This window comes from Larus michahellis, chromosome 4 (genome assembly GCF_964199755.1).
Source record: "Larus michahellis chromosome 4, bLarMic1.1, whole genome shotgun sequence".
Taxonomy (NCBI): Eukaryota; Metazoa; Chordata; class Aves; order Charadriiformes; family Laridae; genus Larus; species Larus michahellis.
Window position 1 is genome coordinate 85662594 of NC_133899.1, and position 70972 is coordinate 85733565.

General features: G+C 47.8%; 2 protein-coding genes across 16 annotated transcripts in view; one reads left to right on the top strand and one right to left on the bottom strand.

Annotated features, from left to right (window-relative positions):
- Positions 1 to 22256: 22256 nt before the first annotated feature.
- PAX6 (paired box 6) lies at positions 22257 to 48469 on the top strand. Of its 14 annotated transcripts, none has more exons than XM_074586220.1 (14): positions 22257 to 22388; positions 26449 to 26565; positions 29127 to 29269; positions 32806 to 32882; positions 33237 to 33291; positions 36055 to 36185; positions 37225 to 37440; positions 38001 to 38166; positions 42694 to 42852; positions 43692 to 43774; positions 44044 to 44194; positions 44317 to 44432; positions 46466 to 46616; positions 47479 to 48469. In XM_074586220.1, exons 5-14 carry the CDS (start codon positions 33282 to 33284, stop codon positions 47562 to 47564), a joined length of 1269 nt encoding a protein of 422 aa, XP_074442321.1. In that variant the 5' UTR covers positions 22257 to 22388; positions 26449 to 26565; positions 29127 to 29269; positions 32806 to 32882; positions 33237 to 33281; the 3' UTR covers positions 47565 to 48469. The 14 variants fall into 14 exon arrangements, with proteins under 14 accessions (XP_074442321.1, XP_074442322.1, XP_074442317.1 ...); XM_074586216.1 differs by lacking the exon at positions 22257 to 22388 and adding an exon at positions 37090 to 37131; XM_074586221.1 differs by lacking the exon at positions 22257 to 22388 and having other exon boundaries at positions 26014 to 26565.
- A 10447-nt stretch (positions 48470 to 58916) lies between these two features.
- The window catches only part of ELP4 (elongator acetyltransferase complex subunit 4), a 149985-nt gene continuing 137929 nt past the window's right edge, over positions 58917 to 70972 (bottom strand). For both annotated transcript variants that reach the window (XM_074586231.1, XM_074586230.1), the window contains one exon: positions 58917 to 59484. In XM_074586231.1, the coding sequence (XP_074442332.1) occupies positions 59353 to 59484 (132 nt within the window). In that variant the 3' untranslated portion in view covers positions 58917 to 59352. The remainder of the gene's footprint in view (positions 59485 to 70972) is intronic.

A 70972-nucleotide genomic window follows, 5' to 3' on the forward strand; every position in this document is an offset into this window, starting at 1 on the left:
GAGAGAGATGACTTGTTTTTTCAGCAAAGGCCTTACGCAGCTGGGGGAGGAGCAGGGCGGGGGGGACTTCTGGGATATAATCAGTGAATGTGGAGCACTCATGGGGCTTTCGTGAGAGTGGAAAAGGCTTTTTAGAGAATTATAACTTATTTTTCAGTGAAGACCTTTTCCAGCTGAGGGTGGGGCTTTCCCCAGTTATCTTCCTACCAGGCTACTTTTCTCCTTTCTAGACCCTATATTCTCAGCTACGGGAAATAACATGGAAGAAACCCAGAAGCACTGTACAGGAGGAGACCTGACAAAATGATTTTCCTCTGTATGATCTGAAAAGGAAACCGTGACCCATTTTTCCAAAAGCAATATTAAAAAAAAAAGCAGAGCAACGTGACATAAGCAATACAAAAAGGGGCCATCTTTGGATTAAAGAGTCGCTATTTCAAATCTCCCAGCTACCTCCCATGTTCGCAAATGCCCCTGAAAAAAGCCATGAAGGAGGTGTGTGGTTTGGCATGATAAATCCTGCTCTCTACGCTGGGCCCAGGAGGAGAGTCGTTCTTGCAAGACTTACCAAAAAAAAAAAAGAGGTCTAAAACAAGCTATGAAATAAAACCGGGGCAAAACCATCCCAAAACACACATGAAAAATAATCCCCAGCCAGCAAGCGCAGCTCCGTGTTACCCAGAAGGAAAGCCTTCCCGACGGCGTGTGAATTACAGCCCATTCCCAGCTCAGGGATCTGCGTTTTCAGACGGGCTTAGCCCCTCTCCGGGGAACGGGAGCAGCCTCCCTGGTCTTTGGGCCATCCACTAAACTCGCCGCTCCCTCGGGCTCCTGTTCACAGCCCGCTTGCCTTTAATATTGACATGCTCACACTTGGCGGTATTATTCGGAGCTTTGGGTCTGATGATCATATTTATATGGCTGACACCCAGACCTACTTGCCTATTCCTGCGGATTCCCGTGAAGTGCTGTCATGGCTTATTACCTGTCTATCTGCGCTTCAAGCCTGGCTGACTTTTAATTTTTTGAAGCTTAATGCTGAGAAAACAGAATCGCTTCGGATTGGTTCAGTTCACCTCCTGGATGTACGGATTTATGATATATAATGTTGTAGCGCACACAGCTTGGGGCTGGTTTCACTGCTAGGCTCTTAAAAATGACCTTATTTTGTGGGAAATAAACCTTTTCAGAAACGTATCAGCAAAAGGGGAGAAGGGAAAACATCTTCATCGGATTTCGGAAACTTCTGTGGCTTTTGTTGCATGTGGCTTGTCAGGCTGAGGAGCCCTTGTTCATGCCTCGGTCTAATCCAGAGTTGTGTATCGTAGCTCAGCGATAATTGGAAACTCTTCTCACTCCAGCATTTTCAGCTGTTGTAAAAGTCTGCAGCTAATGTCATAACAAGAATTAAACTGTCTGATCATATTACACCCATCTTAGCTGACTTCGCTGGCTATTAAGGTGACAGCGCATTGATTTAAAATTTGTGTTAATTGTTTACCCCTTCTTGCGGAGGCTTTCTTGGGGTTTTTGTAGCAACCCGCGGGTCTTTCTGGAGCTGTGGATTATCTTTGCGTTCAGCTTTATATGGACTTACCAAAAAAATATCCTCTTTGTCTGGATCACACAACATGATACCCTCAGCCCGTGGATTTCTGTGACGCATATATTCCCTGCATGGATCGTTTTCAAAAATAAGCTAGTGGACAGGGCATGGCTGGCTTTGATAGTACAAGACTTTAAGAAGCTTTTTTCACGCTCTGATTTTATTTAGTTTTGTTGCCTTCAGGTTTTCTAACTACTAATAGCAGGGGTGTTGTTTTAGATACACAAATATACTCCCGCTGCCTACAAAACCTTTTGCTTTATGGGTTTAACAGAGAAAGTGGCCTGTATCCCACCCCTGCAAAACAGACCTTAAAGCCCATCATCCTCAGGCTTCCACTTTTGGGGTGAATAAATCGATCCCTGTGTAAGCCTGTGGTAACAAACTTTTTACCTAGAGTTGAGAATGAAAATTGCTTTGTGCCATATGCTGTCTCTCTGGCACAAAATGAGCATCACCTCACCGGGAGTTTTGGCATGCTCAGTGATTGCAGGGCTGGTAAATAGGGGACATTTTCTTTTTCTTTTTTTTTTCCCAGGATCTAGCTCTCCAAATCCATAAACAATGTATTTCTCCACAGATATTTGAAAAAAATCCTTTATTGTCTCCGAGACTATGAGTTTTATTCACTCCTTTCTCGCTACCTGCATCACTTTTTTGTGTTTTCTCTCACTGGAGCAACTACTGAATGGGAAATGGGAAGATGTCAACTTAACAAAAAAATCTTCTCGTTTAAGGGAAAAAAAGTAATCAAGTAAGTAATAAATATTTATTTGTGAGTTTAAAATCCCATTAGTTTTTGTTCCAGATTCCAGGGACTTTGGATCAGACCTCAGGCTCATTCTTGACCCAAGTTAATGGACTTCTTCCTAAGGAGACCCACTCTGCATTCCCTGGGCAAGAAGTGCTCATCACATAACCAGCCCTTCCCTCGCACCATCTCCTGCTAGTTCTTTTTTTTTTGCCTTTTTAGTAAAAAAAAAAAATGAGCTTGTGCATGAGCTGCAACTGGATTTTAAAATTCTCTAGCGGCCAGTACATTTTGCACATTTTATAGCTTATAAACACGATCGTAAATTGCAAAACTATTACTAGCTATTTGAGTTCCCAGCGTTTATACCCGGGGAAAAGCAAAGTCTCCCAACTGTCATTAGAGAGCATTTCATTAGAAGAAAAAAATACATTCACTATTTATATTTTGAGCAGAAAAGTGCCACTCGCTTGTATGAATAAAGCATGTGCTTTCCCAGGCCGTTGCTGGCTGTTCCCTGCACACGGGTGGCCTGGGCCAGCTCCGGCACCCACGCATGAGAGAGCCTCCAAAACGGAGAGGGATTTGCTGTAACAGCTCCAGCAACAAGTCCGGCTGCCGGATGGCGCTGAGGGCCGCCCGGGTGCTCTCACCATTAAAGCAGTGCCAGTAAGGTAGTCTATATTTAACGTGAACTTTTCTGCCTTTGGAAAGCATTGCTTGGTGCACGATAACCGCGCTTTAAAAGCCTTTTGTTTCACTCCTGTTTTGATGAACTTCTTTTCCCCTTTGATGTTCATCTGGAGTTTAATCGCGATAAAACGCGCACAATGGTTAGGCTGTGGAAGAGAAAAAGGTGCCTGGAGAGCACAATACGGCGCATTATCCGCTGTCTCCCCTGTGCCGCTCGCTTGGCAGGCGGCAGCGAGCACTGCAGGGAGAGCGAACCGGGGTGACAGCCCGGGTGTCCTGGACTCACGCCTGCTCCCGACGCAGCGACAGCCCACACTGGGCTCACGGCAGAGGATCAGGCACAGCCCGGCTCCAGAAAAGGCTCGCTGCTGGCAGCACCCAGCCCCCGGTGACCACCTGCAGCCTCCCCGCTGCTGCTGGTGGCCGTGACGGCGCAGGACTGCATTGCAGGATCAGTCCCACCTCGGAGCATCCTCCCCAAAGGTCTCCTCCGGCCTCGGGGCATGACGGCGAGACTCTGCATATGGCACTACATGGGCAGGATGCATCCCAGCTCCCTCGCTACACATCAACATCCCACACCAGCATCCCGTGTCAGCGTCTCCCACATCCACTGCTAGCGCAGGCAGGTGAAAGTTTGAGGAAATCCCCCCGCAGCACCAGGGTGCTCCCAGCACAGGATAGCGCTCCGGCACAAATGCCAGCCTCTGCCCAAGCTGCCGGTGCCACTGGCTCTGGCGGGTTTTCAGGAGCCGGGTGGCACTCGCTGCTGTTGGGGGTCTGGCTCCAGGGACAGGCTCCTCTGTGAGCAGCTCAGTTTTCACTCAGAGATACCCTTCCAGTCCACTGGGGAGGAAACCTCAAAAAGTAGGAGACAGAGGGAATGCCTAAATGTGCTGGGTTTACAGCCCTTCCACTATTTTAAGGCAGGGCACTGCCTAACCATTTCAGAAGGCGAGGTGGGGAGCAGCCGCTGCGGCATCGTATCCGCAGGCCAGCGCTCGCCTGGGCTCGTCTCTCTCTGCACAGACCCTCTGCGGGTTTCAATCAGCTCACTCATCACCTAAGTCTCCTTACGAATTATTTGTGCATATTAATTCCTGGCACCACCCACTTGTCCCCCAGCCGGGGACATCTCCGGGCAGCCGGGACCGATGCCACCCTGCAGCGGTGCCCGGGAACTCCTGCGGAAAGGGGGAGTTGCCTGGGCTGGGGGTTGCCTGGGCTGCACCCACGTGCCCGCTGGGGCCAGCAGAACGAGGTGACACAGTGACACCCCTGTGACTCAGGTGCTGCCTTGCCCCCTCCTGGCCCCAGCCCTGCCCCTGGGCAGTCGCTGCTCTCAACCACGTCACAGCACATGCCATCCCTGGTCACATCTTGGCACATGTCAACCCAGGTCACATCTCGGGGCGCACCTACCCGGGTGACACCCTGTCCCCGCAGTGGGCAGCACCGCAAGGCTGGGGTGGAAACTCCGCGCCTTCCCAGGCTGGGCACATCCCCAGTGCCACCTTGCATCCCGGACCCCATTTCGGCTACCACGATCCCAGACTCCTGAGGGTGGGCGCAGTAGATATTTGGGATATTTTTGTGCGGCACCAATGCAATAAGTCGTTTTCTGTGAAGCTCCTCGTAGCATTTGGTAGCCTAAATCAGAAGCGAGCGCCACGTGCCTTTTCCCAGGGAGAGCTGAGGTGGCTCCTGCTGTTCAGTCACAGTTCTGTGGTTCGGGACGGGGACTCTCAAGGACGCACGTCTGTCCTGCCTGACCCATCCCACTGTCTGCAGACAACCCCCTGCACAAAATAAGGACAGAGTCCTACTGAACCCATATATAATCTCATTTCTCCTTAGATGGCCTCTGCCACCACCAACTGCCTCTGAATTTTCTCTTCAATTTTCTTCAATTGTACTTAGATCTTCTGCAGATATCGCTTCTTACCCAAGAACGGGTTTGGAGGTTTTTAGGTATTCATTGAGTCGCAGAGGTTGGGGATCACACATTTTCCATATTTTTGCTTGGATTTTTAACCTTATCTTATGACATCTGTACTTGCTGCTGGTCTGACCTACTTAGTGAAGTCAGAGACACTGGAGATTAAACTGAGCGATCCAGTTCAGTGCATATTTATAATTTCAAAGTCCTGACAGAATTCATTAGTTTCTAATAATCATTTCTTGCCATTCAAAAACTAATCGTTACTTTGCATTCAAAAAAATTTTATTTACAAAATAATTTTTTTTGGCCTAAGAAGGTAAAATCTGTACGCCCGAATGACTGAACTGCACCTGAAATGTAGACGCGGGTTTTTAACAACGCTGTTTATTCACCAAAGCTAATATCTCCGGTGTACAGCACGGTGTGCTACAGTCCCTGTAAAATTTAGCTTAGCTGTGGTGAAAAAAACTTTTTTTTTTTTTTTTTAGGAATGCTTTCCACCGCGTCCCCATTTCAAAACCAGAAAGAAAACAAGTCATAGCAGACTTTCTCTTGCAAAATGAATTTGTCAAGCTCTGCTGCATTTTGCTGAAGTGTAAGAAACTTAAATAAAAGTGATCCTAAAGCTAAGAAGCTGGCTTCAGGGCAGAGACTAGTGGGGATTTCTGTGAGTGTATTTGCTCTTCCTAAATTTGGAGGTATGGGTAGGTTTTCTCGTTGCTAGAGGAAATCATTAATGAGACTAAGACCTTCTAAGGCTGATCTTTTCCCTTTCCTATTGCACTATGCAGCTAATATTTGGATAATATTTTGAAGATATGAGTGAAAATAACTTAGGAAATCATTTTACAATTTTGGGGCAGCATCTGGGCTCTTCCCTTTATTCCATTACACTTTGTGTGTGTGTGTGTGTATATATATATATATCTATGTATATATATCAGGCTTTTACAGCAAATGAAAATCGCCAGTTTTCAGGAGCCTTTGTGCAGGGCCTGATCCAGAGCCTCTCCCCATCCCAGGGACAGGGGTACGAAGCTGCTGAAAATCAGGCACCAGGGTTTCAGGCAGGTCCCGGACACTGAACACCAATGAATACCTTATTGCCTTGATAAAAAAAAAAAGCTTGGAGTGTAACAGTGTGTTTTCCTGGTATTTGATGCCTGGTTTGTGCTGGGGAGAGTACGGTCACACTGTTTAACACTGCATTTTCCTGGCTTTTATTCCATATTATGAACCGATCGCCAAAGAGCCTTTCCAAAATGATTACATGACTGTGACCATGTTTCAAAAGCAGTGGCTGCCTGTGTACTATTTTTCTGTATTTTTTACCGCTTACGTGGGAGCTGTAAGACGTTTTTCGCTACATCTGAGCTGCGCTGCAGCAGCCTGTATAAACTGTTAGTATTCCCGGGCTTATGCTGCCGTGTGGGAACTTGCACATCTAGTTTCCAGTGACCCCTTCAGACACAGGCGCAGACCTGCTCTGCCGCGATACCAGCTCTCCGTGGACGTGGGGGGATTTGTGGACACGCTTTGCTGGGCAATGAAACATAATTAAAAATGTGCAAAATTAATGCGCGCTCAATGTTTTACTCCTGGAGGTAAAATCCACCTAGTAAAACTTCAGCATTCCACGAGTGAGAGGTTTGTGCTCAAAAATGCATTTCTGCAGTTTTCTCAATGAATTTCCTCAGGTGAATGATTTATAGATGGCTGAATAGTCGTTAAAAGAAGAACGCACACAATCAACGTAAATTACTAGTATTAAGGAAGCACCAGATACTGGGAGAGCGTCTTTATTACTTTGAAGTGTCTCATATCAGTAAAATAAAATTGTTTCATGTAACATGAGTCAAAAGCCATTTGCAAAACAGCGTTTCAAAGCTAACCAAACCCAATCCAGTTATAAGCTCTGTAATGTAAAGGCTGCTTTTGCTCTGTTGTTACCAGAACCACGCATTCATTAGATGTGACATACGAAGAATTTTCTTAACCAAAATCAGTTACATCCATGGATGCTGCTTTATAATTAAGATACAGATCCCTGAGCCTGCAAAGATTCGGGCAGAGCTTTAAGTCTGCGTACAGCGTGGAAGCTCAGAACCCCGGTGAAATCCCTTGCCAAAGCACATGAAGAATATTTTTCAGGAGCAGGGTCTGTAGCAGCACCCCTCAAGGCCCATCGCCACTCTCTAGCAACCACGTCTGTCTGTCTCAGGGACAAATTAGAAAGAAATTGTCTTAAAGGCTGGCTGGGCCACCCGTGCACTCTCGGAGGTCGCTGCAGGTTTCGTCCCACGCTCTCGGGCTGAGACGTTCTCTCCAAACCAAACCCGGCTGAGTCTGTGGGACCCGCAACAAGTGCCAGCCCGGGGCTCAGGCAGAGCTCGCTGAAGGCTTGGCGTTTGCTCCCTTTGCATCCTTTCCTTCCAAGGATTCAGGGCTCCAGAAAGTTTTCTGCGTTAAAAGAGAGCTTGCCTTACGTTTTAGGGGAAGGGCAAATAGAGCAAATTGGATCTGGCTTATGTAGCTGCCCCCTCCTGCTAAACAGCATATTTCTGCCTGTGTTTGACTGCTTTTTTCTACCCCATCGCCTTCTGCTCTACATAATCCGTCAATATTGGGTTTCCTTTCATTAGACTTCCCTCTCTCTTAACATCTATTCTTCCTCACTGGTGTTTCCTGCCTTTACCACAGCTTTTTTCAGTGGTTCGGTTTGATTCAGACTGGAGCTGTTAGGGTGCTATCTAAAAGTAATGAATTTGTTTAGACCTATTTACTATAAAGCACACTATTTGTATCACCTTCATTCTTTGAATAATATTTTTAGGGAAAATGTAACACTGCCTCAATTTTAGATCATTTTTTATCTTGCTTCAGGCATAGGCTCCAAGAGATGTACATGTAGCATAGAGGCTTAATTTACTCCTCCAAATATGCAAAGAATATGGCTATGTGCAATAAACATCTCTAAGGGCATGGCTGAAGAAAAAAAAAATCAATGATAAAGTTGCTGTAAATTCCTTATTATCTAAGAATTTCAACACCTACTGATGTGCCGGAGCATCCGTTGCACCTTCATGAATTTAAGAGCCTGGGACATACAATTATTCATGAATGCGAACTGCGTGTTTGTGCACAAACTGTAGAGCAGCTTTTGAAACAACCATCTGAGGATGTTGTGGCTGTTAGTCAAAATCTGACAGCAAAGGGGAGGTTTTTGTTTAAATAGGGGGATTTGGAATGTGACTCAGAGAGAAATCACGCAGGAAACTGGGACTTCATGAAAAACCCTTAGAAAAACACGTTATTGTCTGGAAAACCTGGACATCCAAGTGCAAAATCTGCAAAATTTGCAATATCTGAGTCATATCTCTTTCCTTTTACCTGCAGATCGTGGATGGAGTAGGTGATGTCTGCAGCAAAACCCCGAGCAGCAGACAGGGAAAGGAGAGGGCAATGCCTAAACTTCCATCGGCCTCAGAGAAACTAAGCTTTCCTCCGCACAGCTTTAGCCTCTGGTTTTCATGTCTAGGTGTAAATCTGGCTTTGGGCTACGATGCACACTTCTGCCAGATGTGGTTACTGTTAATCACATATTATTTAGATCAATATGGATCTCTGGTTTGTACGTGTAGCAATTTCTCGCTGCTCTGAATTCTCTAACTCTTTGTATTTAAGAGTATCAGTTATAAAAAGCAATTTATACCCAGGCCACAAACCCCTTACTTCCCTAAACCCTAAGTGTAAAGTCCTAGTTCTCAAAAAATATAATATAAAATATTGCAGTCCTGATTTTTTTTTTTTAATGTCCTAATAGTCCCACTGATTTCACTATTTGTGGGATTTTTCACATCACACTATTTAGTATTAATAAAGTGGTACGACTAGCTGCAGAAATCTGGTGAAACAGCAGCAGCAAATATTTGAAATGCACATTTCCAGGAAGGGTTCTGTCTCCCTGTCCACACACACGCACACACATATATGCGTGTATAGAGCTCTCCATCCCAGTGCCTGAATCAGAAGCGTGTGGTTATTGTGAAAACATAGGTAGCACAGCAATATCGTAACCAAATGTATGCTCAGACATGTTGCAGGAGGCAGCAGCAATTTACAGCCACATCAAATGCCATGGCTTCGGCTTCCTTAAGGGGTATTTCTCACACCAGAAAATGTAATTGCCCTTCCACTGTGCCTTCCCACATGGTGATCTGAAACGCTTCGGTAAAATGAAGCAACCTATCAATACCGTATCCACCACAGATGAGACATCTACAAATATGGATCAGTGTAATCCAGTCATTGATTTTAGGATTCTCAGTCCTCCAAGGACTGTGCCAAATCTATACCTTGTCCCCGAGTGATGGGGGTTTGCTTTTGGATTTCTGATTTCACTGGGGAAACCAAAGCTAATGGAAGCAGAGTGTGCTCTGCTGCTGCCCAGCTCAGGAGGCTCAGGACCACGTGTGGGTCCTTCGAACCCCAACTGTGGAGCACACCACTAATTTACAGACAGCGACTTGCAGACAGACCAACAACGTTTTCTTTTCTAAGACAAGAAATGGCAAATAGTTTCAATATTTTCAAACGTTCTTGCTTTTCCCCAGATTTGCCTTGTTCTGGAATCCACTTGTATTGTACAAGCGTAGCTACCATTCCTGATGGGCTTTGGTGAGGTGGTGATGCGAAGGAAACATTTGGCTCTCAGCACCAGCCAGTAAATCTTGTTTGTAAAATGGATATAAACTATACCAAAACCATCCTGTCCTGCCGTATGTTTATCTGGAGTTTGAATGCATGATGTTATCCCTTTGAAATACTTGCCCCACAACAGATGGTGTAGAGATAAATGTATCTTTGCAAGAAAAAAGAGAGATTCTCTTCCCGAGAACCCCCCAAAATTGTCTATAGGTGTGTGAATGCACACACAGGCACACAGAGCCCTCCGAACGTGCACACTTACACAATGATTTATGTAACTGAACTTCAGTGTAACCCAGACGTTTACAAGAAATTGTTTGCAACTCCTTGGCTAAGGACAACTGAATAATTTGCTAAAGAAAGCAGGGAACAGTTCCTGACAATGTCTCAAACTTCTCAACTTTAAATTAATCGGAAAAAAAATTAAAATGCGTGAAGAAATGTTCAGATTTCAATTAATCTTTAAGATCTAATACACATCCAGGCACGGTATTTGGGTATTACGCTGAAAAGCCATGCAATAGATATACCCTGGAATTACTAGGAATTCCCACAAATATCCTGGGTATTGTGCCCAGGGACTACTACTGTCATTCCAAACACCACAGCAGCTTCGAGCTTTCCCCGCTTACTCTAATATATCAATACTTATTCTTTCTTTACCCAAATTGTAATCTATTCCCAAACCTAACTGGAAAGAACACGCTGGCAGAGGTGCAGAACGGGCAGTTTTCCAGTCTCCATGTAAAGCCTGCAAAGCCTGACCTGCTACAGATGAAGTTGCTGCCACTGAGGAAGGTATACCCCCGAAACAATGCCTAACACAAACGCCTAACAGGGACAGAACTCCAAAATCTGACACCTAAAAAGCGTGACATCGCTATGCCCAGGAAAGTAATTGTCAGTGCATTTTGGAAGTGTTAAATTTGCTTCTGTTCTGCTTGGAGAGAGTATTTTCTCACCCTTTGTTTGCTATGATGATTGAGACAATCTGTCTTTAAAACTGGAGAAAAATTACAATATTCCATCTCTACGCTTGTCTAAAAACACGGCTTCACGCAGTGCACGACAGCCTGACAGAGGGATTTTTCTGGTCACTTGGACGGACCTGCAGAGCCAGGTTTTGCTGCTGTGAACCTTGCGGACGTTCCCAACTCGTGGCCCCTCGGCAGAGAACATCAGCTCAGAGAAACTCCAAAGAACACGCTCTTCTGTGCCGAAAAAGGCTGACATTATTGCATCTACTCTACACCTCTGAAACTGCTAGTTTATGCAACATCATTACTGCATGAAATACGATTCACACGTGAATAGCGATCGTGGCTGTGAGATACGCTGTTAAAGACGCAGACTCCTCCACATACTTCGTTTGCCGTCGGCTTTCAATCCCTGCCCAACACACTGGGCAGACCCCCAGAACCAGGTAATTTATATGTAAGGCTGTACATTTCTCTACGTAGCTATATGGACTTTCATTTTTCAAGAAAAAGCTTGATTTTAGGCAACAATAGGAAAAAAATGTCCTTAGTATTGATCATGAAAGCAGCCTAGAAATAAAACATGCAGTATTCAGTTATTGATATAAACACCATCGTGCAGTGTGCGAGCTGGGATTTCAGCCTAGTGACCGTATCACGTGGACCTGGGAATTTGTCCATCACGTCAGCAAGCTTTGGATCAGACCTTTGAAAGCCGGAGCTGTATATATGGCTTTAACCTCATATCTGGCCAGTCTTGCAGCTCAAAGGAAAGCACGCCTCACTTGCTGACTTGCTGTGTAAACAGCTACAGACCACGTCACCAAAAAGGGTCTGAGATTTACCCAGCAGAGCAGTGAAACATCTGTAGTCTTTCACATATTTCACAAAGAAACATTTGTCCAGTAGCACGCTGCATCGTTTCTGAATGGCGACGCATGGGACCATCGGCAGGGCAATCGAATCACAACGGAACAAAGTGTTACAGAAATCTAGATTCTATTTCTATATATTCCATATATAACATAAACATATTCAATATGTGGATTTATTTAAGTGTATTTAGATTCTACGTGGAATATAAATATAGACTACAGGTATAATATATAAATATATAATATTAATATATTTAAATAAATCTATACTCTATATCGAATCTGATTTAAAAACACTGTTGCAATTTAGGGCCAAAGTTTTTGTTTGCTGATATGCGAAGACATAGAAGATATTTCTATAAATAAGCAGTATGAGCTTTTCGGGAAGATCTATAATCTTGTATTGACTAGCTGGATTATATACACAGGCTTTCCTGAAAAACATATGTAATTTTCACCGTAGCGTAATATTTAAACCTGAAATTCTGCATTTCTAATATGGAATTTTTTCATCAGGGTCACTTTTAGGAAGGGGGAAATGATAGCAAAATACGTGGCTAAAACTTGAAGAAGTAGTGGAGGGTTATGTTTGCTCATTTTAAAACGAGATGAGAGTCTAGGAGCTGTAATGTATTGCGCGTTGTGTCTGTGTGCCCGTACCTCCTGACACCAGGCAATCATGAATTACAGCATTACTAGAAACCCAGAGTCGGCTGATTAAGAGGCATTTGAAGAGGTCTGTCCAAATAACTACCTTCCTGACAGGAGGGCCCCGAGACTCCACGAGGAGTTGTTCACGTTTCTCCCCCGCCCGCAAGATGAAATCCAGAAATTGGTAGGAAAAGGGGTTAGACGCTCGCAGGGGTTAGCGCTCCTCGGAAGGACAAAAAATGTGACGCTGTTAACAGGGGGTGTGTGAAAGCATGAGTCTACGACCGAGGCCGGGCACGAGGGGGGTGCGTGTGCGTTAATCTGACTTTGGTTTGTGCTGGGGCGTCTTCTGGGGCTGAAAGTGGCTGGGCCAGGTCCTGTAGGGCTCAGCTAAGCAGAGGCACGCTGGAAATCGCACCTGGGACAGGCCGGGAAGAGCATCTACATGTGCGAGAGGGGAGGCAGAGACAAGATACAACCCCACGTACATTTAGTCTGAGCGCTCGGGGTGCCCGTGCACGGCTCCCACAGTCAAGAAGGTCTCGGGGGGTGCAGGTGCAAGCGGTTGCAGGCAAAAAAAGGGGGAACTCCGCGCAACCTCGCACCCGAAGTCTCCTGTGTCCAATTTCACCTTCAAGAGATGCCAAAGGCATCGCAGACTGTGTTGCGGCTTGATGGGGAGACAGTCTCACCCCCCACGTTAAGGCACTGGCTGGATTTTTGTCGTGCGTTTCCCACAGAGGTGGAGTTGGGAGAGGGGAAGACAGAACATCCCAACTTAATTTCTTTTTAATGGTCTGATGGAGCGTCTGACATGTGAATCCTCACTGTCCCTGCTCTCCAGCTTGACTTCAATGACTGCTTTTAACAAACAGCCTCCTCCAGACAGGGAAATTCTGTTACCTTGCCCAAACCTGCTCAAATACTTTGAGCTCCCAGTTACACACTTAGCAGAGGATTTTGGCAAAATGCGGGAGAGGCGCATACTTTGAACTGGAGGTAGACTTAAAAAACAGCCCCTTGATCATCAGTGATGTCTTTATCCACTGAACCAGAACTGGGTTTCATAAACCCTTACGCCCGTAATTTCTTGATCTCCTCCCGATGTGCCAGCCAGCCTCTGCAAACCAGGTCATTTTTAAAGAGTTCATACGCCTGTGTTCCTGCAGCCCTGCAATATGCATTATAAGTAGTTTATCCGGAGACATCAGTGACCACAGATTAGTGGGGCGATATTCCCTCTGGAAATCTTTGAGCCTGCACTGCCTTCCCTCATTACAGAGGCTATCGCGTCTGCATTGCTTTGCATCCGCTCACCGAGGGGGCTTTTACATTAACTCCACTTGGGGTTTCGGAGTTTCGCCTCCGAGCGGATCATGGGGAAAAGGCGATGCTCATTTCCAGCGGCTGTCGGGGAAGGGGAGCCCTGACACGGCGGCCGGGTGCCCCGTTGTCCCCAGGCCAGGGGTAGGGTGGGCTCCAGCCAAGCTGGGGCTTTGCTCCTCGCGCCTTCTGCCCAACGCACGAGTCCTAACTGGAAATTAAAAGCCTGTCCCCTCCTAGTCTTTGGGGGTAAATTTCAGAGGCTCCATCGCTCGATAATTAACAAGTTCTGTCGTTCCCCTCGCTGTTGCACTAGCTGTGGTATTTTTAAAGCTTTTTATTAAAAATTAATTTCTTTATTTTGTTGGAGACCCATCGCTCGGTCACGTGGCTCCCTGTCATGTTTCTATCCTTCCTACTCATATTCGAGTTATGCCATCAAGCTAATATATTGTGACTGCTCTTCTCTCTTGTGACAAAGCCTTGCAGCTGCCTCCAAATCAATAGATGTCAAAGAAATATGAAAACAATCATGACAGAGAACTTAAATCCTGGCTAGAGTCTGCATAATAAAAAATGTGCTTCTGTTCTCAAGGCAGCGGATTAATTTATCCTAAAGTTTAGTCAAATTTTATTCCGGTACCTTTTTCCCAGCAGATAGAGCTACATCTGTTGGGTTTGTAATGTAATTTGTAATTACTGCCCTTCATGTGGTCCAATGCCTTGAACCATCTTTAATTAAAAGCATAATTAAGGGAAGATCTAAAGGAAGACAATTACCAGATGGTCTTTTTTTTAGAAACAGTTAGTTGCATTGAGGATGTATCCTGGTCCATTTCTGACTTGGATTAAAAGGCAGGCTGCCTCCCACACAATCTGTGAGGCGAGAGGCCGAAAAGGGGCTCGAGCATCCCGGACGTTACCACGGCTGATAACCGCAAGGGAAGCAGGAGGGGACAGGGGGGACCTTGGGGCAGAGGGTCACCCTGGCTCCTTCACGTTTCCCAGGGCAGGTGAGCCCTGCTGCCCTCCTCCAGCCCAAAGCTCTGATGAAAATTATCCCAGACAACAACCCCATCACTGGGGACACCCTATGGCTTCTAGAAAACATTTTCCTAGTGAAAATAGTAAGTAACAGTAATAATAATAATAATAGTAATAGTAACAATAATAGTAATAAACATTGATAGTGGTAATAGTAATAGTAATAGTAATAGTAATAGTAATAGCAATAGCAATAGCAATAGTAATAGTAATAGTAATGGATGGACTGAGCCCCAGAACAGCTTCCAAAAATGAATTATTGCTGCTGCCCCATGTGGGACAGACCCCGATGGGTGTCTGCCTGCTCAGCCTTTGCTCATTGCAGCCTGAGCGGAGGTTTTGGCTAACCACCCCACCCCCCCCGCAACTGGGGGTTAGCCGAAACCCGCGCTCTTGTTGCGGGGCAGGGATATCTCCTCTGCCGCCCGGCTGCAGCAGCCGCCCCGGTTTTGCTGGGATTAGTTTTGGGGTCCCTCCTTGCCCCCCGCACCTGGAAGTTTTAGAGAAGACCGTTACTAAAGGAGAAGGGTGGGAGGGGGTGAGAAATAACCCCGAAAAATACGAATAATGCAACAAAGTGCAGAATTATGTGCGAGCACAAAATTTCTAGGGGAAGCTGGGCATAAAAAAAGGGGAAAAAAAAAAAAGGAAACCTCGAGCAGTGGTGTAATGTAAATTAAATTTTTGCCGTATTACTAAGATTTCATTATTTGACTGTTCCTACTCAAAGTAAGGCAGCAATGAATTGTAATCATTTCAATTATCTTCAAGATAGTTTCTTTAGGACACAAGTTGTCAAAGATAAAAAAGTACATTCTTGCTGCTCCATGGGTCCATTTTCCAGACGGTTTGTCGTTCTTGCTGCATGATTTAGTCGGGGCTTTTTTGCATACTCCGGCTCTCCCACACGCCCTCCGCGGGGGCGCGGACCCGTTCCCTCCCGGCGCGGACCGGCCGCGCAGGGCTCCGCGCCCGCGGAGGCGGCGGGGCTGACCCTGCCCCACCGCCCGCCTCGCCGCCATCCTCTTTAATTTAACTTCGCACAGGAGGTTTTTGGTCGGGTGGGTGGGTTTACCATTTTTTCCTCTTATTTTCGCTGCTTATCCCCTCCCTCTCCCCTCCTCCCCCCCCCCCCCCGGAATATTTCCCGGCCCATTACTCTGATAAAGAAATATATGCGGGGCGGGCGGCCATCCGCACCTCGCCTGGCCGCGGGGCACCGGTGCAGGATCCGTCCCCGTCCCCGTCCCCATCCCCATCCCCGCAGCCCTACAAATACAGGTTTTTCCCTGCTGATATCCGTTGATTTGCAAGCGAGAGCTGCTCTCCACCGGGAAGGCGCTTAGGTCTCTTTAAGCGCAAACCAAATAACATTTAAATGCCTTTTTACTGCCGAGGCATTATTTATTTAAGTGGCCGTCGGAAATCGCAGCAACGCGGGTCCCCGTTCCTCCCGGAATATTGTCCTTGCCGTTTTATTAGAGCGACTGGTTTAAAAGAGGCTCTTTCCGAATAAAAGAGCGCGTTTCTCCCCATTATTCATATCTAGGGAGTCCCAGGCCTTTACTACATTAAAAAAGCTTCAAAAGGACAATTCGCCATCCACAGATATTATATTTGTGAAATGTCCTTTTGTCGAAGCTTTTAACACCTTCTTATAACGAATCATTTGTTCTTTTCTTTTTAATTTTGATAGACAATTAGCCATCAAATATACACCAGTTGACTGTAACCGAGCATTAAACTAGCCTTTATTTAACGCTAATTTAGCATAGCTGCTTTGTTTAACTTTGCCATACAAGAACCAGGTTTTGTAGCAAAAAATAGGTGTAATTTTATGTGGGGCTTCATTTCTTTTGGCCCTCTACACAGCAAGCCCTCTCCTCTTTGTAACCCATTCTGCGGGGCAGAAACACCATTTCGGAGTGCCTAGCACCTGGAGTCTGGAAAAAATTAGCATTGATATAGATTTAGTTGAAATGTAATCTCTTAAATCTGTCCAAGATTCGGGGAGATAATTACACTTTCACTGAATTGCCAGGGGTCAGCGTCTCTGTGGACCTGAGGAGTTGATTTACTAACAATAGTGTTACATAAAAAATGGTGTTTGAGATTATAATGTTAATAGATGCAGTCACTGGGGAAAGCAGGCAGGCTACAACTAATTCGATGGAACTTGGTTTTTGCTTTACAAGGATTCAAATCACTTGCAGCATTTAATTTAGAGGAATGAGTTTGGCAGTAATTACAGCAAATGGAAAGGTCGCCTTGGAATATTAGTTATTTTTTCCCAAGTTGGGACTCGGGATTTTGGGGGGGGAGGGTCCTTTTTCCCTGCCCCCGGCGACGGCCGGGAGAGCCGCGTTGCTGCAGCCCTGCACTTTTACCGCTCGTCACCTCGGGACCAGCAGGAACCCGCTCAGACAAAAGAAACGGGGATGAAAAATATTTGTATAAGCGCCGGAGTTGCGCCACGAGTGGGACCCGACGGTTTTCGGGAAGAGTCAGGATTTCTTCCTGCTCCCGGGAGATGCTGGCCGGGCCGGGCCGGGTCAGGTCAGCATCTCCTCGGACAAAGCGTCCTGGGTGAAAATAGCTCGGCTGTTTCGTTGGCATTTTGGGGAGAGTCGCGTCAGGAGCGGGCTGTGGCGGGGGGCTCGGGTCCGTGACCGGTGAGCCCGCTCCCGCCTCCCAGCACCACGGGAAGGGCAGAGCTTACCCAGAAATGACCTGGCGGGGATCAGACTGCCCAAACCCGGACCCTGACCCACCTCGCCGGTCCCAGCCCCCGGCCGGGCACCCACGTCCTTCTGCCACGACGTGTCCCCACCCGCCGGGGAACGCGTCCCTCTTCAGCAGGACTGCGGCTTTTCCCCGCTGGGACGCCCGGGCCGGGTGGGGAGAGCCCGGTCACGAGCGGCCGTGGGGATCCACGGGACGGGGCCGCCTTCGGGGCAGCGGGGCTGTGGGTCCCGGCCCCCCAGGAGGGTCCCGCGGGGGCTGCCTCCCTCTCCGATCACGGAGGGGCCCCTGCGGACCCGGCGGGCGGGGGGAGGTGGAGAGCCCGGGGCTGGCCGCGCTGCGCGGATGCGGCCGGGCGCGGAGGAGCGCAACAACCCGCCTGCGCCGCATCCATCCCCCCGCCGGGAATTGCCGCCGGGAGCCATAAATCCAAATCAATTACCTACGGGACACACCGCCGCCCACCGCGTTTTGCAGCCCGGGCTGAGCGGACGGTGGTTTTTTTTATCACCGGGGAGGCCGGCACACGGCGAGGTGATGCGCTATCTGCGCCGGGACACACACCCCCCCGCGCCTTCCTCCGCGCCCCTCCGCGCCGCGGCCCGGCGGCGGGCGCGGACAAAGGCGGGCGGGAGCGGCCCCCGCCGGCTCGTCCCAGCGCCCGGCCCCGCTGCCCCGGGATTGCCGTCGGGGGGGGGGCTCCGGGCGGCTGCGGGGTGTCGTCCCCGGGGCCGCGGCTCCGGTGAGCGCCGGCAGCCGGGGCAGCGCCGGTGCCGCAGCCTCCCGCGGCCCCCCGACGCCCTCCGTCCCTGGCTGTTTATGTTTTAAGTCCACCCGATCTTATATGTAACAGCAATATATATGTTAATTGAAAACTTCTGAATTTAAAAAGGTTGTGACAAGTTATAATTTGTCTTGTCAATGTCTGGAATCCTTGTTTAGCTCTTTAGTTGTGTCTGCTGTTCGTGCCTGTCAGATAACAGCTTGCCTAACACGCTGCCTTCCTCTCTTATGGCACGGAAATGACAAATGTGCTGTTTTATCCATACAATTTATTTCATTATTGTTGCCAGCACGAAGCATCACAATCAATCATAAGGAAGTCCAGTTGGCAGGTGTCAATCTTGGTATGTTTTTGTACGTCTCAGTCTATATTTAATCCAATTACAAGGGTCATGGAGTAAGTGCAAATCCCCTTGTTACAACTCACGTCTTATTCAAGATTTAAAGTAAAAAGTCAACTCGATCACATGGGCGCTTTGGGGGACCTCCGATACCTTTTGATATGTCGTCGTCCCCCTCCCAAATTATGCAGAGATAGCGTTTTATTAAAGAGTTATCGCGGGTCGGTTGGGGTTTGGGGATTTTTTTTTCCCTGAGTGTTTGTGTGCAAATGAAGTATCTTGTTATTTTGCTAAAGAAGAGGGAGGCTTTAATGATGGGAGATCTTTCCGCTCATTGCCCTTTCAAATACAATTGTAGATCGAACTCAGCCTTGTCACGTTGAGGAAAAGTGAATTTCTAACATCCAGGACGTGCCTGTCGACTTTCAGCGAATTGCATCCAATCACCCCCAGGGAATTCAGCTAATGTCTCAGTCTAAACCGGGATGAGGGGAGAAAAACAAATCAAACATTGTCCGGAGTCACGCTTATTATGAAAATGTTTTAAAGGATAGAGAAGGGAAATAATTCAAGACAGCCCAGAATAAAGTTTTAGACAAATTAATAGCATTAGGAGTCCTCGGGAAAAGAAGAAAAAAAAAAAAAAAAAGAGAGAGAGAGAGAGAGAGAAAGCCCAGCTAAAAAGTTAAGCTATAAAGAAATGATTTATAGCTATACGTTTCTTTCTTAAGCAAGAAGCTGATGGGTTTTTTTTTTAATCTTGAATATTTTTTTTTTGTTGGATGAGAAAATAAGGTTACGGCATTGAAAATAATAGTCTGATTAAACAGTCGGCTACAGTGGGATTCTTCACGAGGGAAAATGTTATCTTTCTGCTAAATTTCTGTCTTTAGGACGCTTCAGTTCACAGAAGTTTCTCGCAGCATCTTACATTAAACCGCTCCCCCCCACCCCCAAACACACACTCCGGCACACTAATCCCGCTTGTTACAACAAGTTTCCAGCTCGCCAGGGCTCACAAACCGGGGTGCCCCGTGTCAGCCGGCTCAGCCCGCTCTTGGCTACTGCTCAGGAGAAGGCGAGGTGCAACCGTTTACCAGGTTGCAGGAGCGCCTCGCAGGCTGCCATCCACACAACGGGCGGAAAGCTCTCAGACCTTCGAATGGCAACACGCGAAAAGCCATTTCAAGAATAACTCAGGTATTTTTTATTCGAAGAGATGGAGCTATTCAGTTTCTATCAAACTGCGAGAGGGCTGAACCGACAGGACGAGAGGATTAAAAAAAAAAAAAGAAATAATAAAAAAAACCCAAACAAACGAACAACAAACAAAATAAGAGCAAAATTACGTATCTGCACCAAGGTTTAAACGCAATCCCGGGGCAAAAGAGAAATGTTAGACAAGCAAAGAAACGTGTGGGGGAAATAAAAAGAAAATATTTAAATACACGTACCTTGGACAAGGGCAAAATATCCCAGCTAAAATGCTAGTCAAGTGCCTCTCTCCTTGAAAGCCAAAACCACGTTTCTATCGCAATATTTTTCCTGTTCTAGAGAGTTTCCTTTGGTTTTTACCGTTTATTGTAGCTAGTCTTGGACCCTGCAGCCTGCGCAATGCCACAGTAAACAAATTGTTCTGATGTGCTTATTATTATTGCTCAAGTTCTGCTTGGATAGAGAATTAAAGCTCATTATTACAGTGTGTGTTGAGAATTGCTCAATCTATGTGAACACGGGGGTTTGGGGCATCCTCGGGAAAAAAAAAAAAAACAAAACAAAACAACAAAACCAAACCCAACTTCGTATCGTGGTATAAATCAAATATGTATAATCCTTATAAATTTGTAACACGTTGCCGTGCCCCTGCTCCTATCCCCTGCCCGGCGCCCGCACCGAGCCCGGCTCCCCTCCGCGCCCGCGGGGCTCCGCGCAGCGCAGCTCCGCGGAGCCGCCTCCCTCCTCCGCGGCCCAGGTGAAGGCTGCGGCCCCGACCGTGGCAGAAGAAAAAAATAATGGGGACACACACGGAGGTGGGGGCGGGAGGCTTCCCCCCCCGCCGTTTCCCCGGCACCTCTTTCCGACCGATCCGCCCGGTGCGCGGCGGGGCGCGGAGTCTCCCGGCGCTGCCCGTGCGGACACCGCGCTCCGCGGGGTGACACCGGGCCTGTCTCGGGGCAGTGGGGAGAGCCCCCGGCGGGGAGAGGCGGCCCGGCCTGGCCCGGGGTCCCGCCTGCCCCTCAGCGCCGCGGTTTGCAGCTTCTTTTTTTTTTTTTTTTATCCCGTATCTTTTTAAAATTTTTATTATTTTAATTTATTTTTATTTTTTATTTTTTTTTAGCCTCTGCGGCGATCTCGCAGCCAAACACGGACTCTGCTCCCGCCGCTCCCCCACCTTCCTGCCTCGCTTCCCCCCCCCCCCCCCGCCCCTGTGTATTTTTTTTTTTTTTTTAGGAGATAAAAAGGCAAACAGAGAGCGCTCTGGCGCTGGCGAGGGGACTGTTTGCCTGCCTCCGCCGAGGCCTGGCCAAGCAGACTTGGCTTCACGCCTGAGCAGTTTCTGGAGAGCGGCGCGCTGGAGAGCAGGGGAGGCAGCACCTGGCCCTGCTTTAGGAGCCATCTCCTTTTATTGACAGCCAGATAAGCAGGCGGGAGCCGTGGTGTTTCCAACGCTTCCCTGGAGGACCCTGCCGGGTTGCAGGGAGCCGCAAGCCCCTTAATGGCAGCGGCTCCAAACGCGCCGCGAAACCCCTTCCTGGCAGCGCCGCCGGGGCCGCCCCCCCCGGGGCCGTCGCTACCTGCCAACGCGCGGGACTTACGCGGCCCGGCCGCATAAGGAGAAGGGGGTCACCCGGGGTCCGAGCCGGGACCCCCGCCCCGGCAGCGGCCACCGGACCCCGGACGGCAGAACCGGAGCCGGGAGAGCACCCCCGTAACCCCCAAAACCCTCTCCTTCCAACCTCCGTCAAAGCCGCCTTATAATTTTATCTGGCAGCCCCCGCCTCATCCCAGGTTCATGAAACATTTAAGTGCGGTTCAATAAAACTATCGGCTGGGGGGAGGGCGGGGGGGGTGTGTGCTCTTTGCTGATAAATTATTTACCCTGACAAGTGTGTGCAAATAACGGCCTCTCTCCCTCCCTCTCTAATGGGAGAGGGTGCGGGTGGGGAGAGCGGAGAGCGCGGGCGGGACCCACCGGGCCCGGGTGAGCCGCGGGGGCTGTCTCAGGGCGGGCAGGCTGCCGGGGTGGCCCACGCGTGTCCCAGACCCTCCGCGGCCTGTCCCGTCCCGTCCCGTCCCGTCTCGCAGGGGTCAGCATCCCGCTCCCCTCGGAGACCTGAGGGTGGGATGGGGCGGCCGCGGCGTTTGCGAGGTGCCGCGGGGCTGGGCCGGGGTTGGGGGGGTGGTTCTTTTTACCCACGCACGAGTGTGTCCCCGCTTCTCGGAGGGCTTTTCACAGGGGAAACCTTCAGCCTAAACCTTGGCCGGGGACGGGCCCGGCTGCGGGCAGCGCTGGGGCTGGGGCGAACCGTCGGACCGCAGCCCCCCTTAGCCGGCAGGCAGCGGGAGGAGGCCGCAGCCCCCGCCGCTGCCCGGGGGGAGCCCCGACCCGCGGGGGAGCCCCGACCCTCGGCCCATCCCCGGGCGGGGCCGTGCCGTGCCCGCCGTCGGGGCGGGCGGTGTCCGTGCCCGCGCCGTCCGCGCTCGTGTCGCCGAAAATGTCTCATTAGCTAACTACTGTCCGCCGTGACGTCACCGGGGCGGCCCAGCCAATGGGGGAGGCGCTGGCGTGGATATTAAGGGAAAGTTAGTGCAAAGGCAGCACCCCTCTTTTGCTGTCATTGACATTTAAACTGTGTGGCAGGTTCTTGCGTGGAAATTGGCGACCGGAGCCGCCAGGTACCTCCTCCCGGCCGCAGGACCGCCGCGCTCGGGCCCTCCGCGCCCGCTGACAGGTAACGTCCCCGCACGCCCCCCCACCCCTCTCCTCACCCCCGGCCGCTCGCCCCGACGCGGGGCCGATCCCTGCCGCCGACGCGACGCGGGGGAGGGGGGGGGGGGGGCGGGGGGACAGGCACCCCGACCCCGGGCACCCCCACGCCGCGGGAGGAAGGCGAGGGGAGCGGACTGGAGCCCTGCACAACAGGTGGGGGTGGGAGGGAGCGGCTCCGGACGCTGCCCGCCCGTCGGAGGGGGTGCCCCGGGGTGGAGGGGGCGGCCGGTGATGCGAGCCGCTTCCTAAGCTTCCCCCCGCTCCGTTCCCTGCAGCCCCCCCTTCCCTTCCCGTCCCCCCGCCCCGTGACCCGGGCCCTCGCCGTTACCCCTCTCAGGTGGCGGGGGCAGCTGCAGGTTACCGCGCCCGTCGGGAGGCCCCGCTCCGCTCCCCCCCGGGCCCTGGCGCAGCCGGCTGCCGGCTCGGACCCCAGCCCCCAGGGGCGGCTGGACGGGGATGGGGAGCGGGTCACGGAGGGTCCGGCGCGGCAGGCCCGCACGCCCTCGCGGAGGGGCGCGGAAAGGCGGGAGGGCTGCGGGGAGGGGAGGCGAGCTGCCGTCGGGGGCCGCGTCCCGGCCGCTCTTCCCTGGGTAACGCCGAATGCTCGCCGGTCGCCGCGGAGGCTCGGTCGCCCTGCTCGGGCTGGGGAAGGTCCGGTAGCCGAGAGGCGACCACCTCTCACCCCACAAACTCAGGCTTGCCTTCCCAGCCCTGGGTGCATCTGCTAAATCAGGGCGTCAGTGGGAAAGGGAGAAATACCCTAGAAAGGTCGCTCTTCCTCCGAAATAACACGAAACAAAATAACAGCGTAAAACCTAAGACACCGCTTACCTGTCCTCGAGCATCTCCAAATATTCCTTACGGTTCGTTAGCGGGAACGCTCTCAGTGATGCTTCAGTATAATATACCGGTAAATGGACATTCTCCTTCAGTAATAAATCAAACACCATCTATCTCAGATCCTCCTCCCTAATTAGAGATGTTTATTGGAGATGGTGTTTATCCAGCTGTCATGCCGAGAAAAAGCTGTGACATAATTACCTCTGACCAGATAGTCTTTTATATGCATATCTCGCTGACATATAAAGCAATCGGTTTGCATTAAAAATGACAAGATCAAATGTTGATTTTAGCCGATATAATAATATTTCTGGTCATTAAATTAATTGAAATTCAACTTTCAGGCTCTCCAAATTACGAATCTTGCGATTTAAACTTTTTTTTTTTTAGGAATTAAATGAGCGGCTCCACCAAAAGGATGGGCAGAGGGAAACGCACCCTGCAAACTTGCCGCGATAAATCTAATAACGCCACTAAAAGAAAAAGAGCCCTCGACCCCCTCAGCCTAATAACACAGTTGACGTGAAGCCGGGGAGTTTCTCTACCTCTTCCTCGTGCTTTGCCAATTTTAGGGTTTGCTGCTAATTCGGGAGGCCAGGAGAGCCCGAGGTGGGGGAGAGGCGAGAGCCGGACCCCCTCCCCCTTAACCGCGTTATTTTTAAAGCCCGCACCTCGGCGGGGCCAGCGCGATGCGACGCTGGTTCGCTTGGTTTGGTGGCATTGGCAGCGCCTGCGGATCCATCTGCGCGGGGCTGCGAGCGAGCCCTGATAAGCTCGGAATTACTCTGTAATTGAAAATATATTTTTTGGGAAAGGCTGGTTTTACAAATATCAAGGGTGTAGGCTTTTGATCCTTTCTGCTGCCTGTGTTCTCCAGTTGCTAATAAAACTCGCATTGAGCTCCTTAGTGGCTTGATTAACAGGCAGATTAACTGTTACTGGGGTTTTGAACAGCTTGTCCCAATCAATAGCATTTAAAAAGCCCGTCAGGATGCGCTAAGCTTCCACACCCCCCTTCTTTTCTGAAGGCTTTTCGAGCGGGTCCGGTTGTATGACACTTTTCACATATCTATAATCAAAGGCTTTCGTGTACAGAAAGATGTATATTCGTCTTCCAGTTTCAGAGCGACTACGGCAGGGTTCAGAAAACCTTTTTTTTTTTTTTTTTTTTTTTATCCTGGCACACAAAGCTGTGCCTTATGCAAAAGGCCAACATAAAAGAGGTTAAATCGATTCCAAACTTTTTGCAGATTGTTTATAAACTAGAAAAGCTCCACTTAACTCAGTGTCCTGTGCATTATAGGTTTCAAACACTGTCTCTACATATACAAATAGGCATTAAGTGTCCTGAAGGCAAAAGCATTGTAGTCTAAGACGTCAGGATTTGTGTATCTCTTCAGTTTTAGACCGAACTGGACAAGAGGACTTTAAGCATTTTTCTGGGTATTAAAAAAGGTAGTTTGCAGCCCAGATATTAATACAACGAGACGATACCGGAGTCTCTAACTCAGCACTTTCTGCTTTCAACACCTAACAAAACACGAAAGGGAAACAAACGCTGCTGCTTTACACAAATCAAAACCCAGGCACGAGATCATGTAAAAAAGTGAAAAATTATTTTAATTAGGAAAAACAACAACCAAAAAAAAAGCCTTGACGTATATAATAGTTACTTACCTTTTTTAAAAAAACCTTTTTTAAATTATGTTCTTTTTTTTTTTTTCTTTTTGTTTGGAATAGTTACCGGGGAAAAAAAAAAAAGGAGGGGAGAAAAAACAGATGCAGGAAAATGTTAGTTACAATAATCCTGTGTGGATTTTAAAGTAGAAATCTTCTAAAGGGTGTCTCAGTCCGCGCCGAGAGCCAGGGCCGGGGCCGCAGGGTCCCACGGCGCACCTCGGGCGGGCGCGGGTGTCGCCGGCGCATCCAGCACCCGTGGGAGGGGGGGGTCTGGGGGTGTCTGCCCTTGGAGGAGGGCAGGGCTTTTGGGCAGGGGTAACGCCAAGCACCTCACAGCACTGCTTCTCCTCCCTCTCGCCTCATTAAAAAAAGGCGAGCGGAGCATTTTTGAAAGTCGAAAAAATCACTTCCTTAAAAAAAAAATTAATTAAAAAAAAAAAAAGAGGAAAAAAAAATAGGAGGGAAAGGAAAATCAAGCGGGGAGGGTGACAGCCTTCTCGGTAGGGCGAGCAGCGGCTGGAAAGCTGCTAGGTGAAAAAGAGGAAAAAAGAGAAAGAAAAGCCAGCGTTTCCTTTGGAGGTGTCCAGGCACGGCAGTCCCGGCAAGTCCCCGCTCCCCCGGCCGGGCACCGCCGCCGGGCAACGCTGGGGCTGGGGGCGAGGGGGCCGGGGCCGGGCTGCCCGCTCCTCCGAGGGGGCGGGCAGGGGGTAACCGGCGGGGGGGGGGAGCGGCGGCGGTGTCGGGCCGGGCCCGCTCCCGCGCAGCCCCTCCGCCGCCGCGGGCGGAGGTAAAATGGCGGCGCGGAGCCGGGCCGGACCCCGCGGAGGCTCCGCGCCGGGACAGACCCGGCTCGGCGGGACGCGACGGGGCGGGCGGCCCCGCGCAGCACCGCGCACCCCCACTCCGCGCGCGGCCCGCCCCGCTGCTCTTCCTTCCTCTCAACTTTCGCTCGGGGCTCCCGCTTCACCGGCGCCCCCCCCTCGTGACGTCACCGGCTTCACCCCTGCCCTCCCCTCCCCTCCCTGCCCGGGTAATTTTTTTTTTTTTTTTTTTTTTTCGGCTGGGGGGAGCGTTAAAAGTTTTTTTTTAGGGGGGGAGGGAACACAAAACCCGCTGCGCCCGAGGGGAAAATAGCAACAAGATTACGGCTGCTTTATTCTGGCGAGGAGGCGTAAGAAGGTGCTAATCCAAGGGATGGCTAATTGAGAGCTTGTAAAAATGATATTTGCCTGCGATTTGGGACAAAGTGGTTTCTCTCTTTTCCCCCTTTTAACGCCCCGTGGATGAGAGTAAAAAAAAAATCGCTCGTTTTCTAGAGAGGGAGTGCAACAGGAAAAAAACACCACCACAAAAAAAAAGCAAGAAAAAAAACCAAAGCAAAGCCCACGGACACGACTGACTTCACTCCAGAAAAAGGACTAGATCCCAGCTTTTTTAATCCCTTTGGAGCCTCCGAGATTTGCGCGAGTTTACAAACCGCAGCCTCTTTCTCTCGCCTGCAGGATGCGTGCGGCGGGACGCCCGGCCTCGGCCACCGGCAACTAGGAGGGCACAGCCCGGCTGCTCCGCGGGACGGCTCGCCGGGACTCGCCCTGGAGGGGGACACAAGCGGGACACCGGTTCGTACTTTATTTTGGCCCTTGTTTTGTGTTCGGTTCTCTTCTGTCTCTCTGAAAGTTCTCCTCGGCGCCCCTGAAATGGTGTTTGGCCGCGGGCAGGTTAACTCAAAGGGCAGCCGGTACTTTGGAAAGTTTTGGGGAGGAGGAGATGAGGCGAGCGCGGGGAACAGGCGGCTGCCGGGGGAAGGGAGGGGATCCTGCCCGAGCCCCTAATTTTGTCAGAGCCCCCCCGCAGCCCCACGGCTCCTGCCCTGCCTTACCTTTAGGGGAGATCCCATCACACCCAAATACTCCCGTGTGTCCATCGCGATGTTCGGCTCCGTTTCTATAAATATGCATGACTGGGGGGAGGGGGGGCAACAACAAAAAGCCCACCAAACCGGCAGGTTGTTTTAGGCCTGGACAAGGCGGCGAGAGCTGAGACTGGCCCGGGGGAGCGGCCCCCGGCCCCTCGCCCCTGCAGGTGGGGCCGGCCGGGTCCCGGGGCAGGACGGCCGGCGGCTCTCCCTTCCCGCAGCCTCCGCGGGACAGACTCTGCTCGTCCCGGTGCCGGCTCCGAGGGAGGGCCGGGGAGAGGCTGCCCGCCTCGGCCTCTGCCTACCCGGGCCTCCCCGGCGGGCGCGGAGCGGGGGTGGCCATCGCGGCACCCCGGCGTCGGGGGAAGGGGAAGGGAAGCGAGCGGCAGAGGGGAAGGCGGCAGTCTCTTAAGAGCCCATTTTGTGCTATTAGGGAGCTGTGGCAGCTTCTCGGCGGGACCGGGGATGACAGTGCATGACGGCCGGGCAGCCCATTATCCCGCTCCCATTGAGGCGCCCTTTCACTCACATGCAAACTCCTTGGCAGAGTCGTTTGTCTCCTCATTGTACTTTATTTAAGAATGCAATGGTTGTCAGGGCTCTTATTCAATTTCAAGATACTTTATTGATGAGCTTTGACTTTTAGCACTTTTCACATGTCAAGAGAAGTCAAGTGTATGCGGCTACGACTTCATTTTATGCTTTGCGCGTTCATACTCTCCACTTTCTACCGTGGCTCTTGGAATTTCTTTTTCCTGTCCCTTCTTCTTCCCTTTCTTTCCCCCAAGGCTTTTTTTTTTTTTTCTCTTCCCCCTGTGCCGACCCCCCTTCCCTCCCCCCCCGGACCACTCGCCATAACCGATTGGGACACCCTGAGCTCGGACTGGTGCTCCCAGTGTAACCTTAAATGCATGCGCTGAGGGGTTGCTTTAGAGTTTACTGAGGTGTGTCTTAATAGTCCGGCATTCAACAAATGTACTTGTGGTGTGTGGTCAGAGCAGCAAAGTCATTTACTTACTTTCCCCCTCGAGTTTCTGGCAGCCGGTGAAGGGGCTCCTTTTGCAAAAGGCGGGGGGGGGAAGCCCCTTCAGCGACCGGGCACAAAGCAGCGGCGCTGCCCAGCACTCGGCCGCTGCCCGCCCCCGCCGCAGCCTGCGGGACGCCCCCCCCCCGCGCTTCCATTCGCGGTCTCTTAAAAAAAAAAAAAAAAAAACAAACAAAAAAAACCAAACCAACAAAACAAAACAAAAAAACCCCAAACGAGTCCGGCAGCCCTTAGTCAACAAATGGCACGTGGGAGAAGTTTGTGAGTGTTTGGTAAAGGACTCTTCAGGGCCTTTCACAAGAGCCCTCAATACACAAAGTAAATGGTGTATTTGCTCTGCTCTTTCCCGGCCGGGCAGAGCCTCCCGCTCCCCGGCGCTGGGAGCGGGGAAGGGGGGGGGAGCTGCCGGCCTCGGGGAGCTCCGGCCGATTCACCGCTGACAAAGCGCCTGTCTCCCAAATATTTATGTCTTTACCATTTGAATGTTATTTTCCCCTTATCTCCATTGTCGGACGGGAGCGAACTGTTTAAATGCAAATTGACCTTTTCCCCCCCACTCCCCCCTTTACCCCCCTCCCGCCTTACCCCCTCCCCCCCCCCCCCATCTCACCCCCCCAACCCGACCTGAGAACGCTCCGGTTCCCCGGGGCCCGGCTCGGGGGAGGCCCGTAGCTGGGAGGCGGTGGAGCCCGGGGCCGGGCGGCGGCGGAGCCCTGGGCCGGGCCGGGCGGCGGGTGCGGAGCCGGAGCGGGGAGCCGGGAACCGGGAGCCGGGCCCAGCGCATTCATATTCAAACGGCTGGGCCAATTGAGCCGTTCCCGGCGGCGGGCGGCCAATGGGCGGCGGGGAGGCGCTGGCGTTGCTTTGCATAAAGCAATATTTTGTGTGGGAGCGAAGGCAGCATTTGCATGTTGCGGAGTGATTAGTGGGTTTGAAAAGCCAGCCCCGGCTCCGCCGCATTTCCCGCTCTGGTTAAGGCGCAGGGAGGAAGTGTTTTGCTGGAAGATGATGACAGAGGTCAGGCTTTGCTAATGGGCCAGTGAAGAGCAGTGGAGGCGAGGCAGAGACCAAGGCACACATACATTAATACACTTGAACCATCACCAATCAGCATAGGTGTGCTCTGTCTCTCTCTCCCCACTTCACTCACACACTCTTTTATCTCTCGCTCTCCAGTCACTGACAGCCCATTTTATTGTCAATCTCTGTCTCCTTCCCAGGAATTCAAGATCACACAACCAGCAGCTTCAGTGGAGAAAAACTATTTTGCTGGCAACTCTTTTTAAAGCACCATCATTTCAAATCAGTGCGCTTTTAAACTATTGACAGGAGCTTTGACAACAAGACAGGATGCCTCATAAAGGTGAGTCTGCTCATTTCTTCTCCCAACTTCTCCCTCCTTGCATTTTAATATTATGCAGGGCTCTCGCTCTCTCCTCCTCTCTTTCTCTCTCTCTCTCTCGTATTCCCATTTGCATTCCGGAGAGCTTCCCAGGGAACTTTCCAGCCCAGGAGCTCACAAACTTTCTGCCTTTCACATAAGCCCGTGTCCTCTGGAAAAGCTAAAGCATCTGACTCGGAAACCAATGCCAACACCAGCAGCAGTTAATTCCCACGCAGCGTTTGCTGGGCAGGGAGACCACAAGCGCCGGTGCCCGTGTTGCCGATGCTGCCGGTAGCCCCAGCTCGTAGGGGCGGCGGGGCCGGAGCCCGGGGGCCGGTGGGGGCCGTTCCTGCCGCCCCGGGCGGTCGCCCGACCGGACCCGGGCTCCGGCCCCACGCCACGCCGCGTGGGAGGGAGGGAAGCGGCGCCTCGTTGCCCCCGGGGGCGGCCCCCGTCCGCGTCTCTAGCTTTGTGTTCCCGCGGTCTCGAGTAGGGAAGGATCACCCGTGATGGTGGGCAAAAAGAGGGAGCGAGCGGACGGGAGAGTTGCGTGGGGGAAGAAAAAAAAAAATTTAAAAAAAATAAAAAAAAATGAAATCACATCCTAGGCCAAGTCAGCTCCCAGGCGCGGTACAGGCGGGGAGCTGAGCGGAGCTGAAGGGCTGTCAGCTTTAATCAGCCACCCGGGGATCTTCCCAACTTGTCCCTAGTGCCGGCAACTTTCCCAGCTCCGGTAGCGGGAGAAGCGCCGGGGGCGCGGAGCCGTCCGCACCGCGGGCCCCGCCGGCCGCCCCGCACCGCCCCGACCCTCCTCGGCACCGGGGCGAGCCGTGGTCCCGGTTTCGGGATTTTTTTTGCTGCCTTTTTAAATCGTTATGCTTCAAAAATATTTTTTTTCTTTTTTAAAAAAACCTAATCTCGCTTATGTCTGCAAGAGCCTTGTAATCACCCCTTTGATCCCCCCGCCCTGCGATCCCCCACATTAGCAGAGCTTTTTTTTTTTTTTTTTTCTTTAAGAAGTTACAAACTCTTCGCCGTGAAAAAAAAAAAAATTGCTCCTGGGAAGCGCAACAATAAACTTGATTCTTTTTCCTCTCGCAAGTGCAATTGGAAAAAAAACTGGATTTGAATTTAACCTTGTAACGCTTTGCACGGAGGTGTTACATGGACGCGCAGAGCAGGAATAATTTCTGAGAAGTTTAAAAACAAACTTTCTCGAACGATTAAATGTACCTGGCAGAGGCTGTTTTGGAAAAAGACCACAACGTCCTAGAGAAAAGTGACTGTATCTTCTCCATTTTAGGGATATAAAATAATAAAAGTGGCCCTTGACAATAAATGTTTATAGCTGCTGACCTTTACCAGCGCCTAATCGCAAACCGATTCGTTTTTATCTTTTTCTCATTTGCCCCGGGAACGCGAAACTTTGTCATCTTAATGTCTAATTACGGTTTCACCGGGAGAGAAGGGAGGGAAGCGGGGGTGGAGGGGGAATGCTGTCCGCCATCAGATTATATCAAGATTTCGAGATTAAAAACCGACTTGCAGATTAGGCCCGGCCTGTGAGGACACGGCGAATTGCATTCCCTCCCTGGCTCGGGAGCTGGCCGCGTCCCGCCGGCCCGGCTGCGGCTCCGCAGCTCCCCGCGGGGGAGCGGAGAATTCGGGTTACGGCAGGGAAAAAGCGATTTTGCGAGCGTTTTCCTTGGGGGTGCGGGTCCGCCGGGCCCGGCCTGGGGATGTCGGGCCGGTTGCTGGAGGCGTTAGAGAGTTGCTGAGCAGAACGGCAGCTCCCTTGCCCCACACCTCCTCTTACCTTGCTGAAGCACTTGGCTACCCTCACCCTCTATTGTAAAACGCTTTCGGCTGTGTTTGAGGTTTGGTTTTGTTTTGTTTCGTGGTTTTTTTTTTTCCCCCTCTCTCTTTTTCTTTTCTTTACTTCCCCCCCCCTCCCCCCTTTTAAATCCACTCATTGTCATTTCTGAGGTCCGTGCTGGCAGAGCTGAGGGCTGGAAGTTTAATGGTGTCTTTCTGGCTGGCTTCTTTAACCCCGTAGGCCCCAGGTTTATGAGTTGTGCGTGAAATATGTGAGGAAATTGTGTCTGAAGAAGTGGGTTTCCCGTTCGGTGTGTGTCTATGCAGACGTGTTCGGTGTATTAAAGGGATGGCTTCACGTTCAGTTCAGCTGAAGGAGATATCGCCACGTCTCCATTGAAGTACAGTGTAGCTTGCTCTGCTGCTAATCAGGTAGCTCTCCAAAGAGCAGTAAATATTTACCAGTTAAAGTCTTCATGCTGCGAGAAAGTACTTGTTTGATGTTTATTTTTATGGATTTAAGATTACTAAAAGCTACTTAATAAATTATACCATGGCTGGTCCTGAATGGGGAAACGTGCCTCTTTGAATCCTCCATCATATGCAGGAAGAGTAAAATTAATATTCATTATAGGCGCAAAAGAAAGAGAATGAGTATTTTTAGGCGAAAAAAAAGGGAGAGAAAATGAAGGCTGCGACTATTTCATTATTTTACCTCCTTTTTTTTAGCAACCCCCTTGAATGGGCTCTTTATTGTAATTGTCCCTCCCCAATTGAGCACCCCACTGAGCTGTTGTATCTTTTTACAACCCCTAACAACTCGCACCAGTAACACAATTACCGCCAGATATTTATAACGAGAAATTACTTTTCCATTTTCACCCGCGACGATTTCAAATAAATACATGGGGGACGCATAAATAAATAAATAAGTGGCCCGGGGTGGTGATGAAGCGGGGGGGGGGGGGGGGGGGAAGCGGGAAGGAGGGAGGGAAGGTGGCGAGAGGAGGAGAGAGGGAGCAGGGGAAGGAGGGAGGGAGCGGGGGGGGGGGGGAGAGAAAAAAAGGCGCTGGGGACTGTCCAGGCGCTGGGTCAAGGCAGGCACTAATGAAGGGAGAAGGGGCTTGTTTCTCTGCTCTTTGTAAGTTGGAGGGTTGTTGGTCCGTTGAGTTGGGAAGCTGCGCGGCCGGTTAAGGAGCCTGGGTTTCTGCACTCGGGGTTTGGGTAGAGGAGCAGAATGGAGGCCATTGTTCGCTTTCTGTAGGCTTTGTTTAACAGTTCTCACCCCCTCCTGTTCTTACTTTTTAAAGCAGTGAGGCGAGGTAGACAGCGTGTGTCACAGTACAGTGAAAAAGGGGAAGATCTAAAGACCAAAAAAGAAGTTAATCACAAGACGGGGAGTTTGGGGGAGAAAAAGTTGCTAGTGCCGCGGGGAAAGGAGAGGGAAAAAAAATAAAGTAAATAACTCGAGGAAATACCCGGAGGTAAAAATGGAGCCCCGCTCCCAGCAGGCAGGACAGCGGGCGGAGGTCCCCCCCCACCCCCCCGCCGCCGGTGCCCGCGCAGTCCCCGCGCAACCTCCGCGCAGCGCCGCCCGCCCCGCTCCTCTCGGCTCCGCTCCCCCCGGCCCGGCCCGGCCGGCACACCTTCCCGGCGTCGCTCCACACTTTTTTTAATGTACTTCTTCTGCTTTGTCCTAGAGGGAAGACTTTAACTAGTGACACGCAGATGTGCGAGTCCCTAAATTGTATGAGAGGACAGTCCACCCCGCTTTCAGGCAAGTTTAAAAACATGACTTCGGACTCTCTTTGTGATTGTTGTCGCGCCACTTAATACACCACCTCAGCGAAGGGCACTAACGACGAGGCAATACGCCACCTGCATGCAATTAAAACGAGAAACCACTTGGCGGGTTGCTTTTCTTAAAAAAAAAAATTTTTTTTTTTTTTTTTCGCGTGTTAGGGATACAATATGTACGTTTTTGCCGTGGGATATTAAAGCCCCCAAATCCTTAGAGTAATCGGGGGAAGACGCCTAAGGATAACAAAGTAAGCGTGTGAGATATTAGCCTCTCTGCAGCTTAACCGTGTGCACTACCTCCCCTGATTAACGCCTATTTTATCACTGATAGACTGCTATAGGCGAGCCCCGTGGGATACTGCTCTATCAGCCCAACATGCAGAACAGTAAGTGACTCCGCGCCCCTTCGCGGCCGCGGAGGGCAGGCGGGGGCGGCCGCGGGCGCGCAGGAGATGGGGAGGGAAGAGCGGTGGTCCCTGCGCGGCCGGGTGCGCAGCCCGCCCCGTCGGGGCGCGGGTGGCGGCGTGGAAGGGGCCGGGAGCGCTGTCACGGCTCCGGGGCCACCGGGGCTTGCCCGGTTAGTGGCCCAGGCCCTGGCGTGTGCCCCTACCTGCTCCGCAGCGGGAGTTGGGCAGGAAAAAGCCACCACTGCGCTACGCGCAGTTCCCCGCCACCTCCTGGTTTTATTTGCTTCCCGATTCCGATGTGTTTTGCGGATTATTAATTATATTTTTGGGGGGCCTTTTGTTGTTGTTGCTGATGTTGTTTAAGAGCTCGCCGATGGTCCTGCGCGCCTCTCGGAGGGGAAAGCTCCTGCACAACGCGGGGGCGCACGGACCCGCGGTCGGGCGCGGTGGCGGGCGAGAAGCGGCCTCTCCTTGCGCCCAGGCGGAAGGGGCTGCGCGGAGGTCGGGGGGACGGAGGGTGAGGTCCCAACCAGCCTGGAACAGGCTCCATCTCTCCGTGGATCTTCCGCGGGGTGGGCTCCACGCCGAAGCGCCGCGGGGTTGCGCGACCTCGCAAAATCGCGACGGCCGTCGCGATTTTGCGAGGTCGCGCAACCCCGCGGCGCTCCCACGCGGGGGACGCGCTTATCTTGCGCAGAAGCGCGGGCCGAGTTGCGCGGGCCTTGCGTGGGACGGTCGGGCCCTCACCCCCGGTGTTTCTCCGGGACCTGGCCGGAGAAGAGACCCCCTTTATCACCTCCCCCTCCCCTCCAAATTAGATCGATTAATAAGTTGTGACCCCTCCCGTGTGAGGAGCATCAGGAAAAACACAGGTTTGGGGCGTTTCTCAGAAAACCTCGCGTGGGGATGTTTGTTCGGTTGGGGGTTTTGGTTTTGTTTTTTATTTTTGGTGGTGATGTTTCGTTGTTTGGTGGGTGTTCGGTTTTTGTTTTGTTTTGTTTTGTTTTTCGGGGCCGCCGCCTGCGCGTCCGTGCGATGTATTTTTCTTTATCCTGAGCAAAACCGAGCCCCGGCAGCCCGGGGAAGGGCATCACCTGCGCCCGGCAGGGACGGCGGTGGTTGCCCTTGGCCGTGGCGTGCCGAGGGTTTATGGTAATGGGGGGAAAATGCCTTCACTCGGCCGTTTGGGATCGCCACTGCAAAACGCAGAAAAGATATCATTCGGGTGAAGCCTTTATTTTGTTTAAAGGTCGCGGCGGGCTCTTCAGGCTTTGTGTTAATAACTCCTGGGTGTATATGGTGCAGAGCATCCAAATTGACACCATATGTTTTCCTATTAGATGACTAGCAATAGAATACAAGGCGCATAATCATTGCCACTGGGCGAGATCTACACCGCTCTCCAGGGAAATTATATAATGATTAAGGCTTAACCTTTTAAGTGAAACTTTGATTTTGCGTTCCCCGCTGCCATTTTTTATGTCGGCGAGCCCGTCCCCCCCCCCCGAAACGGGCTCCCCGCACGCATTGACGCGGGGGGACGGGGGCTGGAGGAGGTGCGGGGGTGTGTGTGGGGGGGAAGCCGCCGAGGGACCGTGCCCCCCGGCCGCCCCCCGCCGCCCCGACCCCCGGGGCGCAGGCGGGGAGGGACGCGGGGCTCCGTCTCCCCGCGGTGGGAAGCGCAGGTCGCCGCGCCGGCCGCGCTGCTGGGCCGGGGCGGCAAATTCCCCAGCCCCGATGTCACTTTGAATCCATTGCGCGGGGGAGCGCGCCCCCTCGGTTGTGTCCGCGCAGAGCCCGCGGCTACCTCCAACCGCAGCCTCCCTCGGAGGGAGAGCGAGTAGAGTTCAATCTAGTCTGAGTGATATCCAAATGCGGACAGAAAGGGTCGTTTTATCATGCTACTATTTGTCGTGACGATGCAATTTTCAAAAGCAGAGTACTGTCATAAAGTGACACGCCTGCCACAAGTGCTCCAACTGATCTTTTCAATTAGCCTTCCATGCATGATCCGGGGCGACTTCCGCCTATTTCCAGAAATTAAGCTCAAACTTGACGTGCAGCTAGTTTTATTTTAAAGACAAATGTCAGAGAGGCTCATCATATTTTCCCCCTCTTCTATATTTGGAGCTTATTTATTGCTAAGAAGCCTGGGCTCTTGGAGTCAATTTATCAGGAGGCTCCAAAGAGAGGAGAGCGGAGAGCGCGTAGAGCAGAGCTTCTCCAGGGAGACTTCCTCCAAAGCCTGGAGCTTCAGGTTGGGCACTGGCGAGGCAGCCTCTCGCTTTTGCTTTTGGCGAAGCGAGCTGCGGCTGTGCGGATGCAGGCAGGCTCGGTTGGGGCTGGGGTTTGGGTTTTGGTTGGGTTTTGGTTGCGTTTTCCTCTTTTTTTTTTTTTTAATTTTTTTTTTTTGGTGGGGAGGAATAGGAAAGGAAAAAAAAAAAAAAGCAAAGGAAGGAAGCAACCCATGGCGATCCAGCCTGGAATATTCTGGGCTTTCGGGCTGGGTTTTGGGGGTTCGCCGCTGCTGCGGGTTGTGCAGGCGGGGGTGACTTTCGGAGCGGCGGTGGCTCCCGGGGAGAGGCGGGCGAGGACGGCGGCGGGGCCGGCTGGGAGCGCCGGTGTCTGCGCGGCGGGGCGCGGAGGAGAGAGGAGAGGAGCGGGCGCGCGCGCGCGCTGGTCGGTTGCGCGGGGTGTGCGCGGGAGCGGAGGGTGCTATGGTGGGCGCTGTGCTTCCCGCAGGTCACAGCGGCGTGAACCAGCTCGGCGGGGTGTTCGTCAACGGGAGGCCGCTGCCCGACTCCACGCGGCAGAAGATCGTGGAACTCGCTCACAGCGGCGCCCGGCCCTGCGACATCTCCCGGATCCTGCAGGTGAAGGCGGCGGCGTCCCCCGTCCTCCCACCGCTCCGCTCCGCTCCGCTCCAGAGCCGCTTTGTCCACCGCTGGCCGCCAAGGCGCTAATTGCCGACCCCCCCCCCCCCCCCACGCACACACCCACACCCACCATCACCGCCACCACCACCACCCTCCTTCCAGCCTAATAAAACGATCCATCTGCTTATCTTGATTGTTGCTGCAAATAGACCTTTCTACGCGTGTATATATATATATATACCTTTTAAAATATTTTCTTTTTTTTTTTTTTTGTTCCCCTTTACTTCCACCCGGTGATAACCTGCACTCTCGTTACAGTTAGTTCGCTGTAATAAACTGAATTATACGGCTCGGCATAATTTCAGTTTCCTCTCCTTCCCCTCTCCCTCCCATATTTACTTATGATTTTGTGAGATCTGTATGCATTTGGCGTGGCTTACTGCCTCCTTATTTTTACCTTTTTTTTTCTTCCAAAAAGCGAAAAAAAAAAAAAAAGAGGAAAAGAAAAAAAAAAAAAAGAAACCCCCTCAAAGCCACGCTGTTTTAGCCCGGAATCTGTCTTTACGGACACTAACGCGATCTGGCGCAGCTCAGGGGTACATTGTAAATGTAGGTCTTGGTAACCCCTCACTCACCCTGTCCCCCGCAAGTACTCTGTCTAAGAGCAGTGCGGACGATGGAGACTAGTCTGGCTTAGCTATTGTTCGCATTTAAGGCGTATTTTAACATTAATACTAAAAGAATTACGTTTTGACCAGATTTTTTTTTTTTCTTCCAAATGTTTTTAAAGTATCACTTTGGTAGAGGGTAGGGCCACGAATGTATTTTTTTTTTTTTTAAAGAAAAAAAAGACTCTCTAAGTAAGTTCTCATACCATTTAAGGTATATTTTTGTGTTATAGACCCATGCAGATGCAAAAGTCCAAGTGCTGGACAATCAAAACGTAAGCTTGTCATTGTTTAATGCATACTTAAACAATTTTATTTTTGTCTTGAAATTATTAATAATGTGATTTTCTGTCCGCTTCCCTATCCAGGTGTCGAATGGATGTGTGAGTAAAATTTTGGGCAGGTATTACGAAACTGGCTCCATCAGACCCAGGGCAATCGGAGGTAGTAAACCGAGAGTAGCGACTCCAGAAGTTGTAAGCAAAATAGCGCAGTATAAACGAGAGTGCCCCTCCATCTTTGCGTGGGAGATTCGAGACAGATTACTATCAGAGGGGGTCTGTACCAACGATAATATACCCAGTGTAAGTTCATGGAAAAAACCTTCCTGTGTGCTGTGTACAATGCTGGGTAGCCGTAGCGAGCCTCTGCTTCCTTTGTTTTGGTATCAGATGAGAGGATAGCAGGTTCACATCATTTGCATGTGGCAGGGTCAGACGCATTTTTTCATACAGAATCTGACAAATGCCTTTAAGGAGGGAGGAAAAAAAAAAATAAATAAATATGCGGGTCACCCCTGCGCCTGGCGCCTCAGGACTGCGAGCATCAGTCGAAGCCATCACTCTGGTTTTGCAGGGTTGGGTTTGGGGCTTTTTTTTTTTCTATTTTTTTTTCTCCCTTTTTTTCCACCTCCCGCCCCGTGGTTTGTTTGTTTGTTTGCACCACCACCAGCAGTAAGCGAGTCGGGGCGGCTGGGACACGGCGGTACGGGGTGGCCGCAGCGCAGCCGGCGCTCGGGGAACCCCCCTGACTTGCGCCCAGGTCGAGCCGCCCGCGGCGCGGAAGGGGCGCGGGGGTTGCGCGGTTGTCTGGCGAGGAGCGCGCTACCGCACTACCATTGCCTTTCCTGTCCTTTGCCTTCCAGGTGTCGTCGATAAACAGAGTCCTACGCAACCTGGCTAGCGAAAAGCAACAGATGGGTGCCGACGGGATGTACGACAAGCTAAGGATGCTGAACGGGCAGACGGGGACCTGGGGCACCCGGCCCGGCTGGTACCCCGGCACCTCGGTACCCGGGCAGCCCGCCCAAGGTAAGGGACAGCCCGGCCGCCGCTCCCCGGCCCGGGGCGACCCGGCTCGGCTCGGCCTCGCCCGGCGGAGGTGGCCCCGACGCGGGTCCCCTCTATCCCCCTCCCCGACCGCCGCCGCCGTGCAGTTTTCTCGGGACGGTGGCCCAGGGCGTCCCTCCCACCGCCTCCCCGGGCAGGTGGGTGGCGGGGACCGGCGAGCGGGAGGGATTCCAGCCTCAGCCCCGGCCCGGAGGCGGGCAGGGCAGCCCGGGAGCGACCGCCGCGGCCGCCGAGGTGCGGTGCCGACAGCCGGGCGGGTTCCGGGGCTGGTCCCTAACCTCGCCCATCAGCCCGATAATTAGGGCTCCTGCTCGCCGCCCGGGCCGCCTTCCCGCGCCGGGGTCTCCAAAGCCGGGAGGATGGGTCACTATCTCCGTAGGGCTGATTATAGTTCCTCCTCAATGGACCCGAAACAACTTTGTAAATATAGGAAACTGTTTATCCTGAAGATTAATAGGTATTTGTTGTAGGAATGACAAGGGGATAATATGAAGGATAATGGGATGTTACGTTACATACTTAAGATGGTTAATGGCTCTTTTTGAATACGGGCTCTGTTGAGGCTCGGCTCTCTCCCTGGCTGTGGTCATTCCTTTAGAAGAGGTGTCTATATACAACAACCTGCTTTTTGTTTTCACCCCGCAAGGAAAAAAAAATCGGTAACAGTGTGCGGAATATCTGGTACAAAGGATGTTTCTGTCACACGCAAGAATTTGTTATGGGAACAATTCTGTCGCTATGTAATTGCTCATTAGAGATCGTTTTGTTTCTCATTAAGGCGACATGAATAAGCGTCTAGTTGAAGGAGACAGCTGTAGAAATGTTCCACAGGAGACCTCTGGACACGATATGGCACCGCTTGCCAATTAGACATGTCAGTTTTAAGAGAAGAAAACAATCTATGAAGGACACTAGAAAGATAGAGCGGAGCCCTCGCTTCCCCCCACCCCCACTTTGGTATTTTTTATTTTTTTAGTTTTTTAAATTTTGTTTTGCCCGATGTCCCCCCTCCCCGGAGCCGGGACGGACCCTACCGACAGCCGCCCGCCGGCTCGCCCCTACCTGCGGCGCCCGGGGCCAGGCGGGGGCTGCCCCTGTCCCGCTGCCGGCATCCCCGCCGCCGTCGGGGCTCCCCGTCCTTCCTCCTCTGCCCGCACCCGAGAGCCAAACGGCGGAGGGGAGCGCACTTTCCGCCCGTGCGGCTCCAACAGATGCCCTCCGCTCCCGTCCGGTTTTTGTTTTGGTTTTTTTTTTTGTTTATTTTTTTTTTAGAAAAAGCGTTAGATGGAGAAATTCAGGGTGCCCCCTTGCCTGCCCTCTCTGCCACAGCGCGGTGTCTCCGGGCCCGGCTCCGCGCGGTGTGCGCGGGTGTGGTGCGGCGCGGTGGGGGCACACCTGGGGCCAGGCAGCCCTTGGCCACTGCGGTGGAGGCGCCTGTGTCTGGGTGCGTGTGTGTGCGTGTCGGTGGAGCTGCTGGAGGCTTGTGGTGACCCCCCCCCAGTGGCGTGGGGATGAGCGCAGTTTCCGCGGGGGAGCGCGGGCCCCGCGGCGTCAGGAATCCTGGAGCCCTCTCCCAAATTGCAGCCGAAATAAGGCGGTGCGGGTCGGGGCAGGGCTTGCTCGGGCCGGGGGTGCGTGTGTGCGTGGGCAGGAGAGGAGAGGGGGAGGCAGGCAGGCACTTAAAGCATCCGCATCGCAAAATTAAAATTAATAAAATGGATTTCCTCTGGAATATTCATGCTCCCTCTAATGTTTTTCCCTTGCAGGGGTATGTTACTGGATTTTAAGAGTCCATTACTCAAAAAGCATAAGGCGAGGTTAGGTCTCAGAGGGGTACAAATATGGTCTCAATCTGATAAACGCCATGCAGCAGTGAATAAAATAATGGATACATGAGGGCTGACAGAACAAAAAGAGACATCTCTATCCGGGAGAAATTCTCCAGTGATTTAGTGGTTTTAGGGATCACCGAGACACTGTTTCTTATCTTTTTTTTTCCCCTCCCTCTCTTATAAGACTAAAGCCTTCTATAGGATTTAGACACTTTCTCTTTCAACAGATGCTACAATGTTTTGATCCCAGCTCTATAGCTGAGAGGTGCCGCAATTGGTTTGCTATCTTTTTTTGCTTGTTTTCCGCCTCACTGATTAAGACACTAAGAAACCAAGGAATGATTTTATTTCCCAGCGTCTTTTTTTTTCTTTTTTTTTCTCTCTCTCTCTCTTTTTTTTTTTTTTTTTTTTTTTTTCCAGGAAACAAATCCTATGCCCAGCGTCAGATGGTCTGGCTATAGGATAATAGGGACGGACATTCACTCGCTTTCTTACGGATTAGGTCTGGAAGGTGGAACAGCCCTATTGAGATCGTTCCTTTTAGGTTTTTTTTTTTAAAAAAAAAAAAAAAAGCGGGGGGGCTTCTAAAAAGAAGATATCTTAGTTGTCAGGCACGGGGGTTTTAAATAATCATAAGGGTGTTAAACTCTCGGTGAAACTTTTAGTTGTCTCAAAGGGTCGGAGGGAGATGGGGAGCGCAGGGAGAGGAGGTTGCAAAAAAAAAAAAAAAAAAAAAAGCGGCTGCAAAAGTTTAAAAATAATTGAGACGGAGGTGGAAAGAGCCGGGGCTCGATTCGGGCTTGGCCCTGGGAAGCGCGGGCGGTGCGGCTCCGCGGGTGCGCTCCGCTGCCCCGAGCGGGCGGTGCGCTCTGCCCGGCCCCGACGGCGCGGGGGGCGGCCGGCTTTGGGCGGCTCCATCCCCCCGCCCCCCCCAACCCCGACCCTCTCCCCTCTCCCCTTGCCCCCCCCGCGATCCGCGCCGGTCCGCTCGGTGCGGACAGTGATGGATGAGAGCGGTGGCGGAGGTTAAGCGGCGGCCCCCGCAGCGGGCGGGCGCGGCCCCCGGCGCTGCCACCGGCGCTGGGCAGGGCGGCTGCCCCGCCGCGGCGGAGCTCCCCGGGCTCGGCGGCTTTGTGTGCCCCTGAAAGGCAGCAACCCCCCCCTTCCCTTCTCCCCCTATACCTCCCCCCCCCCCCGCCCCCCCGGCTATTCACCCGCCGCCGGCCGCCTCAATGGGGCTGCGGCCGCCCATATGGTGACCACGGCCGCTGAATCCCTGTGTTTAAATGGGGGAGAAAGTTCGGGTTTTAAAACATTTCAAAGTGGTTGAAAGGGTCCCACCAGATCCTGTCACAATTCCCCCCGAGCTTTGAAGGCCGGGGCCATTGTTCGCCGATTATAAATGATATTACTTTAAAGTTGATTTCCCACAATATTTAAAGGATGTAGCGGGAGTGTCGCTATTTATTTTTGGCGTAACTTTTCAAGGGAATTAGCATAAGTAGCCCATGCGTCCCTCATCCCGTCTCCCCCTTTATGCCACATCAAAACGCCTCGAAAAAATATGCTTTGAAAGGAGAGGGAGAGCTAATTTAGGGACAACGACTTCTCTGCCTCGCCAGAAACCTCCGTCTCTTTGGCCCACGGCAGCCTGGGGTGTCCCCAGCGCCCCGCAAAACCGGCTGGCCCCGGGACGCATCCCCGCCACCACCCAAAAGGAGAGCACAATGCAACTTTCCCCCCTGTTCCATGACAGAAATTACATTAAAAGTGGTGGAAATGCCCTAATTAAAAATGTACCGCTTAAATGATATGCCAAACGTTCAGCTGCAGAATAGCGTATTTAGCTAGTTAGTGAACTCGCTACTATTTCTTTTAAAATTACATGTTAAAATTTTAAAAGAAATCTTACTTTTCTCTGGTGCAACACATTACAAAGAATGGACAGTCCTTTTATCTAAATATAAAATTCCATTTTCAGCAATTATAGCCTGTTCTTGGTGATGATATAATTACAGCTGTGCTCAGTAATAGGTGTCAAGGCAATGCACACTCATACAATAGTTGAATAAAACTGCAGAACAATGCAGGCACTTCTAAATTCACAACCTTTAAAATGAAATTGACTGTGCAGAATTCAAATAAAAACTGGATAAATATTTTTTAAAAAAGATTACAAGCTTGGTTTGGTTTCTTAATAGCATTTTCTGCAAACCTATCAACATCTAATTGATTAGATAGGAATTACTGATTATAGATAATCTGAAATACTGAACATCACTATTTTAAATATAGCAATAGGTAAATAAATGCAGCAGACAGAGGAAACTGCCATGGCACTTCAGCAGCGATTCATGCAAAGAATCACTTTCAGGGGAAAGTATTTTTATGAGGGTTTTATTCCAGAGGAAAAACAAAATGAAATTAAGACCAGGCGATCGTAATTCCTTATCTCCGATGTTTGCGATAACGCTGGAAACTGAAACGTTTCCATGTTACCCGTGTCATCAGCACAATGTTGCTTTGATACCTGAGACGTTTTTAAGGGAGGGTGTCAGCAAACATGGCCGAACTTGTTTCCAATCGCGTTATTTCTCTGATAGGGAGCTTAAAACACGCGTACCCGCGTTTCACTTTCTGACTCTTGGTTCCACAGATGGCTGTCCGCAACAGGAGGGAGGAGGGGAAAACACTAACTCCATCAGCTCTAACGGAGAAGATTCAGACGAGGCCCAAATGAGACTCCAGCTGAAAAGAAAGCTGCAGAGAAATAGGACATCCTTTACCCAAGAGCAAATCGAAGCCCTTGAGAAAGGTGAGTGACATTTTCCTACTGTCTGAAGCAGGAGAGAAAGCAAAAATGTGCCCTGGCTATATTAAGAGCTGAAAGGAAGCATGGCGTTCACGTGCCTTATATATATGTATGTATTTTAAGTCTGTGGCTCCCTCCACGCTCTTTTATTCATTGAGCTCCAAATATTCACCGCTGGCTGCGATATGCCCCGAAAAGCTGTTGAAAGGTTTTCAAAGGGGACGTACTCGGGGCACGGACCATACAGAAACACCGGTGTTACATCCCGGGCTCCTCTCCCAGGGGATAAATCTCCTCCCGCCGAGTGTGCCGTACTCCCGGCCGGGCCGCCTTGCCGTACGCTGGGAAGGCGAGGGCAGGCAGCTGGGGGTGGCAGCAGCCCCCCGCGCCTGCCCCCACGCTTGCTGCCCGTCCCCAGCGCTGCCGCTGCCCGGGGCTGGGAGCAGGTGCCCTTTTCCCTGACCGGCCTGGGTACACCTCGCCTCTGACCCGCTGCGCATCTTTGTTCTTATTTTCCGCTGTTATTTAGCGATGTGCCATTTCGCTTCTCGGTGACAGGGTCAGAGCTGCCTTGGGGACCCTCTCAGCAGTGGCAGAAGCCCTCACTGCCGCTTGAAAGATGCGGCATTGCACCCAAGCCTGCCTGCCCCCTGAGCAATGTTCCCCAGCAGGCAAAGCATCCTCCTTCCTAACACACACACACACACAGAAAGCTCAGCGTTGCCTTTACAGCCATGTTTCTTAAGAGCAGTTAGAGCATAGGCAACGCAGGAAGGACTCTGATTTTACAGTCGGCCACATTAACTCTTTTGCAACTAACTCAAAAATATTTCCTTCTGCAGAATTTGAGAGGACCCACTATCCCGATGTGTTTGCAAGAGAGAGACTAGCTGCTAAAATAGACCTGCCTGAAGCAAGGATACAGGTACTGAGATGCTGTGCAATTATGACTATTATTATTTTTACTATTACTATGCGAATTTTGTTATTCCTGGCTTCTCGAAGCACAGGGCAGCCCCTACTTGTGATGAGATATTTGTCCATCTCCTCCTTCAGGAAAACAGCAGCAGCTGGGGTTTGCTTTCGGATGCTGCTTTGCTGTACTGCAAGCCAACTTTCTATCAGCATGGCCTTGAGTTATGTCAGGGAGGTCCTCGTAAACTCACTCATGTCTCTCAAACGCTGTATTTTCAGGTGTGGTTTTCTAACAGAAGGGCCAAGTGGAGAAGGGAAGAGAAGCTGAGGAACCAGCGAAGACAAGCCAGCAACACTCCCAGCCACATTCCCATCAGTAGTAGTTTCAGCACAAGCGTTTACCAGCCGATCCCGCAACCAACCACCCCCGGTAATGCCACCAACCCCCTCACCTTCCTCCACCCTCTGGGGAAAATAAGACTCTGAGAGTGCATCGCCAATTGTAACTGCGGTTAAACTAATGTGTTCGTCTATCTGTCTATTCTATTATAGTTTCCTCTTTCACATCAGGTTCCATGTTGGGCAGAACAGACACGGCGCTCACAAACACGTACAGCGCGCTGCCGCCCATGCCTAGCTTCACCATGGCCAACAACCTGCCTATGCAAGTAAGTCCGGTGTCGCTGCTGTGGCACCGCGCTCCCTCGGGACTCGGCGGCCCCTGGGGTGTGCGGGAGCGCGGATGGGGGACCTTCCTCCACAGGATGGGGGGGTTATGGTCCCAAATCCCGCTGCAGGGAAACCGGCACCAAAGGCTTCCCTGGCATCTGAAAAGATGCCCCCTTTGGGAGAATCACAAGGGTGAGGGCACTGTAAGTCCTGGTGCTCAACCAAACCCTTTTCCACGAATTTTAAAAGAGAAAGGTCCTCAAAATTACAAGGCAACAAATCTGTGATGAAAAAGCCGTTTTTGGAACCCCCGCGGTTAACCTATGGAACTCACTGGTGCAGTATTGTGGCAATTGCTGCCTGAATAAGCTGCTGGAGGGATCCGACCTTCTTGGCGTAGGTAACGTGGCGGCGGCGCATTAGGAACACCTGAGAGAGGGAAGGATGTGATTAGCATCAGTGGTTATGCCAGCTAAGCCAGAATTGCAAGAGCTGTCAATCCTCATGCCTGAAAGCATTAGCTGATCACCAGCTGGGTTAGGAAGAAATCTATTCCTTTGGGGTCTGTTTCTATAGACCTTTCAGATGCAAAATTCCTCCTTTTTTAATGGTGGGGTTGGCCTAGGAAGGTGCTGGCCAATTACGGGAGTTTTACAGCTTTGTCTGAGGCACACAGCATTGACCACTGCTGGAGACAGGCGAGCAGATTAGAGAGCCTGACTCCTTCGCTGCGGCAATTACTATGTTACTAATTGCTGAACCAAAATTAACCAAATAAAGTTAGAGTCTCCCAAGTCCGCGGAAAGAAATGACATTGGCTGGGTCGCTATTTCGTGACGTTGGAGGCCGGCGGCGCCGTTCCCGGCAGCGAGAGCAGGCGACAAAAGATCAAAGAGCTGGTATGGGAGGGAATCCTTGGGAAAAACAGGAGGCTCCCGGTTCACTGACGGGCACCTGGGCAGGGACCTGGAATGTGTGAGCCACTCCGGGAAGTCCTGCCGATGTGGCCAACGACGGCGTGATGGCCACGCGATGTGTGGAGCGGGAGATTTGGCAGCCAATAACCATCGGCATCTCCCTGCGGATGCGGGGCGCCTTGCTGGTTCTCTCCCAGAGCCACGGCATGTGTGTGCGAGGCTGTCGGTATTTTCGGAGGCGGCGTGTGTCAGGGGACGTGGAGGCGGAGGAAATATGTGCAGACATGTCAAGTCTCGTGTGCTCGGAGCGGGAATTACTCATCCTGCTTTCCCACTGCCTCCCCGTGCCGGGGCTGCACCGGTTCCCGCTCCCCCAGTACCTCGGAGTGGGAGATGGCCCTACTTGGGGCATCCTGTGCCAACCCTCACCTCCTGCCCCCAGCTGCTCTCCCCCCTGGCAGATGGGGTTTTAGGGGTTGGTGTTTAGGTAGATGGAGATGTCTGGTCTCCTGGGATGCTGCTGGCATGGGTTTGGGGTGACCGAGGCTCTGAAGGGGGATCAACGCACACAACGTGTGCGTTGATCCCCCTTCAGAGCCTCGGTCACCCCAAACCCACACGTTGTCTGCGCATACGGGCAGATGCAGGACCAGCCCGTGTGCGTCAGTGGAGTAATTTTTAGTTACACCACTAATAGCTTTTAGTTACGCCACCAGATGCGAGATAAGACGCCAGCCCTGCTCCGTCTCTCTGTGGCTGCAAATGGCAGGAGGCATCTTTCTCCTACGTAAGCGCAAGAGAAGGGCTTTGTTTCCTCGGTTTAGGTATGTAACACCTTCGTTAGCATCTAGATGTAGGGATCTGCCCGTCAACTGCAGCTTGAAAAGGCGCTGGTGACCATCCACCTTGTTTCTGTAGACCAAAAACCCTTGGGAAGAGGCTGCTTGGTTGACCTCCTAAAGAGGGCTTTACATCTAGGTCCCTGAATTTGAAACCGAAGCTCATTTTTCGCTTGTGTGTGCTGCTCCTGAGGGCTGGCACATCCATCCAGAGGAGCGTAACGCCGCGTTTACCTCGGCCGATACCTAATGCTGTTTTGTCCTTTGCTTCCCTAGCCCCCGGTACCCAGCCAGACCTCTTCCTACTCTTGCATGCTGCCCACCAGTCCATCGGTGAATGGACGGAGCTATGATACCTACACCCCTCCTCACATGCAGACACACATGAACAGCCAGCCGATGGGCACCTCTGGCACCACTTCCACAGGTGAGTGGCCTCGCGTTCCCTCCGCCCTTCCGCCAGCGCCGCTTCCTTGCTCCGGCCATCCGGCTTTTCACGTGTATTCGCTGGGAGAAGCCTCTCCCCATGGCTGGGTGAGGTCTCTCTGTTGGGTTTGAGTAGCTGCTGAACCAGGCAGAAGATGAAAATGTATAACCTTGCAGGCTAGAGCAGAAACTCTGATTTTTTTAAGCTGCCGCTGGAGGGGTAGATGAAAGGCGGCTGATGGACAGAGATGGCGTTTGAAGAGCGGTGCAGTGGAAAACCCTTCAGTCTGGCCCCCATCCCGCAAAATCTTCCCTGTATAATTAAATTCCAAAGCAGCATTTTATTTCGCCGTTAAATTTCAGCAGAGATACTCACACCCGTAAAGTTAAGCGTACGTGAAAGTGTTAGAGACCTGGGCGTGTTTTTACCGTGTCTGTGTCAGAGGCCATTTTTTGCTAAAGATTTGAAGTTATCGAAAAGGCAGGGAACCTGCAGAAATATTAACCTTTGCATAAGAAGGCAAAACAGGGTACAAAAGGCTAAGTGTCAGCATAAGCGGGAGCAAGCCAGGTGCATTTTAAAAGAATAGAAATGTTCAGTGTATTTTGGGCTGAATTCCCAGCTGATACAAGTGAGCCGAGGCTCTGGCATTTATCTGAAAGCATGACAGTTTATTTATAACAACAAATCAGTGAGATGTGTGCAGGTTTTTAAAATATCCCACCCCCCCCAACCGATTCTACAGGCTTATAGATTTCGAGATTTAATACTACAATACAAGCACAAATCTCTGAAATGGTAAAGCAAAAATTGTGCTATGTATAGAAAAACTAAAATATCCATTTTCCCCCTCAATTTTCAGGTCTCATTTCCCCTGGAGTGTCAGTTCCAGTTCAAGTCCCTGGCAGTGAACCTGATATGTCTCAATACTGGCCAAGATTACAGTAAAACATGTGTTAATTCCGTAAATGACTATATGGACAACAGTTGGATGTTCAGCAGTATTTTATAAAGGAAGAATGGCTCTCAGAGTACTTCTGTACTGCAACTGTGCCCTATGCTGTAACACATGGAAAAGACTTTCACATGGACCTTTGTACACTGAAGGCATTATATCAGTTGGAACAAATCTTCATTTTGGTATCCAAACTTTTATTCATTTTGGTGTATTATTTGTAAATGGGCATTTGTATGTTATAATGAAAAAAAAAAAAAAGAACAATGTAGACTGGATGGATGTTTGATCTGTGTTGGTCATGAAGTTGTTTTAAAAAAAAAAAAAGAAAAGGAAAAAAAAAAAAAGAAGCCATGATCAACAAGCTTTGCCACGAATTTAAGAGTTTTATCAAGATATATCGAATACTTCTACCAATCTGTTCATAGATTATGGATTGATGTTCCAAGTTTGTATCATTCCATTGCATATAATTAAACCTGGAACAATACGCACTAGATTTATGTAAGAAAAATATCTGTTGGTATTTCCAAAGGTTGTTAACGGCTGAAGCTATGTGCAAACAGGGGTTAAGAGAGAACTTCGCTGAAGAAAAGAGTTTGATAGATAAAAGGTAGATTGTGTCTTCGATATAATCCAATTTGTTTTATGTCGAAATGTAAGTATTTGTCTTCCCTAGAAATCTCCCAGAATGATTTCTATAATAAAGTTAATTTCATTTATATTTGACAAGAATATTCTATAGATGTTTTATACACATTTTCATGCATCATACGTTTCTTTTTGGTCGGCAAGAGTTAATTGTTCTTAGATATAGTTGTACTACTGTTCACAGTCCAATCATTTTTGTGCATCTAGAATTCATTCCTAATCAATTAAAAGTGCTTGCAAGAGTTTTAAACTTAAGTGTTTTGAAGTTGTTCACAACTACATATCAAAATTAACCATTGTTGATTGTAAAAACCATGCCAAAGCCTTTGTATTTCCTTTATTATACTATTTTCTTTTTAACCTTATAGTGTGGTGTTGCAAATTTTGTTACTGTGTTAGGTTAATCTCTTTAAGTTTTATTTTGAATTTATTTTCAGTTTTCAATAAGGAGGGATTCTCAAGAAACGTTTTTATAGACTTTCAGCACTTCCCCCAGCCTGTAATTTGGGCTAACAAAAAGAAGATAGGTTCACGTATCTAATTGCAGCTGAGAGCAGGAGGAGGTTGTTTATTTAGCTCGGGTTTCTGGGGATGCTCTAAATGAACTCCAGAATCCAGCAGAATTTCCAGCGGGGAGTTTGCGTCGTGCCAGTCAGCGGCAGAGACGCGATGCACGCCCGTGTCTATCTCTTGTAATTATACATAAAGTGCGTATAGACACACATACACACAGATATACATTCCTGACTTCTAAAAATTGTTTTTGTTAGGATGCTTAAAAAGGGAAAAAAAACCCCAACCAACCCAACCAGCTGTGTTTTTTAACAGGCTCTTTGGGAGAGTGAATACCATCCCTTTATATTGCCACACAGCACAATCTTAGTGTAATTTTCCATTGAACTTGTAACCTGGTTAATACCTCAATGCGCTTTGTGTGAGGGTTGTTAGTGTGGGCGTGGGTGGAGAGCTGCATGTCAAGGAATAATGAGAGAAGACAAATCAACAGGCAACAACAATGTGAGCTGGGACCGGCTAGTGAAAGCGAAAGGCCTTTAGTCACTGGCAGGGAAATCTAAACATTCCCATATCTATGAAGCTGGCTCATTGTGGCGCAGTTGTTACTCGCGATGCTGTGCTGAAAAAGGGATCTGATGATTAAAAAGCCAATGCGCGGGGAGTTTTGAGTCAAAGCGCCGGCATCACAAGCAGCCTTTGTAAAGCAAAGATACCATCTAGGCCGGTTACGTTTTCCTTTTGGCATGTTTGTCACTGCAGATAACGCTTCACCGTAAACTTGGAGCAGCGGAGTTGTGGTGCCGAGGTAGTCGCCGCGCTGCAGACGAGATTAAACGCACGTAAACTCCGAATCCTTTAGGGACAAAGAGCAGCTTCACTCAAAGCACAGTAGGATAGTTAATAAAATCAAGAGCCCAAAGCCAGCAAAAATGTACAGAAACTTTAGATTGAAATCTTTCTTTTTAATTGATACTGGTCAGTTGTAAGTATATTCATTGTACCAGCATTAAGGAGTTTTAATTACCTGGAAGCCATCTGATGGCAAATATTAATGAAACATTGATTTTATTTTATTTTTTTAATTATATATATTTTTATTGCACATGCACATTACAAATTTATAAAATAGGGACAGGTTGCATTAAACACCACAATAAGCAGGTCCCTTCTCACATAGCTAAATCAATTCTGGGAACAATTAATTACAGGTACCAACCCAGCATTTACATAGCCACTTAGCATGTTTATACCTACTAGCGTAGTTTGTTATCTAAATGCCAACTTCTGCTCAGCCAGGAATGGAAATAAGCTTCCCATCCCTTCCTCCCCCCAGAGCTTTTGTGCCATGGTCGCTGTTCCTGCAGGTGCCGATACGCCGGCAGAAGCAGCTCCCGGTAGCGCTTCCATGTCCTTCCCAGGTTTTCCCGGCCTGGTATCTCCACCACTTGCGGTCCAGCTGCTGGTGGCCTGCATGGAGCCATGGCCAGGCCTCTGCGCCCCTTCCAAAGCCTTTTTTTGGGCGGGCTGTGCCGCAGGGCTGCAGCCTTCTGCAGCCCCGTGCCGCCGCGCTCACAGCCATGCTACAAAGCACTTGTGTGCGTGGATGACCCTGGAGCTCATTTCGGTGACAGGCTGGCTAGCTGCGGCGGAGAGGAGACGTTTCTGGCTCACTGGCTCATTTATTGTGCCCTGTGGAAGGAGGTCGGTGGGGAAGAGTCCCCGGCTGGCTGCACAGCGGGAAGAAGTTGGGGCATTTGGTCCCCCAGAGCATCGCTTGCCTGGAAGAGCTGCTGCTGCGCATGCCGGGGGCTCGTGCACGGCGTGTCGCCTCCGCAGCCTTTTCCCCAGGGCGAGTTGGGGCACGGGGCTGAGCGTGGAGGGGCTCCCACGCCTGAGCACTGGTGCCAGCTCCCAGCTGCTCGCTGGGGGCCAGGCGAGACCCCGGAGCGCCGCTGCCATGGGTTCGGTGCGGTGGGAAATGAACATCTTCAGCATGCGCCGGGCAGCCTCCAACACCCGTTTTCATCCCCTTTCTTCTTCTAGAGCTGTGTTACTGAGGAAGACTGAAATCCGCTGCGATGTGCCGCTCAGTGTAACGCAGCAGCTTTCGAGGGTCTCCGCTTTTCACCACTGAAACTAGTGGGAGTTTTGCTATTGATTTCAATAGGAACGAAACACTTCTGTGCACTTGGTTAAAATGTATTTCATAATAACACCTTATACTTTATTTATAAGCCCCTCCTAAGGCATTTCACAAATTATAGTCACACAAGAATTGATGTGTGAGTCGCTGTCTTAATAACACTGTATTTTGTATTTCAAACATTGTGTTCTAGATACAATATTTACGTTTACAAGTGGAAAGGCTGCTAACCTAACAGTTATCGTTCAGAGCAGACAGATGACGAGCCATACATGCTGATGGCGAAGCAGACATGCATGCGGTGACATGCGTGGTGGAACTGCGTCGCACCGAGCAGATACTGGTTTTAATTGGTTTTAAAAGGTAAGCACGAGCCAGTGCGTGCCCTGCTCTGGGAGGCAGAAAGAGCTGCTTTCTCACCCAGGCTGCAGCACAGAAAGGGGATTTTACCACTTCTTCTCAGCTAGGTTTTTATTTATAAAGTGAGGAAAATACCCCCGTAGGCTGGTTTTCTTTAGGCAGCCTAACACGGGGTTTCTCTTTGGGGGCAAGATTACAGTTGCAAAGAACAACCCAGGGCCGATAACACGCATCGCCTCCCCCAGGCTTTCCAGCCATTGGTAGTCCTGTTTCATTCACCTTCCATGGCCAAAGGTGCCTGACTTTTTTTTTTTTTTTAATTGATTTTTCTGGTATTGCTGACTAAAATGCATTATCTCATTTTCTCTGGGTGATATGTGCAGGTTTAGAGTTATGGTAAGGTTTAAATTTGTTCTACATTTCTATGGTATAAAAAGCATTAGAAAACTGAAAACGTATCATTCTTTTTTTTTTTTTTTTTTTTTTTTCCCCAGTTTGCTTCCATTTGGTCTTGTCCTCAGCTTCAGCAGTTGAGCATTGCTCCCCATGTAGGTGATAAGGCTCTTCTGCTTTGGGAATGGTGTAGCAGCATCTTTTTTTGAATAACTCTTCTTTGACAAGACACCTGCTTGCTTAATGAGCTCCTGCAGCCCTGTCTCTAATCAGAAGTGTGATTGGCACCTACAGATCCAAATGCAACCCCGCTCCCCGTCAGAAATAGGCATACGAATTACAGACGTGAAGAGTGGAGTCTGTGAAGGCTGTTGGGTCTTGTGCAGGCGGCGAGTATTGACGTGTCTCGCTGTGGAGAGAAGGCAGCGGTGGGAGCGTGTCTCCGGCTGAAGCGGGCAGGGAGCCCTTGGAGCCCCTGGGCTGCCCGGCGTGGCAGAGGCAGGAGAAACCTTCCTCCTCTTTGGGTGGCAAACGGAAGCATGGAATATATCTCCCTTTGGATTACTGCCGGAGGATGATGTTAGGCAAGTCCCTCCACACACGTTATCTGTTTAGTAGTTCTTAGAGAACATAGTAGAGGATGGAGCAATCCGCGGGAGATGTGTGGTAGTAAAGAGAGTACAGTTTGGATAGGAGCCAGGTTGGCAAGTTCCTTGCTTTAGAACGTATTTTAAATTAATTCCTCCCCTAATATTCTCTTAGATGTAAAGAAAGAAAAAAACAAAGTATCATCAGTTTCTTAAGGTAGCTCACTTAGGATAGTTTACTAGCCTAAGATAGTTTTCAGTAGCAATTGTGTGGAAGCTGAAGGTGTTTTCGTAGGGGCTGCAGAAATGAAACCTCAAAGGAATGAAACCATTTGATCGGGCATTTAACAGCTGACACGTGTGAGAGATTTTCATGAAACCTCCAGCTGCCAGAATCCCCGTTGTTTCTTTTGGAGACGGCCCTTTAGAGAAAAGTCCCCATGAAACCTGCTTTCCCTTAAGTTTCATTGAGAACCTCCGATGACTCTGTTTTAACACAGGGAGAATTTCAGGGCTTTCCATACTGTTCCCTTCTTCCCCCTAGGTCTCACCCCCAGTGATTTTGATGGGGGTGAAGGTGAAAAACGTGTGTCTGATGCCGATGGGCTGTGTGCTGGAGCTGCTTTGTCCCCACAAAGGACCACGATGCCATTTTTGCTGGGCTAGCAGAGGTCTATGGTTTCTCAGGCGCTGGAGCCTGCCCTCCTAAGTCAAATCACAGCTGGGTCAGATGGTGAGCAGAGGTTTTGCAAGTGACCCAGGAGGATCCTTGTTACCTTCAGGTGCCTGACAGGAGCTGTAAGTCGCATGAAATCCTCCAGCAGAGGTTGCAATTGCCTCCAGGCACCTGACAGACCTCACGTACACTCCAGCAGCTAAATCGGTGAGGGTTGCGAATTGCAGTTCTTCCTCTCCTGGGACATTCGAGCTTTTCCATCTGCACCAAAGGAGTTTGTAGATTCACAGATAACCTCCTTCGAGTCAGGCCTATGCTGACGGATTTTGAGAAGTTTATGAACAGTTATTCCATAGAAATTATGTATAGGGCAACGGAAGGACTCTGATTTACCTGGAACTGCGTACAGCAGATAAACACCTTCAGGTTGTTACAAAAAATATGTTAAATTACACAAGCAAACAAAATTTATATTTCTCCCTGTAACTGTTTATGTTTTATCCTTTACATTTCTCTCTGCAAAATTGGATTCACATCCAGAGTCTGTAGTCTGCAGCTTTGTGTTTCAAGTACTGCAGGGGAGGGTTTATTTATTTTTAAAACTCCCTCTGTCATACTGGATTAAATAAAAATCCAGTCATTTAAATTTTATAATTTTTTTTTGCTTTTAAAGAAGCAAGTTGTCCACTTTGATTTCGCTGAATTCAAGTCAACGCTGTCACTTTGCAAAATATGCATTCAAACCCTTCGATTCTTACTTAAATTAAGCTTCTGCTGGGGTCTGATGATTTTCTGAGTTATGATTCAGTTGCTCTGCGTGAACTGTTGCGGATTTACACCTGTTTGGGCAAGGACATGTTTAAAACTTCATAGAGCCTCGTATAGGCAAAGACTACCAAACCACTCCCCTGTTCTGCTCCCTTGTATATATTCTATATATTCTTCTACTGTGTCTATCCGCTGTACTCTCTGTCAGGCATGCAGGAATTGTGCCCACCTACCACACCGCTTGTGTTTCTGTCCTCTTTTCCCAGTATTTTGGTGTGCTAAAGTTTTATTTGCTTGTCTGAAGCCGGTGTATCAATGGTGTATGTTTGAAGCTCCATATCTATGGCCCTTTGCTAGATGAGAAGAACCCCCCAGTTTGGAGGTGGCTCCTGGGAAGGTTCTGTCTCCCACACAGATGGACTTGCTACTAATCCACCGTCTCCAAGAGTGTGCTGTCAAACTCGTTCTCACTCAAGTAATTTTCCAAAATTGCTGAGCTATCCTGGACGTAGGCTGGGAAGCACCATAAATGGAAATTTCACCGTGCTGGAGAATTCTTCCACGCGCTTTCCTCCGCCTGTCACTCTCTATCTGCTCTTGACTGAGTTCAGCTTTATTCATTAGTTTAGCTTTTCCACGTGCACGGCCATGCTGGTGGCAGGAGTTTAGTGACACACGATGGAGAGCAGATGTCCATCGGTTGTCTGACCAGTTCATCTGCTGGACCCATACAGATGTTGAATGTGCCTGGAGAGGAAATGGACCCATTAAAACTTCCCTGGTCAGGAATGAAGTGCTGGAGCTGCAGTTTCCAGCTACGGTTGCTAGCTGAAGACAATGGGGCCAGACCTGGCATCGAGTCCTGCTAAAACAATCCCCGTTCTATTGATTTAAAATAGGTCAGGAAGGCAAGAAGATGCCTTGCACAAACCAGTCCTGCTCTATGAGTATTAGCTCTGAGAATCTTTGGTAATATAAATAAATACACACTAAGAACTGCAGAAAAGTCTCATTCAAGCAACATATTTTAAACAAGTTCACAGCTTTTTCTCTGCACAATACGCTGTCCCAAAATATTGGGACTGAAAACTGCTTGATTTCCTGTCTAAAGCCAAACCACACCTCATTTCTGTTCTTCTGTAAGTCTAGCCCCATGAAATTTCAGCCAGAGCTTTCTTTAGTGCGTTTGCTCCAACCTGACTCCAAAAAAAGTAGCTGGAAGTGCACTGGAACGTGCCTGATTCAAAACTTTTTAAGAGAACGCCTCTGATGCTGTCAAAGTCCTGAGAGCATTCTGAGGGCATGAACATTCAGACTCAAACTCTGTCAGCACAAAGTGAAAACTTTTTTTTTTGGATTCTTGCTACATTTTGTATGTAACATTTACCTTCGATGCCAGAAGACATTAAAATACATTTTTTATAGAGGAATATGCAGCTACAAATTCTCTAGATCTGCTAACACTTTAAAAACAGATCCACTGAACCTAGCTGTACTGGCTTGCTCCTGGTCTAAACCATCACTGACTTCTCTGGAAGATTTTTTAGATTAAGCATTACAGCACCAGAAAATCCATGTGCAAAAAAAATAATATAGAAAGCACAAAAGGCGTCTTTGTTTTGATATGCACAGAAGGTCTGCAAATTAGTTCAAAGTGCCTAATAACTTTCAAATTTGTTTAAAGGCAGAGCTTAAATAAGCAGCCAAGTTTTCAGCAGATGCTCCGGGATGCTTGATGCTCAAGACTTCTGAAAAATCTGTCTGTCCATTCAGACGTTGAAATACAGATGTAGGCATCCACTATATTAATGAACTATTTTTGAAAAAAAAAGAGCCTAACATTTGCTTATATTAGACTAGAAACTGAAAAAAATCGTGGTGGAATTTTTGTTTTCTGTTTTGCTTTTAATTTTCTTTTTTTTCTTTTCTCCATTTGAGTTGCCTTTTTTTCTTAAGACGAAGAGGCTTCACTTCCATTCTTTTTCTACACAGGTACATTTATTATTGAATAAGCACCATCATGTGCTCCGTGTGATTAAAAAAAGAAATGTAGGCCTTGCACTCAGGTAGCTCACAAGAGAAAAGAAAAACCCCCAGAGATGTCACGGGGGAGAGTACTTGCTTCCACCACCTCTTAAAGGCATAAAAGCATCTTCTTTCCTATTTCTGTTGTGCTCTGTAGTTATGGACGACGTTTCTCCAGCACAGGCAAAAGAAGAACACTTTATTAAGATTCTAATATATGATCCTGGAGAAATACTGGTTTAATATGTGAGTGTGTTTGTGTGTGTGATACTTGTAACACACATACATTTTTAACGGGATGTGTTACAACCTTGTGGTTTCAGAAAAAACTTGATTAATAGCTCACTTTCCAGTATTGGCATAGTAAAGGATTTTTGTAAGTTAGGCTTTTGCATTTTTCCAAAAGCTGTGTTTGGAACAACATCACTATTTTATATTAAATTTAAAGATGAAACCAGTGGTGTAGCTGAATGCCCATTTTCAGATGCTTGCAGCTACTGTTACAGAAAATTGAATTCAGCTGCATCCTTGAAATTGCTTTTGAAATTTCTTTACAAACATAGAAAGAGACTTAATCTATCACAATATTCTTCTCATGTTCCAAATACTTATATTTTGAAAACCTCAACACAACAGAAATTATGTAAAGAATTCTTATTTGACATATTAAAGACACAACATTTTAAATTTCATTACCGCTTTCTTGACTGCATGTCACAATTCTGTAAAGATCAGGTTCTTGTGCTGAATTGGGGACGTCTTCACTGGGATGAATCTATTGTTTCCCTGCTGGTTTCAGCCTGTAGCCTGCTAAAAAGTAGGAAGTTCTGCTTAAAAAAATGGCAACAAACAAAAAAACCTCACCCCGCAGTCTCTGGGGAAAAGCGCCCTCTGAGCGGAGGTAGGGATCGCACAGATTTTCCATCCAAGCCAACGAGGGGGCTCCGAAGATGCAAAAGAAGCTGGTAGCACGTTGCAACAGCCCGTCAGAAGAGGCTGCACTCATTCTTCGATTACCTGAGCTGCACCCCTTAGTTAAATATTTGTCTTCGTATCAAGAGAAGAAAGAACCAAAGGGTGTTTTGTACACAGGTGTTGGACAGTCACAGAGCGGTTGTGGGGAAAAGCCACAGCAAATCACCATGTAAACACGTCTCTGGCTTCCCAAGTCAAAATTGCTTTTGCTGCAATAAATGAAATCTATGCTATATCTACTATATATCGGCATACTATCAGCCAGCACGTACAAAGCATTTTTTCACTTATCACTTTACTGGATAAGCCAAGTGACTGTCATATGTTGTTGTAACCGATAGGATATTTTGGAAGAAAAGAAGAGAAATTTTGCTCCATGTTTTTGCCTTAGGTAAACAACGCTGTACATCTGTATCCCCTGACACTTATTTTACAAAGCATGTTTAGTGACTCAGAAAAAAAATTAATCCAGATTTGCAGAAGGAGTTCCTTTTATTATTCAAAATATTTGTCAGCTTTAATATTAACCTACCAAAGTTTTTAAAATTGAAGTCTTATAAATGCATAGGACACACATACACACACGTGCAATACACGCGCTGCTCGCTAACAATTTTCAGTTAATATGTTAACTAGAAATCGACTGTGACTTTCATGATATTTTTTCCCCTGTGTAAGTCAATGACCTATTTAAGTATGTTGGCAGCAATTTCTGTGTCTTGTGACTTTATATTTCACAAAGAAATACCGTGTTTTGTGTTATTTACATTAAAAAGACGTACTATGTAAAACTTCATCTTTGTTAAAAATCACTTTATCCCAAGTATTTAAATTATTTCATGCTTTCAAAAGGCACAATTAAGTATCTAATGAGAACTTCCATTCAATGTTACACATAATACAAAAAGAGAAAAAATGTTTGAGACATCAATGATAATATTTTAAATATATTGGCATAGGAAAGCAGATGTCTTTTTGCTTTATTAAACTGACAGTTCAGTTCTGAAACTTTATTTTGAAAAGATTTAAAAAGGATTCGTGTCTTTAGAAATAAAAAAATATAACAGGCATATCTAAAAAATATAGAAGAGAAAACCTGATTGTTACTACTAATGAAATAGCTGATGACAAAATAGTAGTCTTTTTGATTTTGATCACAAAAAATAAACTGGTAGTGACAGGATATGATGGATAGATTTGACATCCTGGCAAATCACTGTCATTGATTCAATTATTCTAATTCAGAATAAAAGCTGTATACAGTATGTGTTTATGCTACAGTGGAGTTTTTTAAGTGATTGACATTCATCATATTAGTTAGACAGTTTTAAAAGCTATGTCTTTGTTTTACACAGCGTTGTCAAGAAAAAAATAAAGTAGAACCTGAATCGCCGGGAAAAAAAGCAAACCACTTAACCAACTCTTGGTTCCAAACCCATCAAAATAAGTTACCATTATTGCATCCTATTAACATGTTCTTTGAAGAGTCAATTTCACTCCAGCCATGTAATATACTATTATAAAGACTAGATTTTGAAACTGTAATGCAATCTTACAGCTGGGTGGCTTGGAAGTTCTGCGGAGAAGAAAGATATTACCTTTCAAAATGGAAGTCAGCCTCAGAAGAAAGAATGCAAACCACTTTAATTCACAGGTCAGCTTTGCTTCACTGTTCTTTTGTTTGATAAGATATACACAGAGATACATACCAAACAGTCAGAAGTTCACAAATACTATATCTGAGGCTACAGAAGCCCAGATTACTTGTATATGCTGCCCTGCTTTAGACCAGCATGCTGTGATACCCTTCCCGAGCTCAAATGCACTCTTCTGGTTTTCCAGCATTAATGTAGCTGTCGGTTTGAATTTCAATCTTGAATTATGTCTGTTGACATAATTTCATAGTGCTGACTTCAATTGTTTAGGATTACTGTTTTGAACTACATAAGGAAATCAATTCTTTTCTCTATGGTTAGTAAATGCCATTCAAGTGCATTTTAATGCATGTAGTAAGCCACAAGGCAAAGTAATTATCTATAATATATCTGATACAAAACCCAACCATTCTTAATTACTGGCATACTAGAATAAAAACTATCTTATATATTTTAAAATTATGATTACATATTTAATAAACCAATGTAAACATATCCTGAAATTTAAGAATGGCATTTCAATTACAGAAATTAATGTTTTTAATACCATAACTGTGTAGTTTGCTTTTGGAATAACACGTGACAATGAATTGTTTAGTTGCATTCCTTTATTTCAATAAACCGTCCAACTTAAGTTATTATTCATACAAAATATGAACTGTAAGCATATAAAAACCCCAGTGGGAAAAAGATCCCTTTATTTTTACTGTAAAAAAGCATTTAGATACAAAAGGGTAAAAGTAATTTTCATATTTTAAGGAAAAGAACAAAATACTTTATGTTTCCAATCGAGCTGAACAATGGCAAGACCCAACACAACGGAAGCTTTAAAAAAAAGCAAAATTCAAACGAGCCCAAAATTAGTACAAAGAAACCAGAACAAAAAAAATAAAAAAAAAGAAGGCACCATAAGATAACATGTATTTTTAAAGACTGCTGGGTCAAATCATTAAGAAAAATATTTATATAAGTCATTAACACTCATAATTAGAGTGTCATATAAATCTGAGTGAAACTGCTAAGTAGAAATCACTAGAAGTCCAGGTGCTTCTTGCCGATGGCCATAGCACCACATCCTGAGCTCAGCAGTTTGGCGGATTCTGCCAGATCCTGTTTGCTCGCGCGGCTCACTGTGTCTGACAAGTCTGGAGGCAAATGCAGGCGCTGTGGCAGGAGATTTTCAGGAGAGAGACGGGGAGAGAGAGAGAGAGAGAGAGAGAAGAAAGCGAGAGAGGAAAAAAACAGGGAGGGGGAAAAAAGAAAAGAATAATTGCAGTAGAATTTATATTCCATAGCATATCTCAAAACGCAGTGTTTTTTCCTGACTGATCAATGTTTACTCACACAAATAAAACACTTCCCAGGCACTCTTTTATGCTGACCTGGAAACAGTTTTGTATGCTTTCAATATATTGGATTCTGTAAATTGGAATAGATTTTTCCTCATGAAAATTTTCTAAACAAAATGCAATTTTGCTCAGGGAATTTCAGTGTATCTGTGGGCACGTTTCCTTTAAAAACAAATGTTTTGCCTGTATGTTAGCCCCTACATCAACTCCTTTGATTTCCATGGCATTACAATAGAAGTATAGTTTTATTACAAATGCACATACTTTGTGGCAGAGTCTGAAAATAAAGGATGTGATGGTCAGCAGATGGAGAGGGCTCACCCTAGTTGCAGCATTATTCTGTTAGAGTGTTTCTTCTTCATATTCTGCTGTCATTTTTTAATAAAACCAAGCAGTGATAGCAGTTGCATTTGTATAAGGCAATCATATATGCTAATCAATCCTTGCCATCATCCCTTGTGAGTTGTAGGAACATTACATCCATTTTACAGACGAGGAAACTGAGACACAGGTTACACGGTTGTCCACAAGCACACAGACCTTGCATAATAAACCTTATTTTTCAACTATGACAAAAATATTTCAACTCTGCCTCTGAGGACCTTTTATACTGGAGAGATATAAAAGACGTGACATTACCATTTAGCTTTTGTAAAGTAAGGTGAGAATTAATGTAAAACTGAGGCTTTACTTGGTTAATTACTGGCTCGCTTTTGGACACGGTGAGGTACTGAAAGCCGGTCAGATGAGACAGTTGAGCATCTTCTACACAGTGCAATAATTTATGAAACTGGTATCATGAAAGGAGCATATTTCTTGAAAGATTTAGTAGGTAAAGGCTAAACTGTGTGGCTCTTCTTTTAAAATGCACACACTTCTGAAGGGAAGAGGATAACAGTAATGGCTGCAAAACTCTGTTAGGAGGCTGTGTGGACTATCCTTATTCTCTGCTTTTGCTATGTTTTTGCTTTTATCATAACACGTAAATACAGTTGCCTTTTATTCAATACCTTTGCAGCTTTCGTAGGGTGAGAATTCAGTTCAAAAGCATAAGAACTATCTGTATTTACAGCAGGCTGACTGTTCAGTTCATTGCTGGCTTTGAGATTGTGCAATCAGGCATAGGCTGAGAGGTGCTCCAAGGGCTTCCTACCACCGGCCACTCCCGGTTGTGGGCAGCGCAGGGAGAAGAATGTGTGTTGGGCTGCTGTCTTCTCCAAGGGAAGGAAATGCATAAAGTAACGCATGTGGATTAGGAAAGCCCGTGCCCAGGGTGTTGTGACATACCTCAGTGTTGAAATAGGGGAAATGCGTGTATTTATTTGTAGCACTTTGCCTATGAAACACAATTTAGGTATCAAAACCCACCCTCCATATATACCATTTAGTAACTATGCAGCTCTTACATTTCACCGTATTAAAATCAGTGCTGTGGTACAGTATTCTTCACTTACAGTTCTTCCCTTATTCCCAAGAAGGTGAAGCCTGGCTGTGGATGTGAACTGTGGTCCATGATGCCTCATTTCTACATCAACACAATATAAATGAGGGCACCTGCCTATTTTGTTTGTCTGCTGAGAAAAACGTTTGCTTGGATGTCCACCCTGGATTGTATGAGGGGGGCCGTAACCACTGGAAAACAAAGGACAACGAAAAGCCAGGAAGTGCAGGGGAGCAATTGGCAGATCTTTCAGTCACATTTTCTGTCCAAAGTACAGTACTCTGCTAGTAGGGTACAGGGTATCTGGTATGTGGGAGGTGGAGAGACAAGCAAACAAATCCAACCTTCTCCCACTCACCGCTAGCATCTCTCTGCCCTCACCGGGGAGTGGGAAAGGCGGCTTCCTCTAGGGAAAACGTAGGGCCGCTGTCTTCCTCCTGCAACTACTGACCGCTTTGCCAAGTCTGCCAAATGGATTCAGAGCAAGGTGACAAACAGCAAACAGAACCGAGACTCGGCAAACTCATGTTATGCAGGAACTGACCAGTATCACAAATGGGGAACAACTGTCAACCCTGCCGCACTGGCCTGGACTTAAAAGTGTGGTCAAAAGGAAAAAAAATCTTTTGATATTTACACAGCCTCTCAGTCAACGCTATGTTTGTTTGCTAATGTATATTATAAACAGAAAATAAATAGAAGAATATTTATAAATTTGCAGAGACTCAGACGGGAAAAGTAAAAATTAAAGATCCTCAGACTGGATCTCAATTGGACTGAATTAGACTTTTACGGATACACACACATATACTCTTCTTCCCCCATCTTATTCAGTGATGAGGATGCACACTGCTCATTTAGGGACTGGCTATTCAGTATTTTGTTTTCTTGTCACTGTTTACTCTGAACTTTCCTGGCGTATTTATTGTACGCTATTCAAACCTTGTTCTGAAGACAGAATGGCTTTTCAATAGCACACGTCAGTATATAGCACTTGAATGCTTCACAAATACCAACTGTGTTATTTTCCTAATATTCTCATGAGATAAGGCAGCAAAGTTACCTCCATTTTAGGGACAGGGAATTGAGGCACATAAAACACATAGCAAAAGGTATCAACTGATTTCAGAAACAATCTGAGGCATCTAGGACTTGCTTTTCCAGCATGTTTAGCATTGTACAGCATTTCGCATGATCAAATGCTAACTTCACTTGTGGCTGTGAGTGCTTAGTATTTCTTCAAGAACCCCAAGTCAGGCACTCAGAAAGCGAGAGGCACAAAATACGAGAACAGAAATAAAAATGCTAGGTTGAAGCGACACGATCACGCAGAAGCTCAGCGGTACAGGCAGAGACACATCATACCTTCCACGATATCCTTCAATCGTCTTAATTACAAGACCATCCCTCCTGCAATCCCTGCTCTCTCTACAATCCCAATTTTCAAACATTATAACAAATTGCTGGTTCTCCAGGACGGGTATTTCACTGCGTATGCCACATTCATCCTCAGTTCAGATGTATTCTGAACAATAAACAATGCTAGGGTCCTCTGAAAACAACTGAATATTATCCTGCCATTAGTCTCTGACTCATAGCACACACACACTACCTCTGAATAAAGCCTGAATAGGCATTTTCTGCACGCACCTTAAAATTATAAACAGGGCTGCAAATATTAATCCTATTAAATATTTTAACACCATTAAACAATATTCGAAATGGTAAACCACAAACAAACTGGAAATTCATTGCATAGCATTATACAGACGCCCACAGGTTAAACAGCAGGCCTTTATTTTTGGCACCAATAGGGACGTTGCGGTGACTTGAACTGAGGCAGTAAGTGATAGCATGAATAGGCTGTGATCCTTTCTGAACACCAGCATTACAGAACGATCAGACATTTTCACAGATATTTGCTGACCACAGAGAAACAATCACATTGAAAGTCCCGGTTTAGGACAAAATGTTTTCTGGTGAACAGACTTCTCTGCTATTTCTGAGGCTGTGACCTCCATCCCTTTCAATCTCTCTTTCTCTTATCAGTCTGATAAGAATCAGGCTTGTTTCGCTCACACTGGCAATCCCAATCCTCAGTACCCAGGCTTCCCATCCTGCAGCTGGTCTTCATGACAAAAATGCCCCTTCTCTGGGGCATTACCTGCACTCCCCGGACAGTCTCAGCTTTCTGCTTCGAAGCTCTTCATTCCTGCTCCTGCCAGTCCTGGGTTTCTCTTGCCCATTTCTGCCCATATCCCATTCCCTCCTCCCTTTCCTAATACCTAAATCCAAATTCAGCACCAGGACACCCTTCCTTGCCTCATGCCCTCCACAGAATCACAGAATCACACAACAGTAGGGGTTGGAAGGGACCTCTGGAGATCATCTAGTCCAACCCCCTGCCAGAGCAGGGTCACCCAGAGCAGGCTGCACAGGAACGCGTCCAGGCGGGTTTGGAATGTCTCCAGAGACGGAGACTCCAACACCTCTCTGGGCAGCCTGTGCCAGGGCTCTGCCACCCTCAGGGTAAAGAAGTTCCTCCTCATGTTGAGATGGAACTTCCTATGCTCAAGTTTGTGCCCATTACCTCTTGTCCTGTCCCCAGGCACCACTGAGAAGAGCCTGGCCCCATCCTCCTGACACCCACCCTTTAAGTATTTACAAGCATTGACAAGATCCCCCCTCAGTCGTCTTTTTTGTCTTCCTCATCCCCTGTTTTGTCCTCTCCTCCTCCTCTTCCCCACCTCTTGCTCTTGATCTGTCCTTCTTTCTCCTGCTGACAGTGCTTTCCATCCCTGCTTCCTGCCCCTGCCCCTCTCCTCTCTCCTGGTGTCCCCTGCCCAGACTGCAGGACAGGCACCGGCTCATCTCCCAGTCCCAAAAGCAGGTACATCCCTGGAAAAGGGTCAAGCTGACTCCACCGTACGGAGTGCGGCGGGGACAAACAGGTGCATTTTCACAGGACAGCAAAAAGGCAGCCCTGGCATAAATGCAAAGGCGTAAAATTGTGTATTTTCATTTATTCTTTTAAATAATTGAAAGTTTTCACTAAAACATCCCAGTATGTGGATAAACACAAAACTTCCTGTAGCCTACAACAAGCTGGCAGGGCAACAATATTTTAAGGCAAAATGGTCACAGTCTGGCAAAAGTAAATATGCAAGTGAAAATAGGATCCCGTAATCGCTCTCCTTGTGATAATTTCTTAAAGCCTGTATCAAAGAAAGGTAAAGTCTGTCAGTGTAAAAACTAGGGAATGCTGGAGTAAACTTCCTCTGTGCAAAAATAATTGTCTATCTTCATTATTATAGTGTGTTTAATTACATGATCACACATTATTTTCACCCATGCAGGCTGTCAGGAAGGTTTAAACTTAGGATCTTCGGAGTCAGACTCTAAGCTTCATTCACTGGATGAAGAAATTCCTGGCTATGGAGAAAGGCTATTACTGTACAAGGCATTGCTCGGGAAGGGGGATGACGCGAGCGCCGGTGCTTCCCGCCGGCTCTGTTTGGGGCAGGTCCCGAAGGCTTTGTGGTGATAGGAACAATTACACTGAACCCAGCTAAGCACACAGCTCCAGGGCATGCATTACGAAAGGAAAACAGTTCAGACAAAAGTTATTACATACTTTGCCTCTGCTCCTCCCTCTGCCCGAAGAAAACTTCTAATTACTTTATTTGTTCTCAACGGGAAAAAAAAAGTAGAAGTGGAAGCTAAGAACATGTAAAACGACAGGCCAGAAGGGACAGCGAGCAATCAGTTCATCCAGTCCCAGCACTGAGGACCACATACAGCACTGATGGTTTTCTGACACTGGTCTGCCTCGTAAGACTGGGATGTAAAGATACAAGTAATGGCTACTCTTGAATTTCCAGTGGGTTGGTACATTTGGTTGGGGTGTAACTTATTTTTTTAAACCAACAAAATCCCTAGTAGACAAAAATACTAGCAAGTGCTTTTGCCAGTGTAGCTTACTGTATCAAGGGGATTTTTTTACAGATTTATTATAAAAAACAGACTTTCCAATATAAGACTCTTCCTCTCTTCAGTATTAAGAGGATTGACCAGCAGTTTTCCTAACAGCCTCTCCCGATGTTGATCATACCTCAGCTACAAAATGCATAGCAACAGTATGCAGGCTTTAACTGACTGTAAAAGGGGTTGAAAATAAAGTAAAAATGACATGACTGAACCTAAGGAACCAATGAAAGGTTAAACAAAGAGCTAGATACTAGAGTAATGTTAAAGAACTGATTACTATTCAACGATACACATAAGCTACACATATTCTTCTGAGGAATCTACTGGCACTGCATTGTGGAGGCAACTCATGAAATCCAGTATTATACCTACAAGGTATAAACAATAATCAGTCCATAAAAGTACTTTTCAGATTTGAGGAAATGTGTATCTGTACAGGTTGTTTTTATGCTGTCTAAAATACTCAGAAATAATTGGGGTGGAAGACACTCAAGATACAGCAAAATCATAAAATTAATTGAGAGCTACTAAACCCACATATTCTGAAAAATGCTTTAAGCAACAAAAAATATAAAAATGCTTAGCAACAATACGATAAGTCGATATACATATATTGGCAAAAATCTAAACCCAAAGTAGTTCTTCTTATTGCAAAATCATTATATTTTGGTAGCTATTGTAAGTGTAATACTGTAGCAAACAAATACATAATAACATGAGTGATGCAAAAATCCTTGAATCTCATATAAAAAAGAGCTGGTAGTTTGTTCTTATTTTGATATATATTAGGGTAATTCCACTGAAGTTCACCTTGTGACTCTCCTAACACTTACAGGAAGCTTTAACAGCTGAGCCCAAACTTCCCAAAATTAAACTTAAAAAACCCATCTTTACAATTCTATGTATCTGAATCTTTGACCAAAAAAAAAATTGCTTATTAGTTTACTATGGCTGCAGCCCTGCCTTGGGGCAGGGAGATGGGTTAATGACCTCTCTACATCCCTTCTAGTTCCATTTGCTACAACTCCATGAAGACTGAAGTCACCAAAGCCGAAGGGATTTGGTTTAGGGGGAAGAGGGGGGTGGGGAGAAGAATTTTAGGAATGCTGGGAAAATGAAAGATGCAGACTCCTACTTGGGGAGCTTTATATTCTACTTATTCCTCTTTGAAGCAGAACTCTCACCATTCCGTAAAGCCCACACAAGACAGTCCATGGTGTAGAGTCTGAGTTCCTGTTACTGTTTGCTCTTCTGCTTATGATGCCCATAATGCACCCCTTGCATTATGTTTTCCCTTTTACGTCTTTTTATTATTACCTCGTTTATAATTGCTGGTAATTATCTCTATTAACATAGTACCTAGGAAAAGACTCCAGCATTTTTTCAGGTATCACAACACGTGGCACTGATTCTCTGCGGTGCCCTGAGACACAGCATCAAGGCCATTGCAATAGGTCTCTCTATGTAGTGAAAGAGGTCCCGAATGAACAGGTTTACCTGATGTCCACACAGGCCGCATCTTGCATTTCTAACTAACTGAGGTAGCTGCCAAATGGTTACAAACTCCTTGAGAGAGACACATTTCAGGAGCATCTTAGTCTTGCCAGTCAATGATTTTACTGCTTTCTTAACAGGTCATCATCAACGAACATCAATTAATCAGTAACTAACTGTTCTTCTTGGCAAAACCAAATTACTATCTTTGGGCTTAATAAAAACACAAAGATATGTAGGTATGCAACTAAATTTCTTCTAGAGAGAACAGTTTGTTCAAATATTTGACACTGAGGTGACTGTAAGTTTTGGCCTCTTCCCTTGCCAAGTTTGCCAACTGAGAGACACTAGATATGTGTATTATGAGGAAATGAATTATATTTTATATGACATGTAATCTACTGGAGTGACATATCACTTATACTGACATAACTTTGTAACAACTCACACACAAATCTGACAATACCACTATGAAAAGATATAAAATTCTTATTAATGCCACAAAATCTAAAAATACTTCTGAGTTAATGTAAGTTCACTTCTCAATGGCAAAACAGTAAGCCCTTCACCACCAAAGACATTATAAGCTCTCACAGCAAGGACTAGAAAAGTCATGCCAACCAGCAGAGAAGCTTGTCAGGCAGAAATCATATGATAGTCCTGAAATTTGGTTACGACTAGTGTCTCACAATCTGTAATGTTTATCTCGTGGAGAGAATGGTGCCAAACTATCCTCCCATAACCGCATTTAGGTCTTAGGCAAACTATTTTTAAACTTGTTTACTATGAATCTCTGACATTCCTGTTCATGTTACGGTTTTCTCAGTATTTTAACAAATTCAGGAGACAAACAAGTCGGTAACTATTTTTCTGTATAATGGACATAAACTCAGTTTCTTCTTGTTCTGCTATATTCACAGATGTTACATTACCATTTTTAAATCACAGCAATGGATGCATTTTCTAAACTGATTATAAAGACAAAAGACTTGACTTTTAAAAAGAGCATTTCTACTTTTCAGGTAACTGGTGATTGACTTAAAACTAATCACAACTATATCAACCCATGTTAAAATAAGCACATCTACCATATGCATTTCCTATTTCTTTTATTGAAGTTGAAGCATAATCTGAGCCGTCAAAATTAATTATTGTTAACATCAGGCGTTGAGAGAAGGTTTCCACTAAGAATAGCTGATAAATATACTTCTACCTACATATCCCTGTCTGTCTGCTAAAGGACACATTGCTAATGTGAAAATAATTTTTTATATATAGCTTATACTACTTAAAATACTTGAACACAATTATAAAACACATATTTTCCATCACTTACGGAGTGTAAAATAAAACCAGGATAATTCTCATTTTCACCTCATCGGCAGGACAGCGATGTTTTGTTGTGGGTTCCCAATACTACAAAGAGATTATTTAAATGGTGGCTTTAAAGACACCTGGCAAAATTAAGAACCATTAATAAACCCACTTCCTTTTGTGACACATTCTGTAAAAGCTGTTTTACGTTTCAGAATGTGGAATCTTAATATGCGCCTCTTCAGTGCAGCTTTCCAGAGTATCTGCTTTACAGAAGTGATATGATAATATCCAGGAGAATTCAACTCAAACTACGCCGATTCGTTTGGATGTGCTGCATGGTACTGCTTGTGTTCTCTGACCAGAAAACTACACAAAGTACTTAAAATCTGAATTCCTGAGCCTGAATTTAAAACTCAGTTTGCTTAAACACTGGCTGTTGCAATGCGAAAATCTTTCAGAGACCATTTGTACCAATGGAATTCTATTCTGTACATGTTTGTGTAAACTGAATCCCTAGGGGATTTCAGATGGCTGAAGAAGTTCCAGTAACACGTGAGTCGAGACAGGTGGGTGTTTGCATGTCCAGCATTAGTCACCACTTTTCAGCAACAGGAAAGGAAACAACAGACAATTGTCTGAACAAACTCTTTCATTCCAAAGAAAAACTCCAAGGTGCATTACAGACGATTTGCTACATGTGAAGGCACACAATGGAAAGATAAAAATATCAGGAAGATTTATCTTCTCTGATGCTTGAGAATGACAAACATTTGGCACCACAGAGTGCTCTAAAATCACACATACAAGTAACAGAACCACTTCATATTATAACTATAGTCTCTGCATAATGAAGAAGCTCCCCATGTCATAAGGGGGGGTGGATTAATCATATATATCTATAACCATCATGGTTATAGACTATCCAGGGACTACGGATGTTACAAATGCTCATCTGATCCAAAATTCAGAGAAATACATGGTAATCTTACAAGAGCCAAATATTTACATAGCATACTATTGTAATACTTAGTGATCCAGCTCTTGTCAAGCACGTATCTAAAGAATGTCTCTGTCCTGAAGAGTTTACAGTCTGAATACACAAAGTAGGTGAAAAGGAAGAAGTGAAAGATAAAATATCCAGGAAGAATGAAAAACGTCATGATATCTAAATACTGTATTAATGCCATTAATGTCAAAGCTTTTTTTCCCTTCTAACTGAAAAAATGCTCTACGAGAAAGAGTACCCTGCATAGGAAGGCAAGTGGAAGAGAACAGGGAAGAAGTTAAGTGACAAGGGGCTGAAGAGAAGATGGAGTGAAGAAAGGGAAAGATGGAGGACAGGAGGAGATAGATTATCTAGGCGCATTATAGTAGAGATTGGAATATGTTGTCTAAAAGCTGAAAGGAAATTCTGTTCTAAATTCAGACAGTAGTTCATGACTCTGATGGTATGATCTATGTCCAAAGGAAGCAGACTAACATTTCTCTTGTAGATCTGTTCTTTTTACTGAATTTCTCCTCCCTGGGCTTACGTAAAAGGAGCGTGGGACCCGTGATGCAAGCGTGAGTAATTCTAGGGCTCTCAGGATAGTCCGGATGGATGCTAATGTTTATGTCACATTCTCTTCCCTGACGGGTTCATTCAACCTTATTGCAGCTGTCTACAAGTCAGCCATTCAATCTAACCTGTATTATATACTCAGGATGAGATGAATCATCCTTGCAAGTGCTTGCCCATCTCTCCTGATTATTCAAGAAACCTGGATGACTAGCTTAAACTAAATGCTTAACTTGGAGTGTAAAAGGTCAAGGAGAGGAATTCAGTCCTACAACTGTATGAAGCTTCTCACTGAGTCAGAGCCTCCACTATCTCCTCTTTCTTTGAATGACATTGCAACATGCCACAACGTACGGATTTCCTATCAAACCACAGATGGCTCGCTGGAAACGTTCCAGAGTTGCTGGCGATGCCCACGCTGCTCTACAACAACTTGGGTCTCTCTACTGGGAAGCTTGAGAAGCGTTCAAGACGTTGTGTACAAACAAAAGCTATGTAAGTGAGGAGGAGGGAGAAACAGCATTCAGAGCATCTGTTCTAGGAGCTCCAACATATTGCAATGTCACTGTCACCCTCTAAAATTTCAGCGAAGTTGGAAAACTAACCAAATATTTGCATTCGCATCCAAAGCTATCTGTTAAAGTTCACTATCAACCTTCTGTCTCAGTTTAAATCTTTTGTTACATTTCAGAAAACTCATTAATACACCCATTTTAAAACCACTATTTATTAAAGTGCAACAACACAAATAACTGATAAAATGTATTCTGCCTCTTGATAAAATTGTCCAGATAGATTTCAACACTTCACAGAAAGGTTATGCTCCAAGACAGGTAACTCGCACCGGCAAGTCTCCGTTACAAGTGCATTTCAATGCCTGATTTGCCAACTCAAAAAAACAGAGACAACAGAAATGCAAACAGACTTCTGAACAGTTCTGCCAGCTACTGCTAAAATACACATTGCCTCCGACTTCCATTATTGCCAGTATCTAGTCTCCATAGATCCTATAAAATTTAGAGTTTAATGAAGTGCTTTCCAAAGAAGAACAGGAGACAACGTGAACTGCTCTGAGACTCTGGACCAGCCCGGCCGTGGGCTGCCCCACTGCTGCCTCGGTGGTTTTTCTAGATTTTGTATACATCGACAATGCTGATTTCCTCCTACGCACCAGTTGCAGAAGTTGTGTGTACAAACGCAAACACAATGTGTAAGGATAGATGCAAACGCATGCATTACTCAGGACTGCGTAAGGGTTACTGATAACCGCCAATGTGTCTACCTACGGCATCTCTCCAAGGCGCGCAGCATTGCTCTGGAAAGCACCGAGACACCGTGAGCTGTATTGTTTTACATTCGACTACACAGTGCAAACCACCCATACAATATGTCCCTGAATGCCTCTGTTTCAAGAGACCAGTGTCACAGGTTTGGCAAGTTGCTGGTTATGAAGAAGGAGCATGCAGGGGGGCAAAATGTAGATGCTAGCTGGAGGGGGGATGGGGT

Bases quoted from the DNA above. Each gene is read 5' to 3' on its own strand.
- PAX6 (XM_074586215.1), top strand. From the start codon at position 36,030: ATGGTGGGCGCTGTGCTTCCCGCAGGTCACAGCGGCGTGAACCAGCTC. The intron at 36,186-37,089 runs GTGAAGGCGGCG...TTTGTGTTATAG, and splicing joins ACATCTCCCGGATCCTGCAG to ACCCATGCAGATGCAAAAGT. The intron at 44,195-44,316 runs GTAATGCCACCA...ATTCTATTATAG, and splicing joins CCCGCAACCAACCACCCCCG to TTTCCTCTTTCACATCAGGT.